Source organism: Trifolium pratense, linkage group LG1 (genome assembly GCF_020283565.1).
Source record: "Trifolium pratense cultivar HEN17-A07 linkage group LG1, ARS_RC_1.1, whole genome shotgun sequence".
Taxonomy (NCBI): Eukaryota; Viridiplantae; Streptophyta; class Magnoliopsida; order Fabales; family Fabaceae; genus Trifolium; species Trifolium pratense.
In genome coordinates, this window is record NC_060059.1 from 27,607,848 (window position 1) to 27,662,079 (window position 54,232).

A 54,232-nucleotide genomic window follows, 5' to 3' on the forward strand; every position below is an offset into this window, starting at 1 on the left:
AATTCTATTGATGATGTATGTAGCATGTAAGACAGCATAAGACCAAAAGTTTTTAGGTAAATTTGACTGGTATAAAAGAGCTCGACCAATGTTCAAAAGATGTTGATGTTTCCTCTCCACTCTACCATTTTGTTGTGGAGATTCTACACAACTTGTTTGATGTATAATGCCATTAAAAGAGTAGTAATCATGCATTAAAAACTCAGGTCCATTATCAGACCTAACAATTTTGACTTGATGATTATGTTGAGTTTGTATCATTTTGAGTAAATTTACTACATGAGTTCTAGTTTCAGCTTTAGATTTCATTAAGATAATCCATGTAAATCTGCTATAATCATCAACAACAGTAAAGAAATATGAATGACCATGAATATATTTTATTGATATAGGGCCCCAAATGTCAAAATGGATTACATCATAAGCAGTGACTGCTTTATTAAAACTACTACCATAAGGCAGTTTCTTAAACCTAGCAAGGTGACAAATGTCACATATTCCTTTATGATCTGCTATTACATAAGGAAACTTATTTTTCAAACTAACAAGTCTATGATGGGAGGGGTGCCCTAATCTAAAATGCCACAAAGCAGTTTTGGGAATGGTGGCATGGTTAGAACCATCAATGGAAGCCACATGAGCCAATCTATCTGTGAGTTTAAGGTGATACAGGCCTTCATGCTCATCACCAGAACCAATCATCTTCAAGCACTTCTTGTCCTGAATGACACATTGTGAACCAGTGAAATTAACAATGTAATTAGATGAACTACATAGTTTTGACACAACAAGTAAATTGATTGAAAAAGCAGGCACATATAAAACATCATGAATGACTAAATTTGAAGAAAAATTAACAACACCAGAATACTTTGCAATTGCAAAGTTTCCATTAGGCAATTTAATGTGTATAGGATTGATTTCAATATATGATTGAAACCAAGATAATGAATTGCATATGTGGTGACTAGCACCTGAATCAATGATCCAAGTACTAAGGACACATGCATTATGAGAAGAAATGTGAATACCTTTGTGAATCACTGATGAATGATCAGTGATGATGGAAGAACCAACCTGATTGGAGCTTGCATTACCAGTATTGGATGCAAGATTAGAATTCTGAAGGAGAGTCATTAGCTTATCATACTGATCTTGAGAGAGTGATGGAGGAGTAGAAGCAACATTAGAATCAACACTACCTCCCTCAGCTGCAACATTATGAGCAGATGAAAACTTCTTCATGTGTGGTGGAACACCATTCTTTTTGAAACAATTTTCAACCACATGATTGTCCTTTCCACAATAAGAACAATTACGTGTAGAAGATTTGGAGCTAGAAGAAGGTTTCGCAGATTTTGCAGCATTAACCAAGATCTTAGAATCATCAACTTCAGCAAAATTACCTTGACGTTCGTGCTGGATCACTAGAGAAAACACCTTGTTAATTGGAGGAAGAGGCTCCATGATCAAAATCTATGATCTAACAGTAGAAAAATTCTCATTCAAACCAGTGAGAAAACGAACGGTATGAAGTAGGAGATGATTTATGCGCGCAGAACGCATAGCTTCGCAAGCACAACGCTGGCGACAAGTACAAGAAGGAATTGGAAGATACAACTCCAATTCTTCCCAAAGAGTCTTGAGTTCAGAGAAAAAATCAGTTATAGAACGGTTATCTTGTTTCAAAGAATAGATTTCTTGTTGAAGCTCAGAGATACGGATCAAGTCACCTTGTGAGAATCGTTCACGAAGATCGTTCCATATATCAATAGCATTCTCCATGAACACCACTGATTGAGCAATCGAAGGAGAAATTGAGTTCAAAATCCAAGAAGAAATCAACTGATTACAACGGTGCCAAGCACGATACGCAGGATCAAAGTCATCGTCCGGCATTGGAAGAGCTCCGGTGATGAAATCAAGCTTCATCTTCGCACCAAGAGCACGCTTCATAGAACGTGACCAAGAGTGGTAGTTTGAACCGGTGAGAAGAGGAGTAACAACCACGGAGGAAGGTCCATCGCCGGGATGAACATAGTAGGGAGAAGAATTGTCAAGAACTGGATCACGTGGTGGACGAACCATGATGAAAAAGATGAAGAAAGAAACGGTTACGGCGGCGGAAGAAAACGGTTACGGTGGTGGGAAAACGGTTAGGATCTTTAAGGCGGATGATACCATGTTATGATCTAAGAATTGAGAGTGAAATGAAGAAAATAATACTTCATTATTGAATTGAATGAATGATTCTTACACAAAGTTTGCTTATATACATTCTAATGATCCTAGCTACCATAAGCTATGCTACACTATCTACACAATAGCTTGAGCTACAAGTTAGTTACAAGTCTGTTAGCTGTACAATGCATATGGCTGCTTAGGCTTGATCATGAGCATCACTTAACACGGACTTCTTCATAGGCCCATTCCTCTCTTTGTTGTTCTATCCGGAGATAATCAACTTCATCTCCCTCCTCTAAGTTAGACCCGAGAGATGAAGGAGGTGTATATGAGTTTGAAGACTCGAGTCTTTGCCTCTCCCTATGAGACATGGAGAGCTTGGATCTACCTCCAACCCTAAAAAAAAAGGAACACAAATTCTAATCAATGGACTTGGTTTACAAAATTAAAAGTAAAAAGTGAGAAATACGTATAACAAAGACATGGTGGAGAGATTGAAGCCGAGGTGAGGTGAGACAAGGAGAAATATGATATGGAGGTGAAGAGGAAATGAGCTAAGATACGTTGAATAAGTTAGAAAAAGAAAATTGAGAAGCTAAAACTAAGGTGAAGGTGAGACATTTCATCAAGCACGATTGGAGGCATTCGAGTTAACAACCGGCATGCATGCTTGGACTAGGTTAGTTTATCACCATCTAATTCTTTGTAATAATCTATAAAAAAGGGAGTGCACAATACAATTTTACAATAGCCATAACATTATAAGGAAGCAGAAAAATAAAACCAGAGAAAAGGAAGGTGGGAGCTCAAGCGCGAAATAAGTAAAGTCTGACTATGAATTGTTCCCACAAGAATAAAACTTGTTTAGGGGAAAGAGTGTTGGTGTGTCAATATGCCAAGCTCAAAATGAAGCTCATGTGGTAAAAAGAATGTTACTATTCACTAAAGGATGGATAAAATACCTGTGATGGAGAAGTTGTTCTTGTTGAAAATTAGAGGTAGAGAGGCTACAAATGGAGAGATAATTCAAGAGAGTGGAAAGAAAAAGTGAGATGGTAAATAAGTGAAGTGGTAAATATGAGTAAGGAAGAGAAGATGTATTTAAAGAGTTGATTGTAGAAAAAGAATAGTATTTGGATGAATATTTTGATATAACATCAAAGCGCACGAGCACACACATGAAATATTATAAATTTATTAAGTGATGTTTTAACTGAAATTTAGAATAATAATTTTGAAGCAATGGATAAGTCATGGATTACGAAGCAGTGGAACTCGGTGTATTTAGTGCGCTGTAAGCCGCCACCACTTGCACTAAAAACAACCGCTAATTGGAATTTTCGTTGTTTTGACTACGAAGTGGTTGTATCTGGGCAGATTTAACGGCTTTGCAACTGCAGTACAGTCTGAACAGTCAAAGACACCTTGAGAACAGTCACTGAATATTGAACAATATATCATTATCATTATAGGATATAGATAGTTTTCCATACAATACAAGTAATTTTACCTAAAATCATTTTGTACTATATACTATTCTCAGTTTTCATATTGATTATTCCATGTGTGGATTATCTTTTCTGGAAGTTTAAAAACTTGATGCCATAGGCAAATACAAAAAGGAAGAGAAGGCAAAATGCAATATGAGCCAAAACAACAAATCCAAGGAAGTCATATTCAAATCCAAATTGCCTCTCAAGATATTCTTTTACTGTCATCAGCCTATATCCAGGAACCTCGATCGGACTGTTCTTGTCACCCACCTGGGATGTCACCAGTCCATATATAGTCCATGCCACAGGTGATGCCCAATAATACCACCTCCACCATATCGGAATTTGCTGCAAAGTCGAAAACAACTATTAGACCAAATATTCAGTGACTGTGTGACATGCTACGAAACATGGATACAGACATGGACACGTTGGCACCAATAATAATTTAAGAAAATGACATAATTCAATATAATCATAAGTGTCAGTGTTGTGTAGGCGTTGGACACTGATGCGTGTTTGACACACGTCTCATCTGAGGAGTGTCCGTGCTTCATAGGTGACATGTACTCCTTAATGCAAGTTAATATGCATTATTCATTGGTGTTACTCGTATGGTATTAATAGTAAAAAATATGTTTTTATCATTGCTGATCGATCACACACATACCGTTCTTGGAATAAGAAAACCAGAGAACAGGTTCCAAAAGCTGAGGAAGAAAGACATCACAATTGCAGCAATTTGGTGGTTTGGTGTAAGAGCCACCGTCATCATTCCATATAATGTGAAGTAGATAAAGGACATGAATATGAAGAAGTAGAACCAAAAGAAATTTTCAACTTGTGGTTCGAAGCCAATCATCCAGTAGAGGATAATAGAGTATATCAGACTTTGGATTGCAACATAAATTACTTCAATAGCAATCTGCAAAAATAGTTATTTCAATGGACTGTTTCATTTCGCTAAGTTATCCTTGTTATTGTTCTTTTAAGTTAAGGAATTCGCGAGTTTCACCTGACCAATTGCATATGGCAGTTCTGAGTACAATCCAGCTGCTCTTTCGCGGTATAGAACTGTTCTTTCTACTGCAACAGTAGGCTGCACACTGTTAGTGTTGGATGCACCGAGGAAAATGACCGAAGAATACATAGCTCCAATGAGATTTAAAAGGTCTTGTTCCTTGTCCCTGCATATATGATATTTTAATTTTCTCATGGACATTTAGAAAAATAAATTGTTGATTGCATCTGTTAAATACTATCAAATAACTTTAAGACTTACAACTTATCGCCTTTGTTCCAATAAATTAGTCCAAACAAAACACCAATAACTATTGTAACGAAGTATTTGACAGCATTATACTGTGGATTTCTCCAATAGGAGCAGTACTGTTTCCAGAAGCAAGCATTGCATTGCGTTACAAATGATTGAGAGTATTTAGATGGAAAGTAAAGCTCCTTTGTTCCAGGCGCTGGTATGGATAGTTCCTTGATAAGTTCTTGGTTCCGTCTGGAAAAACGTTATCAAAGCATCATGAGAAATTTCAGATAAATATTAAAATATGAGTAAAATGAAGCAAGAATCTTAAGAGTGTCACTTACTGGTAAAGGCTTGACTTATTGTATAATTCAGCGAAATCTATATTAAGCCGAGACTCAACCACCGGAGAACTGATATCCAGCATCCATGTGGCTGGATTATATCCATCTCCGATCTTTGGAATTCCTGTAATTGCCTGAAAAATGTTATACACAATCTGTAAGGTTGGTTACTGACATCTAATTAAATAATTAAGTTTATACATTATGAGAGACAAAGTTTACCTCAAAGTACTCGATAAGTTTCTCAGAATTTCGACCTAGAGGACCACCATATATCACTTGTCCACCCGTCTTCATCAAAAGCAGCTAAGCTCAAGATGTGCAAAGGGTTAGTATAGTTCCTTCTAAATCATTATAAAAATAAAATTTTCATTTGCAAAATCTTGTTATTCATATTTATTTACCTCGTCAAAATTTTCAAATATATCAATACTTGGTTGATGAATTGTGCACACAACAGTTCTTCCTGTATCGACTGTGTTTCTAACAGTACGCATAACAACTGCTGCAGCTCTAGCATCAAGACCAGTTGTTGGTTCATCCATAAAGATAATGGAAGGATTTGCAACCAACTCTACAGCAATGGTAAGCCTCTTTCTCTGCTCGGTTGATAAGCCATCTATTCCAGGAAGGCCGACTAAGAAATTTCTCACTAGACGTAACTCAACTAGCTCGATAACTTCCTCGATAAACATCTGAGGATAATAAGTAGATTTTATAGACGATTAGAATCTTGATCGATATTTTGCTAACCACATATGAAATAACCATAATGCACATGAAACTTGCATACCTTTCGTGTTTCAATATCAACCTCTTTACTGAGCCGCAGCCAAGCAGAAAACACAAGAGATTCATAAACTGTAATATTGGGAGAATGAATATCATTTTGTTCACAATAACCACTAATCCGAGCAAACGTTTCTTGGTTCTTAGGATAACCCGATATGCTGATACCTCCTTCAATGTAACCACTAGTTTTCCTTCCTGAAAGCACATCCATCAAAGTCGTTTTTCCAGCACCGCTTACACCAACTAATGCTGTTAAAATTCCAGGCCTAAAAGCACCACTTATGTCTCTTAGTAGTTGGAGTCTATCCTCTTTAGTTCCTTGCTTCATTTCCTGATAATAAATTACCAGTGTCAAAGCTAATGATAAAATGATTTCATTGTATAAAGTTGTATTAGAGGTGAGAAATAATGGCAAGATATAAGAGGGGGAAAAGGAATTTACATTTGGCATATCGATATAATAATTCACGTTTTCAAAAACAAGTGACAGAGGCTGAAAGGGCAACACCATTCCCTTCTTGAATTTTGCATTCTTTGCAGCTTTAGGAATTGAGCTATGTGTTTTGTTTCTTACTTCCATTTCTGCACCTGTAGTTTATGTTTTTATTCTATAAAGTATGTTATATGAAATTAAATTATATCTTCTGTATTATCTCATTCAGGTAGTTGCTTTTATCATTAATTATCAAACAAAATTTAATATTACCTTCAAAGGATTCAACATTTGAAGCTGAGCTTTCTGTCATTTCTCCTGATGTTTTTTCCGGTGAGGTCGTTGTGTTTTTCCTATCGTCTTCCTGTTCCACTATGATAGATTTGGAGCTTGTGAATGCTGCGATTTAATTTCAAAGCAGTCTCAGAGGGATTTTATATGAAGGATTTTACAGATGCAAACATGCTACATCGAGAACTATTAAGATGGAAACTTACGGTCCAAGTAAGTTAGAGCGAGAATGAAACAAACATTGAACAGTAGAGAAAATCCTATAAGAGCACCGATAGATATCCAATACCAATAGTCTTCTGTAAATATGCCTCTAGCCTTAAGTAAAGCCTTCCCAACTGTAGGTTCATCAATTCTAGGGTCGATATTAGGCTGCGAAAAGTGAAGAATCAGTAATTAGTTAATAGTTATGTAGTGTTATAAGATTAAAGACCAATGATTATCTCAATAAGAATAAGATCTCACAGCACTCCATCTTTCGTCTAGAAATTCATTGATGGTTATTGCAGTCATTCCATACATCATAGGTGAAGCATAATAGCACCATATCATCCATGGTCCAATATCATCTATATATGGAAAGAGGAATCGATTTCACATGAAAAATGAGAAATGTCATTTAATATTGAAATATTATTGAGTACTCCCTCTGTGACAAAATATAAGTAAAATTCACAGATACATTAATTATGTAATGAACCTAAAAAAGTGAATTTGTCTTATGTTTTGTCACGGAGGGAGAATTGTATAGATGTATGAAGAAAAATTGTTACTTACCTCTTGAAACAGTAAATCCACTTAAGACGAAAACAACTAAAATTGTTATGGAAGCAAGTGTGTTAGACACAACTCTTGTCCTTCCAATTGCAGCAATGAAGCGGAAAAGGGCTAGAGCCATTTGATTCACCCAGAAGTATGCCAATAGTTGACGGAAAAACCTGTAATAAGCTTTTAGATACATAATTGAACAAAATTTGCCGGTCAATAATACTAAAAGGACCTAAGACAAAAATCTACCATATTTTCAACAATCGGTGCAATGCCGATTTTCTCTCTAATTCTTTCATTTTAATTTTATCATATCTTGTGTGAACACATTCATCCTAACATTTTCGCATGCTGCTAAGAAACTAGCTCAGTATAGATTGCATTCTCATACCTACTAGGCGATGGAGCAAAACCAATAGTATAATAAGTGAGGATGATCCAAAATCCTGATTCCAATAGAGACATAGGAACTCGTAGGACCCAAATGGGCAATGCAAAAGTCCATGCGGGATAAAATAGGAAATCTCGCTGCTTAAAGAAAACAGGAAGTCTGTTAACAGTCATTGCAAGTTCGGCTACTCCATTGAACATCACATTGACAAGACTGAAAAATAGTGCACCATAAAATTTTCCTCCATCCTCAAGTCGACCATGATCCATCGTTGTTCTAAAAAATACGCTCAGGGTAATTAAAGACATGATAGTCATCTGAAAAGTCTTGAATATATATACAAAATAGCTGCGCTTCATGAATAGCCATTCGCTTGAAAAGCATGCCTTGAAAATTTCCCATTTGGGGATTCCATACTTTTCCTTTACTAATGCAGCATGATGAGTTTTACTAGAATCAAATGGAACTTGAATCTCTTCATGAAGTTGTTTACCAATGCTGTAATTGTTGAAGTTGGTTACAAAATCGGGCACACTAACATACTCATAAGGTATGTCCCTTCTGAACCAGTACTGTTCTTGATCCTTTCTAGAAGTTACCTCTTGTAAAAAGTCTGCAATTCCTTTCCTTTCTGGGCACTTGAAGCCGACACTTTCAAAAAAATCTAGAACACTCTCACGCGGACCTTGATAGACAATCTCACCTTCTGAAAGTAGTACTATGTCATCGAAAAGGTTATATGTTTCGGGTGCAGGTTGCAGAAGTGAGATTATCATAGTGACATCCATTATATGAACCATCTGCCTCATACACCTTACTATTTGGAAGGTTGTGGAACTATCCAAACCAGTTGAAATTCCATCCATAAAGAGAGCTTTTGCAGGTCCCACTAACATCTCACCTGCATTAATTTATATGAATTAATTTTATTATTTATGAGAATTGACAAAATGAATGATTCTGTAGAGAAAATTGATATTACTCGATGATAGCTTAATCTACTCCCTCTGGTCTCTTTATAAGCAAAGATTCATTTTTCAGATTCATTAAATAACTGATGTATCTGGTGCATAATATGAATCAGACACATTAATTATTCAATGAATCTTAAAAACGAATATTTGCTTATATATACCATTTGAGAAATGTCATAATAGAATCAATAACATATGTTATTCAAGTTTTGCCTTGGAGTGTCTATGTGAAGGATTTGTAAAGATTCTATGCTATTTTGTTATTATTCTATAAAGACACATGCAATTCAAGAAGCACACGACACTTACCGGTGGTTAAACGCTTCTTTTGTCCACCAGATATGCCTCTTCTCATCTCATCGCCCACCAAAATATCGGCACACGTTTCTAGTCCAAGAATCTATTGTATTAAATACATTAAATGAAAGAAGGTTGGATTAACATTGACTAAAAAGGAATCAACAACTTCAAAAGTAATTAGCATAACCAAACCTTGAGAATATAATCTGTAACAAGACTTGTTTCTTGACCTTCCATTGAAGTAGCTTTCATGAAAGCATCTATTTCAGGATCTGGTTTGATACCTGCTGCTTTTTCTCGTCTTGACAATTCTGTCAACATATCGTACCTTGTTCCAACACCCAAGCAGCGTCCGGAGAAGTCCAGCGTCTCTCTCACTGTCATTTCTCCATGGTGAAGATCATTCTGACTAATATAAGCACATGTTCTTTGAGGAACAAATTCTGACAATTCATTACCATTGTAAGTAACTCTTCCTGATACCTGTCGAGAATTCATGATGCATAATGTTAGAAACATACTCAAAACTATTGAGCTACTATGCATTTATACGACGAATTTATCATTTCTAAAAGGGAATTAGGAGGGGATGACAAACCCTTAGATCCTTGTCCATTTTCCCGGCAAGTGCCTGAAGCAGTGTGGTTTTTCCTGAACCTGGAGGTCCTAATAATAAAGTCATTCTGAAAAGAGAGACAGAAAATAAAAATCTTGTTAACAATATAGAGAAATAACTAGAAGGCATACAAATAAATTATTATGAAGTAATCCATATAGAATAGAATCACTAATTAAAGTACCTTGATGGTTTTACAATTCCACTAATATCTTTGAGAATCCTTATAACCCTTTTCTTAAATGCCAAAATCTTGATGTAACTCAAAAGTCCCTATTTGCCACAAACAGAAATACATATAAGAACATAACAGAAACAAGTTATATAAAACGCACATTCATATACCTTACAAATGAAGCAATCGGAGCTGATAACCTCTTTGTTGAACATACCTCTATTACATTAAGGGTAGCATTGATTAGTGTTGGCAAGGCTCTGGTTCCATCATATGCATCCCCTTCGACTGATAAATTCTCAAACCGGACTTCAATCTTCGGAATCTCAATTCCTACCCTATAGTAAACAATGAACAAAAAACATATGTAAAACCAGTTAGTACTTTAGAACTTTGCTTAAAACATATGAATTAGAAAGTAAACGCAATTCAAATCAAATCGAACCAAAGCTATGTATGGTCAAGATCATGTTACCTACCTATCTATTCTGTCCCTCATTTTGTGGAGAAAATTCTCATTGTCTTCTTCAGCAGTCTTAAGTATACTCTCAAGAAGAAGTTTCTTTTCTTCTACACCAAGCTTGGTAATATCAACCTCTTCATAGTTAACTTTTCCATTATCAAGAACTTGCTTCAAAATCGCTTTTCTCATTCTATCATATGTTGGAAGTCTCCATAAACCTTCCCATTTCAGCTCCTCTTCCTCTTCATTTGCTGAATTCCGGATTAACTCTCCAAAACTCTTGCTCTTCCTTCCTTCACTCATTGGCCTAAAAATATCTTCTTCAACCATTTCTGCTTCCATATCAATCAAATTTTATTTTTGTTCTTCTGGGACTTTAGCACTAAAAAGTCATAATAAACCAAGTTCAATAAACAGAAACGAGCGAAACTTCGGCCTATAAATTAAATTTTGAGATAATTGTTTGCAGAGATTTCAATATCTCAATATATAGAAAGTATGAGAAGAGGCATATCTCAATATATAGAAAGTATCTGTAAAGTTTTGTAGCTCACACAGTTATGACATGATACTTACATGTATATATTTTGATTTGGAAGGTAAAGGGTCTAAGACAAAGATTAATGTTTTTGTCAAAAAAAAAAAGACAAAGATTAATGTTAAGTGAAGACTTCTTAAACCGTATCATTATTATTATTATTACACTTAATTAAGACAGCATGCAATTGAGTAGCAAACAATGGCGTATGGATTTGCTGCCGTAAATTGCAGCACGCAGTAATTGATCAGAGCCGTCCGATTTGAAATTGACGGCTGACATTGAATTGCAGTATAGAATTGAATATTTAATTTAAACCATCCGATCAAATATTAATGCTGAGATTGATTACAGCACGAAACTGCATGTAATATTACTGCAACAAATCTTAATCCCAAACCATGTCAAAGGTTATGGTGAGAGCCGACTTAAGATGTTACCTACGTTATACATTCCATTAACTTTATGACAAATGAATGAGACAAAGCAGAAATATCATTTTTTTTTTTCATTAGCAATTTTTTTATATAGTGAAGACAAAATTGCCGGTAACAGCATAAAAATAATTTGGAAAATGATACACGAGGGAGCAAATACTATTTAGAGCAATTGTTTTGAATATTTTCTCTTCGACTCGATTATGTAAAATGGAATTTAGATTGTCTCCATTTTTTATTTTTTATTTTTTGTTATTAAAGTTTTTAAATATTTTGAAGTTGTATGAAAGAAAATTAAACTTATTTAATGAAATAAATAGAAAAAATAAAAAATCGAGAAAATGTAATATGTTTTGCACGAGATACTATACGGATATATTTTTAACATGCACAAACGAAGGAATATACTAAGGATAGATAAAATTATCAGCAATAATTGGATAATATTACATTGTTCAATAACTTTTTATTGGGTACTTTTCTTAGACAAAGTTACCATTGGATTACATATTGATGTTTATTTTTATAAGCAAATGTTAGTTGTTAGTATATCAATGATAGAATCACGAACCTCCTTCTCAAACTTCTTCAACATCTCAACTCTTAACCACCGAGTTACACCTTTGAGGACGTTATTGCTGGCATACATCAATGAAATTTTAAATGATTTTAAATTTTTGTAAAGTTTTATAGAAATTATTATTTATACGATGATATAAGTTTGGGTAAATAAGTGTTTACTCCCTGTAATTTGAGCGAGTTTTGATTTACACCCCTAATTTTTTTTTCCGAATCCATGGCCATGGAAAATCGAATCCAGCAACAAAAATCATAACACATATAATCCCACATCAATTCATATTTTGTCAACACTAAAGACAAATTCATCTTAAAAGAACCAATTGCAAGTTTGCAACAACTTAATGGTGTGATTTAGATTTTGGATTTTCTCTTGTTTGTTAAGATTTGTGGTGAAGCTTTGTCCTATTTTTTTCCGCTTAAATCAGCAACATCTGCACGCAACTGTAGAGATTAATCTCTCGAGCCGCCTCATTTCATCTGAGCGTTATTGGTTGTCCTAATTTTGTTTTGGGTCTTGCTAACCAGTTCCCCCGGGGCACTAGTTAAGGAACCAAAAGAAGAAATAAAATAAAAGTTGTGCATGGAAAACATCAAAATATAGACTTTTGTTGTATTGACTACACAATTTCCAAGTAAAACTTTCTAAATTTGAATCCTTAACAAGTGCCCCTGGGGCACTATTTAGGATTTGCCTTTTGTTTTTGTTTTGAATATAATTAGCCTTCGAATATTGTTCACTTCATTCTAAACTAGCAAAAAGAGGTATGTTGCCCGTCTTAAGTCTTTTCTATTATGTTTACCTTTTTTTCTCTTTTATAAGTAGCCTAATAGCTAGAAATTTTATCTTTAAGGTAAATACGTAAGATATCTAGAGTTCCAATTTCATCCTTTACATATATAATGCAATATCCCTACTAACCATACGCTTACAAGCAAGCACTATTACGTTTAATTTTGTATCCATTGGCAAATAGTAATTACAATTTTTTTGGCATATACACAATCAAATCTCCAATATCCCTCATATCTTTTTTTTTTCTTCTTTCCATCTAAGCTCTCTTTTTAAATTTTTTATTTCTTTGTTCCAATTATTTTTATGCATTAATATTTCTCAATTTTAATTTTGAAAATTTAGGTACTATCCAAACCAAGATAACAAAAATCGGACTAGAATGGTCGGTTCAACCAGAAATCGGACCTCTATTCGAACGGTTTGACAACAAAAACTGGACAGCACTAAAACCAGATAAATAACCGGTAAATTAGAGAAAACTGGGAAAACAAATCAGAACCAACGATTCATCCAATTTCTTAGGTTGGACCAGATTTCTTTCTATATTTTGATTTTATAATTAAAAAAATTTAAAATAAAGTGTCAATTATCTCAACCACCAAAACACCACACTTTTTAAAGTGGTTCAATGGGAGTCCATAAATCATAACTCAACTGACAGAAAAATGACGTAATTGCTAGGCCGGATGCCATGACCGGGGTTCGAACCCCGGCTTCCTCACTTGTGTGTGAGTTTATGATTAGTTTGCTATTTTGTCTATGTAAAAAAAAAAGATAAAAGTGATCTAATGGGAAAAGCATATAAATTGAAGTGATTCAATGGGAAAAAGCATATACATTCTGATGATAGGAGTTTATTTATAGAGACTATTAGCTGGACAATGTAGTGAAAACTCCCATATATGGAACTTATACACTACACAAGTTGGCTTCTTGGTACATCCAAAGCTTGAAACAAGAAAATGAGAACAACTTTTACAAAGGGACTTTTTTTCTTTAATAATTTGTCATGAGCACACATTAATTTATATATTTTTTAAAATTAATCAACATTTTATAATGATTCTTTAGCTAGTGATTTGGGTGAGCTTAGCATATCTACATTGACTTTAGACGAGCTGCCATCATTATAAAGACTGCATGGCTTGTTGGGTTATAGTCTTATGGAGGAGAGTGGAATCTCTCAAGTTGCACCAGTTTTATGAATGGTTTCATTCTAGCTTTGTAACTTAGTTGTTGTTGTGACAAGTGATAACAAGATGGATTCTTTACATTAGCCGTTTTAGGAATCTTTAGACTTATCTTGTTTTGATATGGCTGTTGTATTGTAGTGGTGTGTGTGTTGGAATTTTTATAACTTTGTTTCTGTAATTTTTCTTGGCACACCTTGGTGCTTTGGAAATGTTGACTTAAAAAATTTACATTTGTAATACTGTGAAACTATGAATGTTGTTTGACAAAAAAAACTATGAATATTGTATAGTTTTTTTATTTTTTTTATAGACGAAATGACAAAATCATTGAAAATTCACCCACACAAAGTGGAGTTACCGAGGTTTGAACCCCGGACATAACGTCTGACACTAGCAATTTCGACATTTTTTGCCAATTGAGCTAGTTTATTATTATTATGTTATATATTATTAAAACAATTTCTTTTTGACAATCATTATTAAAACAATTTAAAGACATATATTTAATTAGAAATGGCCTGACTCGGTTGAATCTCAATCCAACTACCTTAAACTATTAAACATGCCGGTTCAATGACCGGTCGGATTTTGATTACCTTGGTCCAAACTATTATGATTGTTTAGTAAAAAATAGTCGATAGTTACTGGATGAATTTATTTGTTTTGCATAATCCCTTGAAAGAGGAGGATCATTACATTACCATTGATTAGAATTGGGAATGTTAATCTTTGTACTTTCTAAATAGAAGGATATGATAAGAACAGAGTATGTATTTGCAGCATAATCAAATTTATCATAGGATTATCAGGTGCATCTTTTTTTTTTTACTTTATGTACTTTTTTGCCTACGGAGGTAACTTTGAATCGAACTTGAGTTGAGACATTGATGACAACTCTTAATCACTTGATCTACTTGTTAATGGCTAATTATTGTTTTACACAAAGGAAGTAAATTTTGCTGATCTACTTGACCATTTTTTTTCTTCTTAAGTACACATTTGTTTTTTAAGTTTATTTTAAGTTTTAACTTGGTCTCTTACATTTAAAAAGTATCGATTTGATCCCTTACGTTTCCATTAGATTTCAATTTAGCCATTTCCATTAATTTTGTCACTAACACCGTTTGAACTATACATGTGTCAGTGTGTCTAAGAATGCATGTGTCTGTCCACATATGCAAACTGGTTGCCACATGTGACAAAACTGACAGAAAAGACTAACTAATGCAAACGGTTAAAACATAAGGGACCAAATTGATACATTTTAAACGTAATGGACCAAATTGAAACCTAAAATAAACGCAAAGGACCAAATGTGTAGTTAAACCTTTTTTTTTTAAGAAGCTAAGTTAGCCCATTCAAATTTGCACTGGAGAGAATCGAACCTGAGACCTTAAGGAGGAGCACACTCATAGGTCTCAAGTCAAAACCACCGGACAAACCCAAGTGGGTTGAAATTGACAACTTAATCCCCTAAATTAACAAAATTCCAAGTTAATCCCTCGATTTTTAAAACATAATCAAATTAATCTGCACGTCAGTCCGAGTTAACTAAGAGAGTTAATCGAGCTAAATTGAAACTTAGTCAGCCTCTAACATTCACATCCACTTGGACATAAAGCAAGGGACAAAATTGTGTTTTTAAAAACTGATGTCTTCAACATTATTTTTCCATTGCTTTCTCCAACCATTCATTCATTCTTGCCTTCTATACTTATTCCAACAATTTTTTCAAAAGTGAAATGAGAAAAATGGATGATGGTTCTCATTCTCAATTAATACAATCGGGAGATCTATTTTAAGGTTTCCTTTTTATGCCACAAGATGATACTCCCTCCGGTTCTTAATATAAGAGAAACTTTACTTTTTAGATTCATTGAGAATTCAATGTATCTAGTCTATATTATGGACTACATACATTAGATTCTTAATGAATCTAAAAAATAAAATTTCTCTTATATTAAGGACCGAAGGAAGTAATTGTCTAGTCCCTTAAGGATGGGTTCCCACTCCACCCTATATTTTAAAATGAAATAAAAACCAAATCCAGCGAATGGATACCTACAGACATGGAGGTTATATGAATTATATTGTCATGCCTAACTAACTACGCTCATTCTATACATACATGATAACAGGAACATAATGAATTATTAAAAGAATATAAGATGCAAGATTTCTCATACCCAGGTGTGTAAACAATATTGAAATATTTCAAAATCTAGTAATAATATATATGTAAGATTTCTCATAGTAGAATGAAGGTTAAAATTGGAAATTTTGGGGCACAGCAAGGCCATGCCCAAGAAATTTTCAACAATTATTGGCCACAGGTAAGGCCATGCCCAAGAAACTACCATAGCCGATACAAATTTAGGCCCATTTGTTACAATAATGTTTTCTTGTCAGGTTAGAAATTCTGTCCGAGGTTCGAACTCCAATCCTGTATATAAAATGCGATATCCCTACCAACTAAGCTAAATTTACGGGGACATAAAAATTTATCTTTAAATTAGTAAAATATGAAAATCACTTATTATAATATGCAATGTAACAAATGGGCCGTAAACCAAAAAAAAAACAAATGGGCCGTTAATAAGGATCCCGAAAGGAAAATCTTAGAAAGCAAAAGAAAATAAGGAAACACGCACGCCACAATTAAACAAACAAAAAAAAAGCAGCAATGAGTCTTGAAAATTCTGTATTTCTTTTTCTTCAATTCTTTCTTAAAAGGGAAAGAAGTCAACAAAATCTAGTACTAGCGAAGATTAGTGTGAGGTCATGATTTCCATCCAAATTGTACATATGTAAACAAAAATCTGTACACTGTTTACAGTATATAAGAGGGGAAAAAACACAGCAGCAAATCTACTGTGACCATTCCTGTAGAGTAAAATATGTGGGTGTTATAATTTGCATCCAAAACAGAATTGATCTAACCATCAATCAAAAAAGTAGTTTGCCCCAATTTCTGCTGATTCTGCAGCTGCGGCTGCTCCGGCTATTTTAATCAACATTGCTGCCTTGTAGGTTGCCAAATCTGCATTTTCAGCAAGAATTTGAGCCCTTTTGCGTTTTTGAATGGCTATTTCCATCGATGCATTTGCTGAGGCTATGGCTTCTTTAACCCTAAGCATTGCTTCCTCTTCCAAGGCATCTTGTTCAGCTACAATTGCTGAAAATCGATACAAGATGACAAAATTTAACAACATGCTATTTATATTTAATATATTCCAACAAAACAAACAACAGTCATTTAACTGATCTGACAGATTCTATAACATAATTCTTCTGAACATCCATAAATTTGTAGAATATAAACCCGCAGTTATGCCATTCTAATAAAGAATCTGGTATTTGAATAAAATAGACATGGAGTTTCAAGATATATGTTAACTAAAATAACTAAAAAAGCACAGAAAATGTCTGAATGTTCGTTCTATTAAAAAAAATGCAACTACACAAGATATTGGGACAAAACAGTAATATTCAAGAAATTGTATTGGAAGATGAGCCTATCCACTAATACCAAAAAGGATAAAGAAAAAACAATTACATGAAAATTCAACGCCAACCATAGTGAAGGCAAAACATCTTTGGAATCATAACATTACACCTAGTTGATGACAAAAAGTAAAAAATTACCTCTCAACACACTTGGTTGATTGCCTCTACCAAACTGACTTGGTTGTCTTTTAAACGACCTCTTCTTTTGCAGCAAAGGTCTCGGAACAAGTGCCCTCTTTGATTGATGATTCTGACGAAAATAATCATGTCAATTAGATAATAGGGATTACAATATAGTAATTTACAACACCACATAAGGTTCAAACACAGGATTTTAAGTAGGATCGGTAGACCGGTGAAAGATCATAACACGACTTGTAAGATTCTACCGAAGGGGAAAATTGTAATTTCACGTGTATGTATATATATACTCACACAAAAGCATAAAAATTATAATGCATGAACAAAATAACATATAAATCACTACATTAAATTAGAATACATTTTATAAATTAGAATACATTTTATATCATCAAATGCATCTGTTCGGGTATCAACCATACTAATCAATTGCAACAAGCTGCTTCAAATCACATAAACTGCATCATTTATGGTGTTGTGGCTGCTATAGCACTGGAGATTGTATCACTCGCAGCCACAGTATTCAAACTAACTCAAAAATCTTCTGCTCCCAACCAATGTGACTTGAGACAGTTTTTTGGGGTTATATTATATTGGACTTGCATCCCTCACTCTGGTTAAGATGAAAACCATGATTACAGTCCCGACTTATTGTTAATCAGCACCATTTCATGATGTTTATTATATTATCATTGAGATTGGTAAAATATAATTTTCAACATTAAGGTTCACTAGTGGTTCTCATTTCAAGAATAATCTACGATCCGGGACGAAACATAACTGTCACATGGAGCACGTTTCCATGTAATAATTTTAAGTGAACAAACCTATTTGACGACAAGCAAGAAAGAATAAAAGTGGCCTCAACATAGGAAGCCAGGGACTATAAGAATCATATTTAAAGTGGACTTCCTATTGCCAAAAAAAAAAGGACTTCCAGACTTTCCAAATATTCATTATACCTACGGGAAGAAATATTTGGAAAACCCTTGTTTACCACAGGTCCATAACACCAGTAATTCTTCTAATGTCCTACTGAGATGAAAAGACAGCCAGGAAACTATGTGTTGGGACTTGAGAAGATACAAACTTTGTATTCATAAAACATAAACGGACATGATTCACGCACACAATATAACTAATACATGATAGTAAATTTACCTGGAAAACTCTAATTAGCAAAGAACGTTTTTGCTTCCGTTTATTCATCCAATAGGTGTATACCGCTTCTACAACTTCCTTGCTGCCGAGATCCTGGCAACAGCTAGCCGCAGATTTTACATCAAAGGAATCGTCTGGATTACAATAATAAACCTTCTCAAAAGCATCAATGATTAACTCAAAATTATCCTCTGAAAGATGCTCTTGAAACTCATTATTGAGCTTGCTCAGCCATTCCTCATCTTCAGAGTCCATGTCATAATTTGCAGTTCTCCTTGCCATTGCTCTAGTTATCTCATCCCCAAGCACAGATATATATGTAGCTGGTCTCTGAAAGGGAAAATCGTTACTTTTAGTTTCAGCATAGGAAGAGACCCCGTGAACTCCTGGCACTGGAATTGATTTAGCAACAGGACCAGGGATATTTCTATCAGAACACTGCTTATAAAGGTCTTTAAAAATAATCCAATCGTTGCGATTGGCAAACTCCAGCTTCCAACCATTATCCAATGAAACCATTATAGCCTGGGTGAACCGGCTTGAAGACCAAGGTCGCATCACTTTTTCGGCCTTGAAAGTGCATCTTGTCAATCCATCTCTCTTTACAGTGAGAAGCCATTCTCTTGAAGCAGACATCTCCAAAGTGACAATTGCCCCATCTTGCCTGTAACACCGGTCTGACTCTATAACCAATATGTTTGCAGAACAGAGAGAAGAATCTACACTTTTTGTTGAATCCACAAGGGAAGAACTAGCTTCTTTCAAGCTTCTAGCGATATCCTCATTGGGTAAACTTCTATGTCTCTTGGTAGGGGTCATAGCAGAGAAGTGGATATTGCGTTTTCTACCACCCATTAAATCTGAAGCTACTAGTCCATTACATCTACGTAAATTCATTGTGAAAGGACTATGAGCTTTCCTTTTCCTAAGTGAACTCCTCCTCTTCTGAGTGAATCTAGAGTTCAAAACACTTCTAAACTGCCCATTTCGACCACCAGCTAGCCTGGGACCCTTGACAGAGGAAGGTAAGGATAAACTGTCACTGAATTCAATAACATCAGGTATAACAGTTCCACTCTCAGAAGGTTCTCTTTCAACAGTATCACACGAAATCTGCGACCTGTCCTTGTATTCTGGGAGATCAATTTTCTCGTCATCCTCGTCATCACTATGTGCAGTTATTGGATTATGTACAATAAAAAACGATCTAAAGAGAAAATCTAATTGCCTTGATGAGTGCAGATACTCAAAATAAACCGGAACAGCAGAAAAGTCAACAGAGAACAATGGAATGAAGTCTGTGATCCCAAAAAACTGGCAGATTCCAGTATTAGCAGGAGGCGAACCCTGCAAGTTGGTAAAAAAAAAATATATCGCATGAGATCATGGAGCAAAGTAAAACAGTAACAGTCACAAAGTATGCATTTGTTTGGTCCAGTGGCCTATTGGCTATAAGTGTGGAAAAGTAGAGAATCCGGTGTTCAAACTCCGGTCTCTCCCCAATAACGTCCCTGATAGGTACCAACTGAGTTACCATCGGGGACACAATAGCTAGACTTACAAAGTATGGATTTTTTTTTCTCAAGTGATTAAATTGCTTTCCTCAAATTAATTAATCAATAAAAGCAAGTAAATTCAATTCAATTAATCAAGTTTACGAAAGATATACATAAAACATACCTGCAGAAACTGTACACCCTGTGATGCAAAAGCAACATGAATTGGTTGAGACAGAAAAAAGGCCAAAACCTCAGGTAATGTAACTGTAAACCTCGTCATGTACCTCAACACCGAAACCAACAAAGACGAAAATCGACCATTTTTTCGAGCACAGGGCTTCACAACAACAGAAAAAACACAGGGCTCACTACTCTCACCCACCTTTACTCCTCTTTTCCTTCTAGAATATTTCAACCACTTCTCACCTCCAGTCCTTCTCCGTTTTCTACTATACGCTATACCATACATCCTATCAATTCCACCACCCCTTCCCACCTGCCCCATCGCCGGTATCGCCGCCTTTTCCGCAGCTGTCGTTTTCGCCATCGCCACATCAGCGTTGCGTCTAGTGTTTTCCTTAGATGGTGACTGCGGCTTCGGCCAATCATCTCCTTCGTTTCCTCCCTTGGTCTTATCATCGTCGACCGATTGTTCCGGAAATAACCTTCGGCCGGACCTAAGAACCCGACCCGAGTCGGATCCCTTCATAACCACTCCGAAAACCCTAGTGGACCGTCTCATCCCTGCCGCCGGCATTGCCGTACGGTTCTTTTATCAGAAGTCCAGTCGAAGAACAAAAAAAAACTCGAATAAGTTAAAAAAACCGGAATCGAACCGGGTTTAACTTTTCAGTTTCTCATACACATAGAATCTAGAACCATCGTTACTCCGAACGACGATCGCGTTCAATACCAAAAAAAAAAGGAGAAATGAAATCAATAATCAATAAATAGTGAGAAAACGATTATTATAAAATCGAATCTGAAACGAAAAGAAAAAAAGAGAAATCGGAACGAAAGAGTTAGATCGGAGAGAGATAAATAGTGTTTGAGTGTTGTGGCTAACTAGGGTTTATTATTTGATGATAAATAAAAAAACCGCTGTGAAAGAGGGAAAAGGAAAAGATAGGAGAGAGAGTGAGAGTGAGGAGAGGCGTTGGATTAAAAAGGTGGACGGTTGAGATGTATTGAGCGCGCAATCCAAAGAGGGTTCTTTGTTCCGTTTTTCTTGTTTCCCAAGACAGAAAGAAGAGGGAGAGTGGGAGTCGATATTGTTGGGACACGTAATTAGCGGCTAAAGGTTTGTGGAAAGACGGGTTTAGCCTTTGTACCATACAACGGAACGGATCAGTCACCAGGTGCATTGGATGGAGGGAAGATGGATGGATATATCATACGGTACTTCTTGTATACTTTAATGGGTTTTATAAAATCATTTTTTTTAGGCTTAACTATTTGGTTCCTTATGTTTATTTTAGGTTTTAATTTGGTCTTTTATGTTTAAAAAGTATTAATTTGGTCCCTTACGTTTATTTTAGGTTTCAAGTTAGTCTTTTTCGTTAGTTTTGTCATTAACACCGTTTGAACAGTACACGTGTCAGTGTGTCCAAGTGTCACGTGTCAATCCACATATGCAAATTGGTTGTCACATGTGACAAAATTGACGGAAAGGACTAACTTGAAACCTAAAATAAACCTAATTACGTAAGGGACCAAATTGATACTTTTTAAACGTAAGGGACCAAATTAAAATCTAAAATAAATGTAAGGGACCAAATGTGTAGTTAAACTTTTTTTTATAATTACTTTTTTTGTTGCTAAATTAATCATCTAATATGGTTGTGCACGACTGCAAATATAAAAATATGTTTATTAAAAAATTTATATTTTTGTGTCAGAAAAAATATATTTTTTGATTTTTATATTTAACGTGTTCTGAATTGGACCTAGAAGCCCAAAAGTTGAGGAAAAATATTAGTTGGACTATCGAGCAAGGCCCAATAAGGAACAGTCCACGAAGACTTCCTACGAGTCAACGGTCACAATATCTAGGGATGGCAAAAAAAACTCAAACCCGAGAGACCCACCCGAACCCAAACCCAAGTCAACGGGCGAAATCCGATTTGACTGAGTTTGAGTTCGAGTGACACCCGATAATATGGGTGTGGGTTTGGTATCAGTCAAACTCACACCCGAAACTCATACACCCACCCGAAATATTTTATAATTACCTAATTACCCCTCATAGTCTCCCTCAATTTCCTTAGAAGACCTTAATTTTAGTTGTAATTTAATTTGGATTTAATTGATATGCACCGACGGTGTAAAATAATTTTACACTGTCAACCAATATCAACCATGTTTTCCGCCACATCACCCCATTTCACCCCACTTTCTTGATATGACATGGCAAAATAATGCTTGTTTATTGGACGATTGTGCAAAACTATTTTACACCATCGGTGCATATCAATTAAACTCATTTAATTTCTTGAAAATCTATGTTGTAATTTCTTGAAAGTCCGTATTTGAATTTTCTTGGAATACCTTAATTTTAGTTGTAATTTAATTCAAAGTCTATGTTGGAATTTAATTTCTTAAATTTGCAAATTATTTTCAAATGTGATGCGGGTTTGGGTTTGGGTGGAAAAAACCTGAACCCAATGGGTGTGAGCGTGGGTGTTGTTTTGCCACCCGAACAACCTTTGGGTTTGGGTGATGATTTCGGGTGTGGGTTTGGTAAGTGTCAAACCCGCACCCATGGGTGCTCGTTGTCATCCCTAACAATATCCTCACGTATTGTAACGGTCGATCACGAGAATGATGAGCATTTATCGCTCATTATAGCTCTCTAGTCGTTTTTCGGCAGCCACTTGATGATCATTAATCAAAGGGTCTTGGCTCAGCGTTTGGGCTATATAAACTTCACTCGTGCAGTGGAGTCAGGTATGCATTCTAACCTACTGAAAATCTCGCTTCACTCAAATCACTGACTTAAGTTTCGGAGCACCTGCGGGTACACACCCCCCTTCACTTCGCCGGAGGCGGAACGGAGCAATGTCGGATGCAACCACTCTTCTGATCAGGTATGATCACAACGTAAAATTAATTTTAGAATTAATAGCTCTTTGATGTGATCAAATTTTGATTTATCCTCCATAAAATAAATTTTTTTTATGACAAGTATATGTGATTTTTCTTTTATTTTTTTTATTTAGTGACACCACATAATAAACTAATTTTAAAAAATGAAGAAAAAAAATCCAACTACTATTCATCACTACCACCACCAACATAATCACTAACACTATGTTTGGATGTCAAAGAGATATGAAAGAGAGAAATAGTGAAGAGAGAAACAAGAGATAAGAGAGATAGAAGAAAAATTGGATAGAAATTTTATATGGTTTGGATGAATAGAAAAGTGTGAAGAGAGAAATTAATTAAAATGAGAAAATAACAAATTTATCATTTTTTACAAGAAAATAAACTAGTTGAATGGGGGTATTGTTGTAAAATTGTTTATTTCACTTCTTATCACACAAATATCTCTTAATATGGAGAGATTTATCCTTTTCAAAAAAAATAAAAATATGGAGAGATTTATTTTTGACAGTTACTGACCATTATATTTTCCTCTTTTCTTATTTATCTTCTCATCCAAACCCTTATTTATCTTCTCATCCAAACCATAGAAATAACTAATTTCTTTGCTATCTATCTCTTTCTTATTTCTCTCTTTTGTAAATCTACCTAAACAAACCCATGTAAATTCAACAAGTCAAAAATTATTTAGTGGGATTAAATTCAAGAGAGAACTCCAAATACAAACTTTACAACAAAACACAAAAAAGATCTAATCTGCAAACAAACAAAAAAGGCAGACACACACCACCACCATCATGAACTCAGGACAATAGAAAAATCCCACATAACATTTTTTTTGTAAGGAAAAATGATCCACTTGTAGTAAATTGTAATATGCGAAGCAGAAAACACATTTTGCATGGTTCAAATCTAGTACTTTATTTTTTCTTCAAAAAAAAAATAAAATCTAGTACTAAGTTGTTTGTCAAAAAAAAAAAAATAATCTATAGTACTCCTACTAAGTTTGAGAAATCCATGACAATTCGATAGAGACAATGAATGAATGGGTGTCTTGGAGAATATGAACAGTTAAATTTTAGTTCTAAAGGAGGGTGTATTGGATTGAGATTTTATGAGACAATTTTGGCAAAAAAAGTCTTGATGATTTTATAAGATTTTGTTGGACTATATTGATTTTGTGAGATTTTAAAGACTTTTTTACAAAGACTTTTTTACAATCAAGATTTTTAACACATGATTTGAATGAATTTTGAGAGATTTTTTCAAAAGACTTTTTTACAATCAAGATTTCATAACACTTTATATATTAGGAAACTTTTGTATATTAGGAAAATTTTAAAAGAATCAATAAATTTTAATAAAAGAAATTATATTTTTTTGGGAATCCAAAGATTTAAAAAAAAAACCTTACATTTTTTTTTTACGTATATGTTTCTAATCACCAATAAAAAGGTTATCACCACCACCACCATTGATGGAAAATAGAAGCAGATGAATGGGTGACGAAAAAAATTTGTTTGCCGTTGTAATTAATCAAAACTTTGTAAAAAAGATGTAGAATTTGTTAAAATATTTTTTTGCAAAAAAATATATTTGATAGGTAAAGAAGAAGAAGAAAACCGGTATAATGATGATGAAAGTAAAAAGTCTTGAAGAGTTTGAAAAATTCTCAAGACTTTTGGAGAGATTGTTGAAAAAGTGAACAAAGAAAAGAAGAAAAAACCGGGTGCAGTGATGATGAACTGTGAAAGTAATAAAGAAGAAGAAGAAATTTTATACGGATGAAAGTAAAAAGTCTTGGAGAGTTCAAAAAAGTCTCAAGGCTTTTGGTGAGATTGTTGAAAAAGTCTGTCAAGTGTATTTTCAACTAAAAAGTCTCTCAAAATCCATTTCAAACAAGAATCCATCAAAATCGGTAGACTTTTGAATACCAATGGACATTTTAAAAGTAGAAACAAATCTCAATTGAATACCAACGGATTTTGTTGCCCTGAAAAAAAAATCTTATTTGTCTTGATTGAATACCACAAGATTTATTTAACTTTTTTAAAAGTCTTGATTGAATACCTCAAGATTTTTTTGTCATAAAAAAGTCTTTTAAAATCCCATGAAATCCCAATCCAATACATCCCCCTAAAATAAAAAATGGAACGTGTTGTTTATTTCAAGTGGTGGAATCTAGTAATAGGTAATAAAATAAACACACTTAAGTTGGTCTAGTGGTGTTGACTTTGGACCTTGGAGTGTGCTCCTTTCAATGTCTCAAGTTCGATTCTCTTTGTTGTCAATTTTAGTGGGTTAGTCCATACAGTAGACACCATCAAACACGGTTCAACAAGTCTTTGAAACAAGTTTATAATCAAACACAGTACAACTGAAGTTGCCCTGTTTAGTCGCTTATTTTTTAACATATCAAATTTTGACATATGTCCAACAACTTGTAAACTTCGATTTTATTGGGTGTCAGTTTTTATGTTGGAAGTAAGAAAGTTGTATATATATATTGAGGATTGTATACGTTGCTATAGTAAGAAAGTTGTATATTGTATATATACTGAGGATCATATAGGTTGTTACTTATGTTAAAGCCTTGTTACTTATGTTAAAGCTCTTTTTGACAAAATTAAGCTATAATAGCTGAAAAATTAATTTATAGTTGATAACTGAAAAACTATCTGATTAAAATTAAAATTAGTTTTGAAAATGATTGATAAATATAAAATGACTTAAAATGACATGTTTGACAAAATTAAGCTATAAGAAGATAACTCACTGAAAAGTAAATTTATAGTTGATAACTGAAAAGCCACCTGATTGAAATTAAAATTAGTTTTTAAAATGATTGATAAATATAAAATGACATACTATTTGACAAAATTAAGCTATAATATAACTTATAACTGAAAAGTTAATTTATAGCTGATAACTGAAAAGCCATCTGATTGAAATTAAAATTAGTTTTTAAAATGATTGATAAATATAAAAGGACATAAAAGGACATATTTGACAAAATTAAGCTATGACAAAACTTTTCTGTAAGTGGACAAGATCGCTACCAAGTAATAAAGTGATAAGTTATCGTCTCCACATGAATTGTGCCAAAATTACTAGTTTCGCTTAGGAATTTGGAAAGTAAAGGTGTTTTGCATTCACTTTGTTGGTTTCGAGAGAGTTTGACTAATAAAAGTAAAGAACAATTAAAATAAATAAAAAGTAAATAAAATGCAATCAAAATAAAAGGTTGTGTCAGTAGACGCACGAGGTGGTTAAGTGTTTCGAATTCTTCCATTATTCCTGCTTGATAACCAGCGTTATATTTTACTTCACTATTAGTTATTATCCGACAGATTAATTTCTATTAAAATAAGTTTAGTGTTATCATTGCTTATTTCTATTGCAATTTGAATAAAGTTTAATCAATGGTTGATAGGTTTCCCCTTGTTTTATAGTATCCTCACCTTTAACAAGTTCAGCCTTTAAAAAGACATCCTTACCTTTAACGAGTTCAACGTTTGACAAATTCTCTCTATCTTGATTGATTAACCATAGACATGCAGAATTTAACTAAGTGTAAATCTTAATCCTACCCCCTTCCTCAGGTACTGAATTTAATGATCTTATGTTGGTCGGTTGAATTGTCTTTAGATTCGGGCTTATTAGTCTATTCTCACGGGATTAGCTAATTCCTATGGGTTTGTTCTATAACGTGATCATGATTAAGAACAAAGAATTACAAGCAAGACAATTGTAGAAAATAACTCAATAACAATCGAATATAAACTTGTTCGAACCAAATTACATGTCTCAATCATTCATAAGGGAGTTCATCGACCTAACCTAGGAAAATAAAATTACAAAGACAATAAAAAGAAAGGAACCCTATTGCCTTGGAGTTCCTTGATCATCTTTGCCTCCTCCTTAGAGTTCTCCTAATTCTATTGAATATTGGAATAACTCTCAATATTTCTGAATGAATAATTATGAAGGAGGATGACTCTATCTATAGTTTTTCAACTGGATTTAGGCTTTTTTTTGCGCTCCATCATATGCATTGTGGCCACGATGGGTCATATCGTGGTATGATGAAGATTTGTTACAGATTTTCTCGTTTTGTTTCACAACCTTTCATCGTACAGCAATCGATATCAGCGTGGAATAAGCCAAACAACAGTACTCACAGCAGCAGCAATCGCATGGAATAAGCCGAACGGAGGTAATAACACAGCGGCGGCAACAGTAAATCACAGCAACAAGGAAAATAAAGAAAAAGAACTGGACTGAATACTTTGTGAACAATTGCATAAAACAGAATTTTATTGTTTTTGAACTAACTGATGTTCTGCAGTCGTGAAAAGGTAGAAAAATTGAGTGTTTGGGTTCCTTTTATTGACTAATGTTTCAGCTGAGAAATCCTGAGATCGTGCAAAAGAAGTGCCAAAACGCCAACGGTTGCATCACAAATCTCTTAAGCGCGATCTGGAAAAAGGCATTTGTTGTTGCTGATCCAATTTGGTTATCTAAATGTGTGTGGTTGAAAAAGGGCATTCTCCTGACCAAAAAAAGAAGAGAAAATGGGCATTCTCCTGCCGCCATTGTTGCAAAGCGACATCTCCACCGTTGCCGCCATCTCGCTGTTGAACCGGTTACAATCTTCTAAACATGTGTGGTTGAAAGAGGGCTTCTCTGCCACTGCCGCAAAGCGACATCTCCGCCATGATCAACCACTGTGCAGCGCTGCTGTTGTTGGTTGGCCACCAGCTAGTCTTCAGTTTCAAGATTAGGCATCAAGATCAATCTGTCATGAGTAGTAAATCGGTGACAATATTTAATTTTTACATTTTAGTAGTTTTGCCAGTTTACATCTCTACCATAGATTTAATCCGACGGCTACGAAAACAACAGTAGAGAGCGCTACAGGGAATTGGGCTGCTGAGGATCCAATTCCCTGTTTGGACTTTGGATTGACTTTTTTGAGCTTATTTATTGGCATATTGTGAGACTATTTGAGAAAACTTATGAAAACAACTTATGATAATCTACATAAGTTTTTTCAGCTTATTTTCATAAGTTCTCCAGTATAGCTTATGAAACCAGTTTGTAGCATATATAAAAACAATTTATCTCTACTTTATCATTTACTACGAAAACAACTTATCTAAGCTTGTACATAAGCGCTTATTATGATAAACACTTGTATTATATGCTGCAAATAAGATGCTTATCCAAACATGCCATTGATAGAACAGTACTTTATAAGGACTAGAGACATACTTAACATTCTTTCAAATTACCTTGTACTTAGAAATCAGCTATTATATAACTAACTTTAGAACATTCATCATCTGAGTCTTACTATACACTTAAGCATAGCCTTACCAATCATCAGTTTTGTGTGGCTACTAAAATAGTATGTAAATTGTAAATCATGATGTTTTCTCTCCCGACCCCGTGTTTCTTTTATACCCCCTAAATTTTCAATTTTGCCCTTGCAAAAAACTTCGGTTTATACCTTGAAAACAAATTTCGGTTTATAAAAACCGAAATTTACTCTAAAATTTGTACTAGAAAATATTCGGTTTCTGCGAACCGAAGTTTTTTGCAAGGGCAAAATTGGAATATTGGGGGATATAAAAGAATCACGGGGTCGGGAGAGAAAACGTCATGATTTATATTTGGCCATGTTAGCATAACAGATCCATCAACATATTCAATCCAGTAGCTGAATGGTGCCGAAATAATAAAGTGAAATTAAGATAGTAAATCACATCCTAGGGGTAGTAAAATTTTGATTGTGTGCAATAATGATGATGAGATATTGTTCATTTGTTCCATGACAAATTCATTCAAATTTAAAGCATAATTAAACAAGTCTGAACAATATAGAAACACTATTGATTCTGAAGTTAAACATCCATAATAGAAAAAGAAGAGCACCTCAATTATACCCTACTTCCAATGAAAGAATATATCCATGTCTGTTCAACTGAAATCCTTAAGCCGCTTTTTGAGCACGTCCATTGATTTCTTTCTAGCACTTTGCTTAGCATTTTTATTACCAAGGCTTCCGAATATTCCATCTGGTGATTCTTTGAATTTATCACAGATTGCAGACACCTTCTTGTAATCCAATGCACAGTAACTTTTCTCCCTTATAGAAGGATTCATGAAGTTCTCAGCTTGACTACTTAGCAAAAGATTAATCATTTGTCTTGCTTCTATCAAATAATTCTTAAAACTACCTTCATTGTAAATTTCACCTAGACCAGCAGAATAGAACCTTTCATCTGCAAAATTCTCTATGATCTGAAGATCATATTCGATATTTATAACTGCATTTGTATTAAATCTTTTGACGCCGTCATTAGAGAAAGCAGCCACTATGACATTAGAAATATGCTCAAAAACACCACTCCCAACCTTGTACATGGCATCCAGAGGTAAAATTTGTTGTGCTGGGGTCAAAACAGAGTGCAGGTAAATCTTCACTTCATGAATGTAGTCATTTCCATTCTGATTTGTCTCCTCAGGAGTCCAATTAACACTGACGGTAAGAGTCATAATCTTGTCTATTTCTTTGTTTACCATGCTCAGTAGAGCAATATAAGCTGCATCCCTCGACGTCTTCAAGACCGCCTTTGCACTTAAAGCTGCTTGAGGCCTTTCGACTGGTCTGCATGGGATGCCGCAGAGTTGGGCTGCATGTCGAAGGAAAAAATCACAAGCTCTTTCGAGGACGGCTATGTTTGTAGCAATCTGCATAACTTGAGGTACAGTGATGTTGCCGCTATTGATTGTATCGAGTAATGTTGCATTCAATACGTCAATCAGGAACTTGTCCAAATACTTCCTCACAACATCAAAGACATTCATATTTAGACCAATACCGTGAGACAAGTAATCAACAGAGCCTTTGATAAAGGATCTCACAATGCGACAAACATCAGGTACCATGGAGGAGAATGGAGCAACATATGGAAAATCAGGCATAATATCTGATGTTTGAAGATTAAATGATAGAATAACATTCTCGTAGTCAGTTTCCTTTTTTATCAACATTTGGTCATATGAGTCATTGCTGAGGACATCACTAATTTGTTGCCGGCATTCTTCCATGAGAAGCTGGTGGTACTTGCCGTGGTTGCTATCAAGCACATCAAGAAGTGTGCCAATGTCATGTGCATATTGTCTAAGAGTAGACCCAAACAGAGTGACATAATCCTTCACCAAGAGAAGATGTGTGGCTGACTCCATAGAGGAGAAATGCTCCTCTAACACGGATGTCATTTTAGCCACAGCCGTCTCCCACATTGTTTCAACTTGATCAGCTACGAGGAGAACACCGGCAGTTCTGAGGACTCTATCCTCAACTATAAAGAATCCAGCAATTTGAGCAAAAAATGTCTGGTATGATTCAACAAAAGGTTGTGCTGAAGATATTTCAAGGTCCGAATTCAATTGTAACAATCTATTGGTATAGTAGTATTCACGAAACTTCTCTCGGATTCCTAGAAGATCATGAATATGACAAGCACGGTAAAGAGGTGTAAGGTCAAACACGATAACAGGATCTTCATCAAATTCTTCAGCATCCAAAGTGTAATCTAGATTCCCTACTTCTGAAATATATTGTTCCTCAGCCTTTCTCTGCTGTTCCAGCATTTCCTCGTCCCTTTGACGAACTGTTGCAGTGCGGCCGATTGCTGTCTGCCCAATATTTCTAGCAGAGCTCCTTATCTGAACCATCCATTCGTTAACTTGACCGCAAACGTTCTTCTCAATGTGCAATTTTATAACAGGAATTTTCCTCTCTACAACCATTTTGAGAGCTTTTAAAGGAACATTATGCAGGTAACTTTTCTCAATCAAATCCACAGTTTTCAACGCAGAATAAAACTGGCCTTCAGAAACTTGACTGTTACACTTTACACAAAGATCCAACACCTGTACACAATTCTTCGACATTTTTACAGCTTCAGCCACATTCTTCTTAACAGAATAACACTCAAGAAGCTCTTCAAGCTTAACAAGAAGGTCACTACCAACCTGCTGTAACTTAAAATTATCACCATGGAGCTCACTCTTTAACTCTTCAGCATCAAACAACACACCACGAAGCTCATCAACCGCAAGAATAAACTCCTCATAGTGAGTCTTACACATCTCCTCAATTTCAGCTTCCTTTTCCTTAACCACAAAACTCATCTGGCGAAGAAGCCCTTCCGGCCGCCCCGTTTCAAACGCATGCCTAACAAGAGGACCAACATCATCATTTCCACCATTTGTAAGGGACAAATCCTCCCCAGCATCACCATTCTCTACAAAACTTCTCCTCCTTGGTTTTAAATCCATTATCAAATAAATCCCTGAAATTTTGAAGACATGAAACCAAACACTAAAACCTAGCTCAACACCAAAAAAAAACCACTTACAACAAATTTTTTGGTATTAACCATCTTGTTCCCCAGGTAAGGGCCCGGACTCTGGTAATCCAGAGTCTACCAGAGTCCAGGCCACGAGATAAGTACTTACTAAGAATTATTCCTATCAGGAATCGAACCTTTGAGTTCGATTTGTCCTGGAGGAGCTCATTAACTACTTGAGCTCAATTATTTAGTTAATGATACATCATAGTTAATTGACAAGAGAAGATTCAGTATGCATAAAAGAAAATAATAAATTAAAATAAAATAGTACCTGGTAGAAAATGGGGTTTGGGTGGTGATGAGTGAGAAATGAAAAGAGAGAGAGAGTGTTGAGAATGAAAAGTAGTATAATAGTATTAGTTGGGTTGAGATTTCCGTTGCCGAATGAATGGAATGTTAGTAGCTGCTAAGCTGGACGATAATTCCCTAGAAAGCAAGGGATACTACTGGCAACAGAAGTGTTTTGGAGTTTGATTGTACTTGGTTGTTACATAGTCACCCGCTAATGCGCCGGCGTCTTTTGTTTTTGTTTTTCTTTTCTATTTTTTCCGTACTGTGTCTATTGACTCAAAAATCAAAATTACTACTTGCTTCAACTAGAAAAAAATTTAATCTAAAGTGACTAATGTCCACTTTGGGGAAAATAGCTATCTATAGATGCGGCTGTTCGGCAAAAATAGCATATGACCGATAACTCGGTTGATAGCTTATGATCGATGGCTGATAGTTTTTAGCTAATTGTGTTTGGTAAATTTAGTGGTTCATCTGATCGATAAATATAAAATGATATAAAATAACATCTTTAATTCCATAATTTTTTTAATCAAATTAATACTATTTAAGATACTTAGAATTTAATATTTTATGTTTTTTTTTTACAATGTTTTAAGTTTATTAATTCAATAAATATATCTTTCAAATATTATTATTAAACTAATTTTTATATGCTGAATATTTTTAAATTTTTTTCGAGTTGATATACTTTATGAAAAAATAACAACAAAATATATTCACAATATCGTATAATGGTTAATTATAGTAAGATACGATGTTTCAAAAGAAATATAGTAAGGTACGTACCTATGAATTGATAAAAAAATGTTTTAATCTTCATATTTGAAAATAGATAATAAGGCAACGTTAAAACATATTATTGCATGTGGTTTTAAAAGAAGCAACTTTAAAACATGCATTTACTTATTTTATTTTAAATTCTAATGATAATAAATTATAAAGGGTAAATATGGATTTTAGTTAAAATAATAAGGGTAAAAGAGGAAGAAAAAATGGAATGCTAGAAGCTATAAACTCAAAAGCTACTTGAAATAGCTTATGAAAAAGAAGCTATAAGTCAGTAAAATAAGCTAAAAACTCTTTCTGAAAAGACTGTTACCAAATAGGTCTTTTAACTTATAAGCCATAAGACAAAAGCTAAAAGCTAGTTTTTTTTGCTAACCAAACAGACCTGATGTAACAATAAGAAGGATTTTTTTCTTTTTCAAATTAACGATTTTGAAGACCTATTGATTCTAACAACCGTTTTCCGAGTGGATTGTTCGGACGCTTCAATTCATATATGTGGATCTCGGACCTATGAATCATGATACTCCCCAAACTCACAAAGAAAAAAAAAGGAAGAATCTTGGATAAAAAAAAATGACTTAGACAAATCTTTTTTGTGGATAACCTCATATCAGTCATTCGAATATGCATTCACATGTGATCGATCGAACCCTACTTGAAAAAGACTATTATGCCTTCGAAATGAAACAGTCCAAATATTCTTGGAAATTCTTGCTCCCATTCGACCATTTGTATTTATATGCATTTGGATCTTTATTCATGGATCCCCTCGATTAGAGTCATTAGACAATTATTCCGACTCTTTTTCAAATTTTAGAAATGTTGGTTGATCGTGTATTTCCTTCTAGGTCTATGATTCATAATATCATTTTGTATTTGATACCTTTGAATTCCATATTCCAAGTTATGATTGAATCGATTCCATAGATTTCTTATGTACCCACAAGCATTATATTGAATTTGAATCAGATTTTGGATTAATCTATGTTGATTGACCGGATGGTTGCTAGTAAATAACACTATCTTGATTTTGGGTCTTGAAAATAATTTTCATAAGAGGCCTAGATCCATTTTTGGATAATTCTTGAAAGGATTATTTCTCTTCGTAAAAAAGAGGAGTAGAACCAATAAAAATTTCTTTTTTTTTATTCATCCACAAAGTTGTATACCTTGTTTATGGATAATCTTGCACGACTCGTAAGTGAGAAAAGAAAGAAAAGTTTTGGATACAGTACATAGAAAAAGAAAATCCCTTATAGGATACATAAGATCTGGCTTAATTATTGATAGGTCGAATAAATTTGTCATTTCTTCTATGGGATGGAGGAGAAATTAAATATTTAATATTTGGGATGAAAATATTTTTAGTACTAGCAAAATTATGATTTTTTAAGTTTAATCCCTATTAAATTTTAATTTTACGTAATTTTAGTCCTTCATAATATTACACTTTATAAGCATAGTCCCATTTTATAAAAAAGTAAAGATTTTTAGTCCTCAAAATAGTCCATATAAAATATAAATAGGGACTAAAAGTGAATACATTTTTTTTTGAGAGACTAAAGTTAAAACTCGTAATTTTGTAGGATTTAAAATACATTTTTTTAACCCTTAACTTTATGAAATAATATTTTGGTTATTTAGCTTTTGTTTTTATTTAATTAATATTAGCTTTTGCAGTAATTTGTTCTCGATCCAAATTCATAATTCATACAAATGTGCCTCGAGGTGCGACCAGCCACACATAGATCGATCATAATACAGTATATATGGAACAACTGTGACAAATATTAAAATTTTATTTAAAACAATGACAATTAATGTAAATTAAATAAAAAGCTAGCTACAAAAAAGTAAAGACTATGAGTAGTATGACACTAACTATAATATTCTAATCTTTTCATCACTTACTCCCATTTAATTGAAAATAGATCTCACATAAAGTGATATGAGTTATTAAAATTTTAGCAAATAGGAGAGGAAGTATTGAAATTGAAAAGAGAGTATTAAAGGGAATCTTACTACTAACATAACACTCTTGATAGTAAAAAAGGTAGGCTAGCTAAGCATGTAGCAAACTAAGATACTAATAGTTGGGCAAATCAGCAGGAAATGGTGATGAAATATGTTGGTTATTTGGGAGCAGGGAATGATGATGAAATCTGGGGGTTATTTGGGACATTGTGATTGTTATTTCCCAACAGAAAATGATTACTACGAGGAGCACTAGACGAAGGAACCTGCAACTGATTATTACGTTCATAATTTCCAAATCCCATATTATTGTTATAATTATTCAGCAGAGTTTGAGTAGCCCAAATAGAATTGTTGATCATCCCAAATGGGTTACCATAGCCTGCAGGTGCAACAAGATGAGGCGATCCAATTCCATGGTAAAAAGATGTGGATCTTGCAGTAGTGAAGGGATGTTGATGATGATAATGAGGATTTGAGTATGGACATAGGCGAGGATCAAGTCCAAAAGTTCCCATTTGAATTTCTTTGTTCATTTTTGAAAGCGCCCTTTCACACCTATGGGCGTTTTGGTGTCCTCCTAAGGCTTGACATGTTGAAAACTTCTTGCTGCAAAACTTACATGGATATTCCCTTTGTTCCTCATGGCCCTTGAGGGATTTGAATGAAGATCCTCCTCCTCCTCCACTTCCTAGATTCAGAGACAATGACACATCTGAATTAGCATCAACTCTTTCCCCCATCTTTCGCTTTTGCGTTATGTTCTCTCTGGTAACATCATCACCAGACCAAAGTGTTTTAGACATTATTAATTATATTATTTTACAACTATAAAGATGATTGATTGTTAAGTGAGTTTGAAGGATATTTATCGATAGAGAAATCAATATATTTTATTATCCATTAAAGGTAATATATTCACAATGCTTGACCCTAATTTAAAAATAAAATAATAATAATAATAATAATAAATACCTAAAAAACAAGGTGATATTTTTATAATTAATACAGTATGTGTGTAATACAAATGCATAATTAATTAAAAAAATTAAGTAAAAAATAATATTTTTTTCATAAAAAATGTAATGTTAATTAATTATTACTATTTTTTGAATAAATTAATTATTACTATTATAGATACTTTGAAATGTCAAACTTTAGGATGCATGAACCTAATTTTTGTAAGATATAATTTTCTGAACCTAAATTAATTATTACTACTATTATATAATTTTTGTAAACTCCTAATGGATTATGATTGACTAAACGCTTTTTTTACTTATGGTTGACTAAACTTTTTTTGACTTATGATATGACTAACACTAGTAGAAAAATGACTTTTGGTTTGGAGATACCACTACCGGTATGTGAATACCAGTAGTGAAATACATTTGACCAAAGGATTCCACTACTGATATTTTTAAAACGGTAGTGGAAAGTTCAGAGACAAGGGATTTCACTACCGGCTTTGCTAAATCCGTAGTGGAAAGTAGACACGGTGGCAATGTCGTAATTACGTACAAATTTGTTTTAATTATCTTCCACTACCGATCTAGGATTCACCGGTAGTGGAATCCTAATAGTGTTATTATTTTTTTCATATTCTCACTTTTCACTACCGATCTAGGATTCACCGGTAGTGGAATCCTAATAGTGTTATTATATTTTTCATATTGTCATTTTCATTCCCAATTTTCATACACGTTCAATCTCCCTCCCACTGCAAACTCTCCATTCTCAATCGTCCCAAGTTCTTCAAATCAAACACTCCAATTTCCCAATCATTCTCCAATCTCTCCATTCTCCATTCTCCATTCTCCAATCTCTCCAATTTCATTCGGTTTCATTCTCCAAACCCTAGAATGCTTGAATCGCCTCCAAATTTCTTCGTTTTTATTCGGTAAAGGTATGAATAAATCAAACTTCCTCCAAATTTCATTCGTTTTCGTTTTCATTCATTTTCATTCTTGTTCATTCGTTTTCATTCGCTTGGGTTTTCATTCGTTTTCATTCACGTCGTTTTCGTGGGTCTGTGATGTTCATTTCTGTGTGGGTCTGTGTTTTTTTGTGTGGGTTTTCATTCTTCTTCTGCTTGATGGCTTGATGATGAGAATGTCAATATAAAAATACAAATTTGCATGAGATTTGGAAGTCTGTGTAGGTCTGTGTAGGTCACTTTAGCATGAGATTTAATGAAAAGTAAAAAGATATATGGTCATTTCTGTTTATGATATTTATTTTGCTGCTATTTTGATTATTTTTTACTTCATAGATGATATGTAATGTTTTAAACCAAGCCATGTTTTGCTGCTATTTTGCTGCTATTATATCAGATTTTATTGTTGAAGCTAAACTCCAAATAGGCAAGAAAATTCAAATAACCAAGCCATGTTTTAATGTCAAAGTGTGATTCAAAATTCGTTATGTTGCTGCACATGAGGGTGTTAGGTATAAGCAAGTATATAGAAGTCACTCATGTTAACCTTGTGCTTAATATATTCAAGGTATATAGAAGTCACTCAAGTTATAGTGCTTAATATATTCAAGGTTGGCTAAGGAGTGAAAATATGGAGTTAGAATAGTGCTTAATATCTCTGCCATATAATATACTTACTCAAGGTGACCAAGTTTGATGTAGTTAGAATAGTAAGGGAAAATATGGAGATGGTCAAGAGGGTTTTGGTATGAGCCTAAGATAGCTGAGTAGTGTCTCTCCAAATACCCTTCAGCTTCACCACATAGCCTTATAAGATGGGATCTTTTTTCTTGCAAATACCCTTCAGCTTCGGCTTCAAGAAAACATACAACTTGGCCATGGGCAGGGGTCAATATTTATGGCCAATTGTATAAACATACAACTTGTTTTGATATTAACTAAGTTGTATAAACATATTTATAAAATTATCAATGCTTGTGCTGTGCAGGGGTTGCTGTGTTAGGCGGTGATTGCTGCTCCTGCGTTAGGCGGTGATTGCTGCTCCTGCGTGTTGCTTGTGCTGTGCAGGGGCTGGTGTTGCTCTTTTTTGGTGTTGTCATCTTTGTTTGAAGTTAGAAGGTTCAATCACGGTCTCATCTACAGGTACCGATTCTATTTCAAAACATAGAAGCTATAGGCTATGAATTTTTGTAGGCGAGGAAACAATATAATTCAAATGACTGTGGATACTATGTAATGAAAAATATGTTGGACATTGTCACTGCTAAGATAACTGATTCTTGGATGGAGGTAATAATTTTTATTTTTTATACATCAATAATTTTTTATAACCGAGTCAAGAATAGTTTTATATTATTATTTACTTATTGTAGGTATTTAATGACCCAAAAGAGTTAACAGCTGAGGAGATGTATGAATTGCGATTACGTTGGTCAACATATTTTTTGGAGTTATTGGAGGGTTAAGATTTATCTGGTGAGTTATAGAATAGTTAATTATTTGAACTTTGTTTTTGCAAATCGGTCTATTCAATACATTGCAGCAATTTTAGTTTACACTTGTTTATTTGAACTTTGTTTCTGTCAAATTTGAGATTCTGCAGGGTGATGAATTGGTTATTAGCTTTAGTTTGAGTCTTGGAAGCAGATCAGGTGATGGAATTGGTATTTTGGCTCGGATGTGCATCTCACTGTTTTGGACTGTTTATTTTGGACTATTTTAGGATGGTTTTATGAAGGAATTGGTATTAGAATTGGTATTTTTGTGATGGAATTGGTATTTTATGAAGGATTGGTATTTTAGAATTGGTATTTTATGAAGGATTGGTATTTTAGAATTGGTATTTTAGGAATTGGTATTTTAGGACTGTTTATCAGGTGATGGAATTGGTATTTTAGGATGTGCATACTGTTCTAGAGTTTTGATTTTTCATATTAATATGCAGGCACAGGAAGCTACAAAAAAACGAAAAAAAAAAAAAAAAAAAAACTAACATACCACTACTGATATTTATAACAATCAGTAGTGAAAACTAACATACCACTACGGGTATTTGTAATTACCCGTAGTGGAATCCTCAATTCTAAAAAAAAAAATGGAATAGCATACATACCACTACCGGTATTTACAAATACCGGTAGTGGAATCCCAGATTCTAAAAAAAAAAAAAATGAAAACCATACATACCACTACCGGTATTTGTAAATACCGGTAGTGGAATCCCAGACTCTAAAAAAAAAAAATGAAAACTATACATACCACTACCGGTATTTACAAATACCGGTAGTGGAATCTCAGACTCTAAAAAAAAAAAAAATGAAAACCATACATACCACTACGGATATTGAAAATACCCGTAGTGGAATCTCATACATACCACTACCGTTATTTGTAAAAACCGTCGTGGAATCCTCATAAATTTAATTAATAATACAGTAGAAACCTGACATACCACGACGGGTATAAAAAGACCCGTCGTGGAAAGTATTGACTTACAACGACGAGTGTGTTTACTACCGGCCGCGGCCAGTAGTGGAATCCCTATTTGGCCGGTAGTGGAATCCCCTTTCTGCACTAGTGTAAACTTAATATTTCAGATAAATACCTACGATAAATTAGTCCAAGTGGTAAGATTTTGGTCCCCTAAAACATGTGATCAGGGGTTCGATTTCTGCCTCATGCATATGGAAAAGATTCGGTTGAGAGGAAAAAATCCACCTTGTGCCTCACAGGTTCTCTGACGGAGATTAGTTATTGCTAACCGTGGTCAAAACTTTCACTACAAGAATACATCAATGGATTTTAGTTAAAAAATTCAAAAAAAATAAAAAATTCAGACAAAAAAAATAAAAAATTCAGACAAATAAAAAAGTAACATTTATCATTTTTAGTTAAAAAAATGAATTTTATATTAATAAAATATGGATAATTTTTTTTGGGGTACATAATTAATATAATATTTTATTAAAAAATAAATGAACATACATCATAGATTTTTTTTTAATAAGAAAAATTTAGAGTGAGGGGGATGGTGTCCTAGTCAAAAGCAAGGAAGATCTTGTTGGATTTTTTATTAATTTATTTTAAAGTATTATTATTATTTATTGATATTGTTGACCAGCCGTTCCTATTTACATCTATATTATTATCATTAACATCCCTTAATGATATATCTAATGACCTTGAAGGAGGGCAGTTACACTTTGCTTGAAAATAAATATAGTGCAAATGAAGGGATCCTAGGTAATAATGTTTTGCCTATATATTGAGATGCCGAGTGAATAGAAGAGGATGGATAAGGGAGACAACAAATTCTATTAGTAAAATATAATATAATACTAAGTTTCCATGAGCATCCAAAAGGAGTTCGTTGAGACCTTGCTACTAGCAAGATGTGACTGTTGTATCCTGGAGGGTATTAGCTATGTGACCAACTGCACCGGGTAATTTACCTGTGGTGGCGAAATACTCTTAAGCCCAGTGCATTGCACGCCTCAGTCAAAATTGATAAGCTTTTCTTCTTCTTTATTCTATTTTATTTTATTATGTTATCAATTTTATTTCATGATGTATCATATTTATTTGTACAAATATTTCTTTGATATTTATATTAATGAAATAATTCTATGTCAGATAATATTTTTCCAACAATTTTAAGAGTACTTCCTTGGCATAGAATTATTACTAATTTTATTATTGATTTGGTAATTGAATTATTTGTTGATGAAAAGGAGAAACTCTAATTTGAGAAATAAGGTAGATTGATACCGAAGGAAAGCAATTTTGAAGTTGCTCACTTCACGGCTAAATTGGAAGCTTGACATGGTTTGAGTATAGTTATAAAATATTGTTCATTATAAAGCCTACCAAAGAAACTGGAGCATGGTGATCGAATTTTGTGTAAGTTTTACATTCTTCTCACTTTGTAAGCATTCACAAGGAGTCAGGTACATATATATTCTAACCTTTAAATTTGGCACGTCTGGATTTTTGTGTTGAATTTGTGAACATGTTAAATTTATCTTATAATTAAAAATGATAATTTTGATTAGTTCTTTTTAGGATGAAAATATTGTGTTTTCCCTTGTGATTTGATTCTTTTATTAAAGCAAATTATTGTATTGTCATTGTTTGGAGAAATACTTTTTGTGGACGAAAATTTTGTTTTTAGGAAATTTTACTTTAGTCAATCGTCACTATTTTTGACTGAATAATTTTTGTTCCTATGATGCTTAATTACTTTGAGGCTATGATTGTAATTAACTTGACTAGAAAAAAAAAACTTGTATAAAAAAAAAAAAACTTGTATTCTAAGTGTGGGGGTTTTATATTGAGTTTTAGTATCATGTTAAATTAGTTAGAGGTTATGGTTTATAATCTCATTGAATTTTGAATTTGGTATACATGTAACCTATGAATTGAAGTTGATATTTGTGCATGTATGAGAACAATAACTTGAGAAATGTATACTAGTTAGGCATGAATGAAGGGAATTATATAAACGAATTCAGATCATACATATGGTGATGTTAATTTTCTTTTAACTCTAATAACCAAAGCAAATATGTATGTGTTGTGTGGTATTTTCTTAGACGCCATGAATCATAGACTAATTAAATTGATGTGAAGTTGTTGTATATCTCTACACTTTGATTTTTATACTCGGTGGTTAACATTTTGTTGTGTTAATTAAACAGTTTAATATTGACATTGTTCACTAATTGATATTCAAGTGATGCAGTAATATTTGTTGCCACCGAAGCATGTAAATTTGTAGATTAGTGTTGGAAGTAAATTAAGAAGATATTTTAATGAGAAATTTCATGACCTGAATATGTGATAGAAAAGATGTCGTTTAGAAATATTCTAAGTAGATTTGAATATGATTGTGACTCATGAAATATTTGAGAAATACCATAAACTATAATATGGTATATTGTGGATTATCCATTGTATTAAAATAATACAATGATGTTTATTGAAATGTGTTGATATGAAAAATATTTGTGTGAATTAATTTCTCCAATGTGGGGGTTTGTCGCTTGGAATTCTTTCAAGTAGACTTGGATAAATAATTCTCTTGGAAAATTAATTCTACCAAATGTGGGGTGTTGTCACTTGGAAATTTTCAAGTAGACTGGTACCAATAAATCTAAATATAGATTGAATTTCTCCTTTTGTGAGAATATTGTTGCTTAGAATTTATCTAAGTAAACCTATGATAATATATCATGGATGTATATTCGAAAATAAATGAGATACTGACTAAGAGACGTCTTAGTCAATGTATAATTTAATTTTGTGAAACAGCTGTTGAGTGATATATATAAAGGATCCTGTGATAATCCCACTGAGCAAGAAACTAGTGGATGATATATACATCGAGGGTGAAGAATTTATGTCCAATACAAAAATTGAGAGTGATGGTAACCCAACATAGATTGTGAAAATTTGCAAGGCTATGTTCATATGGGTAAGAACAAGTCACTTGGCAATTTGAGAAAACACTATCCAATTTCTATTTGAGTTCATCCCTATGGTGTAGTATGGTGTAGGATAGTATATACTACAGCGTTGGAGGTTGAGTTTATTCTCTTAATGAATCTATAGCTCATAAAATGAGTGGTGTGCTTCACTGTGGTGTACACTTGATAAATTCACCTATATGAGTGTTGAGGTGGGGCCGCCTCTATGAAAGCTTGGGCAGACTTTCTAGAGTCACTCATGAAATCCAGGAATAGGTGCAAGGCCAAAATGCACCACACCGCGTTGAACAACTTTGGATGAGAAATCAATGTGGGTGATGAAGTCACTGTTTCACATACGAAATGAGGTTCATAGAGGTTATAATCTCACCGACATTCTAGTGGATCAAATTTCATTTGCTCTATGTGCTAGTTCATAGTCCAAAAGACACTAGTGCTTATGCGTTGATTTTTCACGCTCTTGGGAACACTTAAAACTTAAAATCTAAAACTTTAAAATAAATTGTGGGGGATTGTTGGATTTTTTATTAATTTATTTTAAAGTATTATTATTATTTATTGATATTGTTGACCAGCCGTTCCTATTTACATCTATATTATTATCATTAACATCCCTTAATGATATATCTAATGACCTTGAAGGAGGGCAGTTACACTTTGCTTGAAAATAAATATAGTGCAAATGAAGGGATCCTAGGTAATAATGTTAATAATGTTTTGCCTATATATTGAGATGCCGAGTGAATAGAAGAGGATGGATAAGGGAGACAACAAATTCTATTAGTAAAATATAATATAATACTAAGTTTCCATGAGCATCCAAAAGGAGTTCGTTGAGACTTTGCTACTAGCAAGATGTGACTGTTGTATCCTGGAGGGTATTAGCTATGTGACCAACTGCACCGGGTAATTTACCTGTGGTGGCGAAATACTCTTAAGCCCAGTGCATTGCACGCCTCAGTCAAAATTGATAAGCTTTTCTTCTTCTTTATTCTATTTTATTTTATTATGTTATCAATTTTATTTCATGATGTATCATATTTATTTGTACAAATATTTCTTTGATATTTATATTAATGAAATAATTCTATGTCAGATAATATTTTTCCAACAGATCTTAGGACTCAAAGAGCGCTTACAAATATATTTACATTTACCTCCTTACAAAGATATTAGCGGGGCTTGAACTCGGAACCTCACAGATTCACGACCACATCATAGTATTTATTTATTTTTTATAATTAACATACATCATAATACAAACATTAAAAAAAATATTATATACATGTTTTCTTCACGTATAAAATTTGAGTTAAGGATTGAACTTAGGACCTCGACATTTTAATCGTTAGTTGGTTTAGTGGTGATTGACGCTGGACTCAGTAAGGTTAGAACCACTTTGATGCCAGAAATGACCCTCGGATCAGATTAAACGGTCCAGTGGATTGGATACTGGTGGTGAAAACAAAAAATAAATACATATGCTTAGAAAAAATAAAAAATTGGAAAATATTCGTATTAATAAGAGTAACCGTGTAATTTAAACTTTCAATACATATCAATTAAATCACAAAAGATTATGATTGACTAAACTATTTTTTTTACTCATATTTGACTAAATTTAAGAAATAATATTTAAGAGAAAAAAATACATTAGTAATGGTAAAAAATATTAAATGTTTGACCAATACTAACATAACATTGTAATATACTAACAATTTATTTATAAAAAAAAATTGACCAATATGTGATGCATTCCATAACACCCCAAATTTTAAACTAGGTATTATTTTCTTTTCAAAACTAGTAAGAGACCATGCGAACGGGTCATGTAAGATTAATAATTACTATTTCAGAATTAAAATTAAAGAAATTAATTTGAACAATGCCATAAATAAAAACTTTAAGATGATTTATGATACAAACTAGCGGATCAGGCGGGCGCTGAAACTTATATGTGTATATATATATATATATATATATATATATATATATATATATATATATATATGTCTTATTTTATGGTAAGTTTGTTAATAAAAGATTTCTACAACTAATAAAAAAAGATGTATCTTATGTTATGGTGAGTTTGTCAATAAAATATTTTTCTTGCTACTAAAAAAATCAAGAGATTGTTGGTATTATGAAAAGTTTACACCAAAACTCATGTATCCTCTTTATATATAGTATAGATATAGAAAATTAAAAATAACTTAAACATTCTTAAGCAATTTGGACAAAAATACACATAACTTCATTTCAAATACATCATAAACATAATGTTTACTACTTTTTCTTTTAACTTTGATCAAGTTTGATGAATTCCTGACTCCAACAATTTGGAGACCTTGCGGGATTATAAAAATGGACTTTAATAAAAGAGACGTATGACCGCACGAGTGGCCAATCAAAATTAGTTACTTGATATAGGTCTTTAATCGATGCAAAAGACGTAATCATCGACTGGTCCGTTATATAGGTAGCGAGCGATGTCCGCAAGATAGGTAGGGGACAGCGTTTTCAAAGTTTCTTCAAAATTTTATAACGTCCGTCACCTAAATAGCAGAAAGGTAAAATTGAAAATAAACATGGTGCGCAAGAGACATCAAAAGTAATTTTCTAAAGAAAATATGAACAGGCCCAAAAAATGAAGTGAAAATGCAGTAATGGTTAATTCGACCACAAATAAATAAAATTATTCAAGAAAATAGTCACCAATCAATGTTATATAACCCTGCAAAGAATCAAATTCATATAAAGTTGGATAGGTGCTAAAAAAAATTAAGTGAGACTGCAATGATTAGTGATTAATTCTACCACAAATATAAACTATTCAAGAAAATACTCATCAAACACCCAGTTGTGTTATTATATATCATTAATAAAGTTGTACATAAATAAAAAATATATAAGTGAAGCTGCTGTACAAGGTGATTAATTCGACCAAAAATAAATTATTCAAGAAAATACTCATCAATATTATATATTAACGTTGGACAGGCCTGATAGAAAAGTAATTTGTGAGACTGGCCATTTGTGTGACATAATAAGTATTGACTCATGATTCATGGATTTGATCATCATTGAATTATACTAATATTGGTATAATATTTTCAATATTGAATATGTTATATATAAAAGTGCATGTGTTGAATTTGTTGAGAGCTTCTAAAATAAGCTCATCATAATCACTAATGGAGCAAAAAGTATACAAACATTTCAAGCCACATTTGATCATGGTATTAGGCCAGATGGGATATACTTTGTTATATTTTGTTACTGAAGCTTCCTTCAATCATGGAATGAGTCCTTATGTTTATGTTACCTATCGTCATGTTGTGGCTGGTTTTGTCATGTTTCCTTTTGCATACTTTTTAGAGAGGTAATGATATACATTTAATTTCCTTCAAATTCTTTCGTGTGTTCTTAGTTTGTGTTTGGCGCGAGAGCGCTTCAGAATGATATTTTGGAATGAAATTTATTTTGTAAAATTAATTTAGTTTGGTGGTCTGCATTTGCATGATTTAACTTGTGGAAGCTTTAATGAAGTTGAACATCAATGTTTGCTTCACGGAAGTTGTATCGAGTCATACATTGTCATCCTTAAATAGGTTTAGATACCATATTAAAATGAGTTTAGATCTCGTCCCAAGAACTAACTTGAAACTAGGTTGTGATACCATATTAAACAAATTTTGATCTTAAAAACTAGCTCATGGTATGAGTTGTCTTGTCCAACCTAATATCATTTAGTATGGTGATTTGCATTTGCGTGATTTAATTCATGGAGGCTTTAATGAGTGTCAGTAAAGCCTCCGGTTTCGGGGGGAAGAGGGCGCCGATAATCTAGAGTTCGGCCACGAGATAAAGTAAAGTCTGGTCAAGAATTGTTCCCATCAGGAGTTATTAACCACTTCATGGAATTTGCTCTTTTTAAATTCATGGGGGAGCTAGTTGCATTTAAATGTTTAACATTTAAGTCATAAGTCATTTCATTTAATCTGATTGTTTCAAATAAACTCATTTGATTTTGGTATTATCATAGATGCATGATAGAACATTCATCTATCAATTATCTGTTAACACTTGTTTTTCTTGCAGAAATGTAAGACCAAAGCTGACATTTGCTCTTTTTATGGAATTTTTTGTGCTTTCAGTGTTAGGGTAAGAACAAATTAATAAAAATTAAAAAAAGAATGATATAGTATTACACTTTATTGAATTAGAAGTATGAAAACATGATTTGTATAATCATAAAAAATTGCAGGGTCAGTTTGACTCTGAATATGTACTTTGCAAGCTTGAATACACTTCTCCAACCTTTATTTCTTCCATGGTGAACAGCATAGCTGCCCTTACCTTCATTATTGCAGTGGCACTCAGGTTTGAGGTTCTTGATATTGGAAATCCTCGTGGTATAGCAAAAGTTCTTGGTACCATAATCTCCTTAGCTGGTGTTATGACAATGACACTATACAAAGGACCTATTATGAGCAATTTATGGCGTCCTCTAATTAATATTCAACCAATAAGTTCTTCTGTCAATGAGAAGAGCGAGTTAAAGGGTTCACTTCTTACAGTTTTATGCTGTATTACATGGTCTATATCGTTCATCATGCAGGTTCTTACCTTACTTAACTCGTCATTATTTTGCAAATACTTCAAAATAATTACACATGAATGAAAGACAAACGAGCAACAACCTGTGTCGCTAACCTTTTCTGAAAATTCAGGCATCGACGCTAAAAAGATACCCTGCTCAATTATCACTCACTACATGGATGTGCTTCATTGGAGCAGCACAATCAGCTGTTTTCACAGTGATAGCAGAACGTAATAACCCTTCAGCATGGATTATAGGGCTCAACATTGAATTGTGGTCAACAATATATGGGGTTAAGTATAATAGTAACCATTTATCAGCTCATAACAAGTACTACTAGTACAAGGTTTTTGTAAAGAAAGTACTACAAAATCTAGAGTTCTAACGTTATCAATCATATTAATGACAGGGAATCGTTGTTAGCGGTTTGTTGACGTACATTCAACTATGGTGCACAGAGAAAAAAGGACCAGTTTTTGTCACATTGTTTAACCCTCTTGGTACCATATTTGTGGCAATTCTGGCATACACTGTCCTTGGTGAAAAACTTTATTTGGGCAGGTAACATGCAATGACTCAATTCTTTTCACAATAAGAAACCAATGAATAGGTGAATTTATGATAGTTCTGAAATTTGCTTCTCATAAAATTTTCAGCATCATAGGTGCATTTATTGTCATCATGGGTTTGTACTTGTTGCTGTGGGGGAAAGAATGTGACATGGAGGTTGATTACAAGACCAAAGGTAAATTGCAGTGCTATAGTGAAGAACCAGAATGCAGAATATAGTCACAAAGGTAGAGGTGTACTACATCTAAGTGAGATAATAGAGTAAAACTTGTACACCATGAGGATTTGTAGGTTTATTGTGGCTATACATTTTGTGCACAACCAAGGCTTCACAAAGTTCTATTTCACCACTTCTACTTCTGCAAGATAATATTTCACATATTTGTGTAGTTCGATTATTTATGCAAATTGCAATTAAAAACGCGACATTAAATTAGAATAGCTATACTTACCAGAAGTACAGCCAGTAACAAAAATAAATAAAATGCTAATAAAAGGTGAAAGAAAGCAGAATAAGATAGCTGCTTATCATAATGTGCATTTCATCACTCATTACACACCACAATGTATAGAAATAACATTAAGGCCATGCTAGAGAAAACAAACCGCAGCTAGCCAACAAGCGATATTGAATTGCAGAGGGGACATTTCAGCTTAGTCAGTGTGCTGGTATGCGCTACACATGGTGATTAGTATCTTACGATACATGTGAGTCGTATCTCGATTTGATACTAAATTAAACTTAATCGTCGTATCTCGATTCGATACTAAATTAAACTTAATCGATATGAATCTCTTGTGTGCATCTATTTTGAACATAAATCTCATCTTGAATATAGATTCATTATGACGAATCCTTATTTAATACGATGAATCTCAATTCTTTATGATAATCACTACCTAACCATAGTTTAGCCAACCTCTTTAATTTGACAACTACTTTGCTTGTCATTTGGGATTCTTATGAATTGTCTCCACAGCAAGTACTACCACCTAGTCAGAACTCCTTCTGAATCTCTCAAGCTCTAGTGCTGACAATGTCAGAGTCACTGGGAGCTGTAGGTCATGAGCAGGATGTTTAATAGAGGTGGTTGCAGGAGAATGGACTTTAATATGATGTAGCAAATCTAAAAACAGGGCACAAAGTGAAACATCAGAGACGGTGACCTCAAAGTATATGGAGTTCGGAGCATGCACGGGTAGATTTAATAATGAATCGCGAAATGCTATGGTTCTTGACTATTTTTTTTAATTTAGTGAGTACTGAGTGGATGATAACAGAAGATAGTAATGGTGTTGTTTAATGTAGGTTGGGAAGGTAGAAGGTCCGAGGAGACAATGATTAATGGTAGATATGTTCTAGGGGGTGTAGTCACTCACATGTCTTTGGTGCGAGACAGGTAAAGGATGGTGATGGTTCTTCTCTTGGTGCTTCGGTTGTAATTCTATCTACATGTTGGAAGTTGATGGTGGATGGTGCTTCATGGAAAAGATTTCATGGTGGTTGTTAGAGGTGAAACTCTAGCTGTAGGTGGCTTTAGGTTTTTGAATGGTATGCTAAGATGTTCAGAGAGAAAGTTTGATTGAAAAGCTATTCTTTCTAAGATCAATAATATAAAAAAAACCAAGCGATCTAAACTGTTGCATAAAAAACAGCTTCAATGTTCCAAATAGAAAGGACACACAGCATACTATAGTCCTGTGATAAGTTCAAAGAACATGACATAGCAAAGCTGATAATATTTATCAAAAGCACCCCCAACATGTTCGGTTTACATATTTTTGTAACTAGGAGTCTAGGACTCTATCTGAAAGCTCAATAGAACAAACCAAAAACAAAAGGAGAGAAAGAAAATGCAAAGAAAGAAGGAATGAATAGAACGCCTAAAAGGCCCCGCTTCAAAAGTTTTAGAACACGATAAAATCAAATTTCATCTTTGTTCTTGAAGCTTGGCATCTTCTACTTTTTACAAACGATTGAGTCAGGAAATATTCAGAGATATTACTGTTTGGCCCTTTTAGAGTCACCCTTCTTAGACTTTTGTGTTCCGTGTTTTCTCTTGGAGGTGACACTGTTAGCCACAGTAGGGGTAGACTGAGTTGCCACATGATGCCCATGAACCATAGCAGGGAACCCAGCAGCAGGGATTCTGCAACATGAATATGATCAATATTTGTAAATGAAGAATAATCTATAGTACAACTACAAGCATAGTTTAACACAAACAAAGCAAAATAATCATGAGATACATATAATTAACTCCCAAAACAATTGCCTATGAGAATTAAGTTTAACATTGGCAAATTAACCATGTTTCCTAACCCCACTGTACACCTTCATAATTAATGCAGAACCAACACAATCAGGCCAATACCGCAGCCTTCCAGTCTTCTATATTCCACCGAATTGCAATACCAGCTTCATAAAACACACTCTTCGAATGATGACAACATTGAAATTGACATCTCAAAATGACTTTCTATTTATTTAGAATGCATAAAATGATTCTACTTTTTCTGTGTTTTGGAATTTCCATGTGGATATGTTTATGTAATTTGCATAAGCACACAAATCTGGGATACAGCTAAATGAGGTACATAAATTTTCATTCTGACAAAAACCAACAAATGGTTTTGTGAATTATTATACATACGGCCCACAAATTTTCTCCATTTAGACACAAAAGCCTAAACATCGAAAAATTAAGCATTTATATAGCTTTTACTGCATAAATAAAAACTCGAAAACTAGATGTGATTGACCAGTGAGAGGGTGAAATATTATGGTATGAATTAGATAAAGTGAGGGAGGAGAAGCCCAGACACTGTTATGTTGTTCTTTTAAATGAAAAATTCCTAAAATACCCCAATCTAAATGCTCCGCTACAACATGTCTTGTACAGCCAGGGGCCGCTACGCAGCAGTGCGCTATTGACATCATTGCTTAACATAAAATGAATTTAGCCAGCATTCCTGTTCTGCGAAATCCACTAAAATACCTAAAGGCTTTTTAACATCTGATCCACAGAACACTAAGAAGAACAGAAGGAATACTTTGAAGGTGGAAAAAGCTTATTATCCCTAAATGATTCAGGCACCCATATTGAAATATTCAATATCAAGTTAGCATAATTTGTTGTTTAGTCATTGAAGATTAATGTTGTAACTTGGAAAACTATTATAAAGGCAATAGATGAAACTGTAGAGCATTAGCACAAGATCCATTCATAAGAAAATAAGCAAAACATTTTTAGGCCAAACAACCACACCATGCAATAATGAAACCAAATCAATCAAGCAGTGTCACTGTTATCTTTCATATGGTTTTACTTCTACCCATTGACTTACACGATCAAAAATAAAATGGCAACGAAAAATAGGAAAAGAGGCAGATGAAATATGATTTGAAATTGCAAGGCTTACCCAACAAGAGTACGGCAGACTCCTGCATGGTCATGGGAGCACCAAATGCACTACGCGATTGCAAACAAAACCGCAAAGCATGGTTCTCAGCATAGCAGCACTGGAGCAAATGCTCCAATCTTCTGCATTCCCCTTCAAAATATCTACTCTTCGTCTCAAGGTTTTTCACATACGTCTTCTTCCTCTCTCTTGATTTCACAGCAGCATCCCTGTTCCTCATCTGCCTGAAAATCAGATACCAAAAACATCTCTTTAGAACCATAATCATCGCATCAGGCCCCTCAGAGTATATATTTACAAAAAAAATATGATAAAACAAACAACCAAGCCGTATTCCATTAACAACTAACCAAAGTAGACTGTATGAAACTGTGAATAAGTAAATTTGGTTGAACTCTGTCAAAATACAGATGTTTCACTGCATGAAAATTAATTTTATAACAATTGAAGTACAAATACAACATTCATGTTTTTTATTTTATGATAATTGTGAACTTCCATAGCACACTACTAAATCCACCATTTTTATATCATGCAAGTACAATCACTGACATGAAATTGCTTCAAGCCACAAGAGAGGTATAAAAATAGTTTTATCGAAAGAAAAATCAGCTGCAGTAACTTCTACTGCATTGCCTTTACAACGATATTCATAAAATCATGATCCAAATTTCCCAAAAACATCAAACTGCTACATCTACTGCATCCACATTCAACAATCCCAAATAATTCACAAAATCACACACATGAGAACAAACCAAAAAAGTAGACTGATAACTTTTTTTGGATCACATATTGTAAATACAATTCATAGTGAAACTGTACCAACATAAAGTCCAGTAGGTGAAAAAATGAATAAACTACCAAATCAGTCCCTGACTTTGTAAGACATTCTCAAGTGGGTCCCCGACTTTATGAATATTTCAAAAACGTCTTTGACTCTATTAAATTTTACTCATATTAGTCGTTCAAAGAACATGTTAGGAACTAAATTGAGAATAAGTGGATAACTTAACCATCAAATTGTTGTAAAATATAAAGACTTAGGGCGCGTTTGGATTTGGCTTATTTTTTAACTTATGAAAATAACTTACGCAAATAAATAAACTTTTATGTAAATTCATAAGTTTTTACTAACAAAAATTGTATCTTTATAAGCTATTTTCTCATAAACTATCTTGAAAAACTTATACTAATACATAAAAGCTTATTTCCTTGCATAAGTTGTTTCACATGAGCTCAAAAAATAAGGCAATCCAAACGGGCCTTAACCAATAGAAATTGGTTAAATATAAAAACTAATTTGACAATTTTTTATTTTTTTTTGACAATTTAATAGGGTAATATTCATAAAACAATGAGCTATTTGAGTGTGTCTTATAACCTATTTTGAGACTGTCTTACACGTCAAGGGACTAATTTGATAGTTTACTCGTGAAAACATAAAAGCATGGTTCTTAGTGTCTAAAGACTATTAATTTATCAGTTATCACCATACCCTAATTACAGAGAATTCCTAATAAATAAACGAACAATCTCAATATTCTGTTTACATAATTTCACCTTATTTGCTTCTTCGACACAGGTTCAGGAGAAACCTCTTCAGGAGTCGATGGATCAACTCCGTCTTTATCAGAACGAACCTCTTCAGGAGTCGATGGATCAACTCCGCCTTTATCAGAAGGAACCACCGAGACCGAACCTTCCTCGGATTCAGGGAGCGGTTCAATGAGAATCTCCGCCAGAAGCTTATCATAGTCCGACTCCTCGGGCGACGCAATTCCCTCATCGGAATCAGTCATGAGCAAATTCTCAATCTGTGATAACGCGGGAATTGGCGACGGAGTATCTCCGATGGAAACAGGTGGATTGATTACATCCTCCTGTAAAAAATCGGCGACTTGTTCAAAGTCTGGTAACTGATCGAAGAAAAAATCCCAATCGATTTGGTTTTCCATGAAGAAGATGATGATGGTGAATTAATTGTTGAATGGAATTAGTGAAGGTGATACATGAAAAAAAAAAAGAAAGGGAAAATCAGTTATATGAGCGTTTTGTGTTGTCTTGGTGGTTAAGGAAAAGAGTAACTAGGTTGAAAAAAAAATAAGAATAACCGCGTGAATATGAATTATACTGACTTTTTATGTGTAGCGTCACTTGACCAATGGGATTGCAACAATCTTACACGTGGCTCGTCGTCTATTCCACTCTATTTTTTGTCCCAATCAGTATTTTTTTTTGGTGAGTGCTAGGTTGCATTCCCATTTAGGTGTGCTAGTTACCTTCTCCTGATGTGGCACCACTTAAAATTGACCATGTGGACTTTATTGACTATTTATTTTATACATTAAATTTTGTTTTGCATATTTAAACTTATAGTTATTTGCATAATCCCCCACTTTGAATTAATAATATCTCATATTTCCAAATAAAATTAAATAAATTTATCTTTGAAAGAAATCCAAAATCTCACGTTCAACAATCTACAATTAGTGTTCTTGTTCTTCAATGGATCCCAAAAATTACTGTTTCTCAACTCCCCAGTCTTTCCAAACATGTTTCTCCATCCCCCAATCTTCCCAAATCCACGCCTCCACTGCCACCACCATCGATTTCTGGGACGGTGATGAATTCGAAGGTCTTCCCCTTGAACAACAGCCTGACCTTCACTTTCCAATTGAGATTTTTGATGTTAAAAAAAAAAGATTTTGAGATGTATTTAAATCTGAGATTTAAGCTATTCATCATTGAAAATGAGTTTGAAAATCATATAGAGAATGATTTCCGATGGTGCATGTGATTTTAAACATTGATTTTAGTGTTAAAATACTCAGATTTGGTCGGATCTTACTTGGGTCATCGGGTTGTATCACAACCCGGCTGGAGGTTGAAGACAACCAGATTTTGTTTTAAAAAAAAATATTTCATGCATGTCAATATATTTTTCTTCATTGAAACATAGAACAAAGAATACTGATATGGTAGAGCGGTTGGGATTCTAGTCTTTTATTTGAAGGACGGCAGTTCGAATCCCAGTTAGGACTTTTTTTGGTTAAAATTATTACTTTTGAAAAAGTTAAGATAAAAGAACAATGTTTCAAAAAATAAGTATAAAAGAACAAAAAAACCCACCTTCAGTGGATTCGAACAGCTGAGATAGAAAGCATAGATGAGAATACAACAACACCAATTGTGCTACTTTTTCATGTAGGTATATGTTAAGTCTTTTATTATGTATACTAATACAGTTAGCAAAATTATAATAAATTTTGAGATATAATGCACATTTAATT

At 33.7% G+C, this 54,232-nt stretch overlaps 5 protein-coding genes, 1 long non-coding RNA gene and 1 pseudogene across 8 annotated transcripts; 2 read left to right on the plus strand and 5 right to left on the minus strand.

Annotated features, from left to right (window-relative positions):
- Positions 1-3,747: 3,747 nt before the first annotated feature.
- LOC123912412 (pleiotropic drug resistance protein 2-like) lies at positions 3,748-10,881 on the minus strand. Of its 2 annotated transcripts, none has more exons than XM_045963217.1 (20): positions 10,499-10,881; positions 10,237-10,357; positions 10,029-10,117; positions 9,827-9,911; positions 9,421-9,711; positions 9,238-9,328; positions 7,955-8,855; positions 7,573-7,733; positions 7,261-7,364; positions 7,002-7,167; positions 6,873-6,903; positions 6,514-6,664; positions 6,073-6,402; positions 5,684-5,974; positions 5,502-5,585; positions 5,280-5,413; positions 4,960-5,187; positions 4,693-4,864; positions 4,348-4,602; positions 3,748-4,025 (listed from the first exon to the last, which is right to left on the minus strand). In XM_045963217.1, exons 1-20 carry the CDS (start codon positions 10,822-10,824, stop codon positions 3,756-3,758), a joined length of 4,281 nt encoding a protein of 1,426 aa, XP_045819173.1. In that variant the 5' UTR covers positions 10,825-10,881; the 3' UTR covers positions 3,748-3,755. The 2 variants fall into 2 exon arrangements, with proteins under 2 accessions (XP_045819173.1, XP_045819172.1); XM_045963216.1 differs by having other exon boundaries at positions 6,514-6,659; positions 6,778-6,903.
- Positions 10,882-16,709: 5,828 nt separating this feature from the next.
- On the minus strand, positions 16,710-21,681 carry LOC123912438. Its single transcript, XM_045963218.1, has 4 exons — positions 20,515-21,681; positions 18,835-20,181; positions 17,671-17,782; positions 16,710-17,200 (listed from the first exon to the last, which is right to left on the minus strand). The coding sequence occupies exons 1-4, from the start codon at positions 21,088-21,090 to the stop codon at positions 16,968-16,970; spliced, it is 2,268 nt and encodes a 755-aa protein (XP_045819174.1). The 5' UTR covers positions 21,091-21,681; the 3' UTR covers positions 16,710-16,967.
- Positions 21,682-29,189: 7,508 nt separating this feature from the next.
- On the minus strand, positions 29,190-32,488 carry LOC123921891 (exocyst complex component SEC15A-like). Its single transcript, XM_045974597.1, has 2 exons — positions 32,136-32,488; positions 29,190-31,804 (listed from the first exon to the last, which is right to left on the minus strand). Exon 2 carries the CDS (start codon positions 31,788-31,790, stop codon positions 29,421-29,423), a length of 2,370 nt encoding a protein of 789 aa, XP_045830553.1. The 5' UTR covers positions 31,791-31,804; positions 32,136-32,488; the 3' UTR covers positions 29,190-29,420.
- A 2,591-nt stretch (positions 32,489-35,079) lies between these two features.
- On the minus strand, positions 35,080-35,664 carry LOC123891542 (zinc finger protein 7-like). The gene has a single exon (XM_045941425.1). The coding sequence runs from the start codon at positions 35,662-35,664 to the stop codon at positions 35,080-35,082; it is 585 nt and encodes a 194-aa protein (XP_045797381.1).
- A 1,043-nt stretch (positions 35,665-36,707) lies between these two features.
- On the plus strand, positions 36,708-38,787 carry LOC123884145. 2 transcript variants are annotated; one of them, XR_006800709.1, is made up of 5 exons: positions 36,708-36,827; positions 37,846-38,000; positions 38,052-38,147; positions 38,231-38,333; positions 38,461-38,787. It is a non-coding gene; the product is annotated as an uncharacterized LOC123884145 (long non-coding RNA). The 2 variants fall into 2 exon arrangements; XR_006800708.1 differs by lacking the exon at positions 36,708-36,827 and having other exon boundaries at positions 36,888-38,000.
- Positions 38,788-45,446: 6,659 nt separating this feature from the next.
- On the plus strand, positions 45,447-47,893 carry LOC123885063 (annotated as a pseudogene).
- Positions 47,894-49,241: 1,348 nt separating this feature from the next.
- Positions 49,242-53,053, minus strand: LOC123885070 (bZIP transcription factor 60). The gene is made up of 3 exons (XM_045934295.1): positions 52,503-53,053; positions 50,940-51,163; positions 49,242-49,666 (listed from the first exon to the last, which is right to left on the minus strand). The coding sequence occupies exons 1-3, from the start codon at positions 52,895-52,897 to the stop codon at positions 49,425-49,427; spliced, it is 861 nt and encodes a 286-aa protein (XP_045790251.1). The 5' UTR covers positions 52,898-53,053; the 3' UTR covers positions 49,242-49,424.
- Between the last annotated feature and the right edge of the window lie 1,179 nt (positions 53,054-54,232).

Bases quoted from the DNA above. Each gene is read 5' to 3' on its own strand.
- LOC123921891 (XM_045974597.1), bottom strand. From the start codon at position 31,790: ATGGATTTAAAACCAAGGAGGAGAAGTTTTGTAGAGAATGGTGATGCT.
- LOC123912438 (XM_045963218.1), bottom strand. From the start codon at position 21,090: ATGCCGGCGGCAGGGATGAGACGGTCCACTAGGGTTTTCGGAGTGGTT. The intron at 20,182-20,514 runs GTATGTTTTATG...ACCAACTTGCAG, and splicing joins AGGGTGTACAGTTTCTGCAG to GGTTCGCCTCCTGCTAATAC. The intron at 17,201-17,670 runs GTAATTTTTTAC...ATCGATTTTCAG, and splicing joins TCAACCAAGTGTGTTGAGAG to CAATTGTAGCTGAACAAGAT.
- LOC123885070 (XM_045934295.1), bottom strand. From the start codon at position 52,897: ATGGAAAACCAAATCGATTGGGATTTTTTCTTCGATCAGTTACCAGAC. The intron at 51,164-52,502 runs GTGAAATTATGT...TCTGATTTTCAG, and splicing joins GTGTCGAAGAAGCAAATAAG to GCAGATGAGGAACAGGGATG. The intron at 49,667-50,939 runs GTAAGCCTTGCA...TTCATGTTGCAG, and splicing joins GTCTGCCGTACTCTTGTTGG to AATCCCTGCTGCTGGGTTCC.
- LOC123891542 (XM_045941425.1), bottom strand. From the start codon at position 35,664: ATGGGGGAAAGAGTTGATGCTAATTCAGATGTGTCATTGTCTCTGAAT.
- LOC123912412 (XM_045963216.1), bottom strand. From the start codon at position 10,824: ATGGAAGCAGAAATGGTTGAAGAAGATATTTTTAGGCCAATGAGTGAA. The intron at 8,856-9,237 runs GTAAGTGTCGTG...AAATTAATGCAG, and splicing joins AAAGAAGCGTTTAACCACCG to GTGAGATGTTAGTGGGACCT. The intron at 6,660-6,777 runs GTAATATTAAAT...CATAAACTACAG, and splicing joins AAATGTTGAATCCTTTGAAG to GTGCAGAAATGGAAGTAAGA.